We start from the raw sequence: 72089 nt of genomic DNA on the forward strand, positions 1-72089 counted from the left end.
ACTGAGCATTCCCATCTCTAAAACAGAGATCAAAATGGTACCTGCATCATCATGTTGACGAGATGAGATGCAAGAAATCCAGGAAGCTCTTAAAAAGTCTTCGGCAACTATGAAATGAAGTTGATTGTTCTTGTTGCTGTTGCTTGTTAGTAATGGTATTAATATAAGTATTATTATCACAAAAGGTGTCTTCATTTGCTTCCTGATGTGCCCACTGGAGACTTACCTGTCCCAGGTCTTGCCAGACCCTGGAGGTGGAGACATTATTCCTACCACAGAGCTGACCACAGTCTGCTCAGGGACCAATGAAAGTGAAGAAGATTCTATTTTGATCCAAATAGCTTGAGGTGATGGGACAACACAGATGTGAGCCCCCAACCTAACCTGCGGGTACATTGCTGCCGCACTTTTTTAGCCTGCAAAGAACTGTGGGTTGCTGATGGAAGAAACACACAAGCCCCAGGGTCCCTGTGTGACAGCAGAGGGAGTGGGAGGCAGAGTTTGCATGGACTGTGTGGTGGGAAGCTCAATGATGATTGGAACTACTGACACAGATCCTGGCGTCCCCTCTGCTGCCCCCACACTCCCACCCACCCTCTGAAGTAGAAGAGTACTAGATTCTCAAAACTAGAAGGCACCTTCAAGAGAGGAAGTGTGGTGCCTTAGTTGAGTTTTAGGGAAACATCATTTTGTTTTGGAAACCGAGATTCCCCGTGTTCAAGCTGTACAACTTTAGAAAGGCACCTGACCTCTCTGAAACTCATTATCTCGTATACAAAATGAGAGTAATAATACCTACATCGTAACCTGTGACAATTACATGAAACAATGTTTGGTTATTTATTTGTTGTTTTCTTTTACCACAGCTGATTCCACACCACAAAGGGTGTTAAGCATCTATCAACAGACGTGATGCAGCAAGAAAACTAAATAAATAATAAAGAAGGGAAACCATGCATAAGAAGGAGAGAGGAAAGGCAAGGGAGAGATCAGTCCACATAACTGCATCCCTATGACCCCGGACCAGAGGTCAGCTACGATTTTTGCTCTGAGCTTTCCAGTAGCCAAGGCAAAGAGAGAAACCTGAGAAATTACAAGATTAATGGTGTCCATAAGATGAAAACAGGTCTGTTGTTCACAAATGAAGCATTTGTTAGAAAGCTCTTAGCTTCTACTAAAAGCGTTCACAGCTACCATGAACTACCATGCTGCATGACTTTCACCTTTGTCGTCATCAACTAATACAGTATTTTTCAAAATAAATGTGAACTCAATTTTGGGTTCGTGGTCAGAATGTTTTTTAATAAGATAAAAGAGAACAGAACAAAATAGAAGTATATTTTTGAAACGTTCGTTTCAATATTTTACATACATAGAGAGAGAGAGAACAAAGTGTTGGTCTGAACTGAATTGTGTCCTCCTAGAATTCATGCATTGAAGCCCTAACCCCATGTGACTACATTTGAAGATAAAGCCTGTAGGAGATAATTAAGGTTGAATGAGGCCGTAAGAATGGCTCCTTGATCCAATAGAATTAGTGTCTTTATAAGAAGAGACATCAGAGAACTTGCTTTCATCCTCTGTCCACCGTGTGAGGACACAATGAGAAGACTGCCATCTGCGAGCCAAAAAGAGAGCTCTCACCAGAGACCAACCCAGACAGCACCTTGATCTTGGACTTTCCAGTCTCCAAAACAGTGAGATAATAAATCTCCGTTGTTTAAGCCACCCTGTTGTACTTTGTTGAGGCAGCCCGAGCTGACTAAGGCGGTTGTGATACAAAGGGCGCTACATATTGTGCTTCGTGTTCAGAGAAGCCTGGAAGGTGCTGACTAGATCCACCCATCGCCTGACCACACTCGACTCTCCTGTCCGGCAGTCACCTAGTGGAGGTCCACCTCTGAGCCAACATCAGAGCATCCAAGCTCACTTCTTTCTCGAGCAGCCCAGTCTATCATTTAGTCTCCCAAGATGTAAAAAAATTCTTCTTTTGAGCTGAAATCTGTCTCCCTGGAACTTCTGCCCACCGAAACAATACCATACGTTCTGAAGCAAGTTTATTTTCCATTCACCTGTTTTTATGTTTTATTTGAATTCTCTGAAGGCTCTTCACTAAGCAGAGCACTGGCCTAGCCCCTGGCAGAGTGAGGGGAGAACAGAGGTCTCATGGGTTCTCATGGTGAAGACGCACGAACGCACCAACAGCATGTTCGAGAAAGAGCCATGGAGGTGGTCCCGGGGCCTCACTGGGCATGAGCTGACAGAACAAAGCAGACTTGTGTGTGAGGTGCAGGCACAGTGACTGGGCGTGCACGGTGGGCAAACGTTAGGAGGGTCAGAACTCAGGAATAACGAGGGACCACTTTATGAATGATGGCAGAAAGTAGCCCTATAGCTGGATGAAAAGTGAGGGGCGTTCCAGAAAGACATTCTTCTCAAAGAATTAGAAGAGGAAAACTTAGAAAAGGCACACAGCTAACAACCAACAATTTGGTTGTTTCTGACTGAGTCTACTTAATTAAATTAACATAAGTCAGATGACTGTCAATGGTGCGTAAGACCCTTTGTGGGAAGAAAACTAGAACTCGCTGACCAGCCTTGACCAGGAACCTGCGTGAACCAATCAACTGTGACCAGGGGCAGCATCATGTCCGAATACAGGAGCTGCTGTGGGAGCCACGTAGCTGGAAGGGGAATGCCGGACAGACAAACAACAAGTGTCCACACAGGAATGCTAGCAGAAAAGTTAAAATTTGGATGGAAGGAGGAGTCAGGGCCTGAAAGCAGGTATTCAAGCCTTTAACAGACTGGACTAGGGAAGAGAGGGGCAAAATGGAGTGATTCAAAAACCACAGATTTTGAACTTGAACCTGAGTTTGAAATTTGCTATCTAGCTGCTGTGTGACCTTGGGTAAATTACTAACCTCTCTGATGCTCAATTTTCTTAATTAAAAAGGAAAAAATAGTACCTAACTTTAATCTTTCTGACTCTCCATTTTCTTATCTGTACACACACCAAAAAATTATAGTACCTAACTTGGAGGATGCTGAGAATTAAAAGAGAAAACATGTAAAGTGCCTGGCACAAAGCTGGTCTCATCTAAATAGTACCTATTACTCTTGCTCCTCTAGGTGACACCTAAGGACATAGCTAGGACCAATGGCTGGAAGTTACAAGGAGAAATCGTCCAGTATAATGAGCATTCATTGGAATGGCTCAAAACTGGAAAAGGCTGCCTTCTACAGAGCAAGCTCCCACTTGGAAAGAGGCAGTGTGGTGTAGGGGAAAGAACATCAGAGTTAATTCCGAGGGTCTTGCTCCCACTTATTAGCTGTATCATCTGAAGCAAATCACTCAGTCCCTCTAATGCTCAGTCTCCTCATCTATAAAATCGAGGTAATGGTCCCACTTCTGTGTCTCACATGGTTGCTTGACATTCAAATGACATAATGACTGAGGGAGTATTCTGTTAACTGTGAAGGGTCATACCAAGGTGAGCAGTGATTAGGTGTTTAAGCAACAGCTGAATAAAAAATGAGCACCTATCAGGAATATGACAGAAGAAAGGCAGCCCTGTTGGAAGCTCGAGCTGCGTGCCCCGCCAGGTCTTCCATCCCTGTAACACTGTGAAATGTTCAGTGTAAGCTCACACACACTAGGTCAATCCATCACCACATTTCTTTTGCCAACGAGATTCCTGCTTCTCAGCCTCTTTGATTTCTCCACCAATTTAAATCTTTTCCTCTGTGAGCAAGCCCTCGTAAAGCCCCATTTTTACCAACTCAAACCCGCTTTTTAAAAATTAGTCTGCCCAGAATTTTGCATTTGTCCACAATCTCAGTGATAAGTTTCTCAAAAGGACTGCTGCTGGCCCAACATGTTACACTACTAAACAATTTCATGATACAACTTAAATTCAACACGCCGTAAAAGCAAAGGTGGGCTGCTGTGGAGTCAGTCCTCCTAGATTTGAAACCTCAGCTCTACCGCTTATTCATTGTGTGATCTCGGCTAAATTTATTCTCTGAGCCTCAGTTTCTACACCTGTTCAACAGGTATAAAAATACCAACTTTAGGGGCCAGTCCTGTGGCATAGTGGTTAAGTCCTGCGGGCTCTGCTTTGATGGACCCAGGTTCTCAGGTTCGGTTCCCGGGCGTGGACGTACACTGCTTGTCAAGCCATGCTGTGGCAGTGACCCACATACAAAATAGAGGAAGATTGGCACAGATGTTAACTCAGGGTGAATCTTCCTCACTAAAAGAAGTGCCAACTTTGAAAGTTTGTAAAGATTATAGTTGAGAACTTATTCAAGTTGTGAAGATTACGGACAATGTATATAACACATCTATTATGGTGCTTAGCTCTTAGTAGTGTTCAAAAAATTTTCTTTAACTTTTATTAAATTATACCATATATATGAAAAGTGTACAAATCATAAGTGTACAGCTCAATGACTATTCCAAAGTGAATGCATCTGTGTAACCAGCACCAAATCAAAAAATGGAATATTACCGGCACCCAGAAGTCTTTCTCATGCCCCTTCTAGGATCTACCCGCCCCCCAGGACAACCAACATCTTGACTTCTCTCACCATAGATTAGTCCTGCCTGTTTTTGAATTCTACATAAGTGGAATTGTACAGTATATAATCTTGAGTCCAACTTCTTTTACTCGGCATTTAATTTGTGAGATGTTATTATATGTAGGTGTAGCTTATTCTCAGTACATTTTGGTTATCATTTTTCAGTTCAGTGTGTGAGTTATCACCTTGAAACAAAATGGCCATCAGAGAAAACTTCCAAATGGCCAAACTTGTATGATTGCACCAAATGATGGCTGCAGTTCAAAAAACCACTAGGTTGATATTTTGAATCACAGGATGATTCACTAAGTTGCCCTAGAGCGTAACACATAAAATGTGCACATCCTTTATAATCAATGAAATAAACCAAGCGGTCGCAGCCAACAACTTAAATAAAAGCAGGCATATATCAAAACCTTAGTGGACTCCAAGAAGAAAGATTTAATTAGAATAAGGAGAATACACATTGCCTACGCAAATAGGTAAATAAAGAGCAGAAACTTTCTCTAAAGTCACCAATGGAGTTGTTAGAAATGGGCAGGCATGAAACTCAATCAAAAGAACACGGACATTGACAGACTCAGATGGAGCCTCTTAGTATGCTGCCCATTGACTGTGTGATCTGGAATAAGTTATTTCTCTTCTTTGTCTCAATTTCTTCATCTACAAAATTAAAAATAGTAGTATCTACCTCTTAGGCTTGGTTTGAAGGTAAAATTCAATTAAATAGTTATGTAAGATGTAAAGTAGGTGCTTATACTATTAAGAAATGAAGAAAATGCTGCCCCATATCCCCTGCTCTGAACAAACTTGATTTTTATAATTCTAAGTAAATGGTACTATGAGCTATTTGAGGGCACAATATGAATCTTATTTATCTCCAGATCCCAAGTGCTTAGCATTTGGTACTAGAAAGGTATGTTTTGACCCTTAGCCATCATGAGGTGGATGTGTTTATATGTTGGCTTATGTATTTGGAAGGAAGACAATGACACTCATATTTGTTCGTGCTCTCATATGTCAGCCATTGTGCCAGTCACTCTGCAGATGGTAACAGATCTGGATTGTTCTATCATTTGATCTTTATAAGAATTCCAGGAAACAGAGTTTTACAGACCAGGAACCAAAACTCAGAAAGATTAAGGTCGTATATCCTGTTAGTTTAGGATCGAGACTGAGATCAGGTCCGTATACTTCCAAACACTGGGCGCCTTCCACTCACCATGGTTTCTTACTGTTCCTCAACATCTTCTCTGCCCATCCATTAATTCAATTATTTATTCATTCATTTAATTAATCGATCAACAAATATTTATGGAGTACCCCCACACACACAGACTCTCTTCTAGGCATTGGCAGTACAGTGACGAAAGACAAATGAATCTCTACCCTCATGAAGCTTACATCCTAGTTAGGAGAGGGTAGTAAATAAATAAATAGGATTCAGATGGTCGATCTACGAAAAATATAAATAGGGAAATATAACTCGGGGGGGGGGGTGTCTGTCAGGTAAGACCTTCCTGCAGAGGTGACATTTGAGCTGAGGCCTGAAGAGTGTCCTCTTAAGTGGTTCCTGCTGACATATCCTCCTGCCCTTCAACAATACCCTCTTCTGGTGGTTCCTGACACTGACCCATGAAATATTCTAAGCCATCCCCAGGCCTTCTATGGGAGCAGTTTTGAAAGCTGGATTTACAAATCAGTAGGAACAGATCCCAGCCTGCCTCCCTGCCAAAGTGCTGTCAGCACATACAGACAGTTCTCACAGATTCCTGCTTTCCTATCTGTCTGGGCTGGCCCTCCCACTCAGGGGGGCAAACAGTCTACTGGAGGTGGACGGTTGCGGAGAACTTTCCAGGCGTCTTTTACACAGCAACTGGCCCCTGTGGTTTTCACCCCTGCGGGAGTGCTTGACTGATGTTCTTTTATCTTCCTACACCTCCCTGTCCCGATGGGGGAAAGAGCTGCCAGTGACGGAGGATCCGCTGTGCTCCAAGCACCGCACTTTACATGCTTATCCGAAGATGCCTAGTTACGAGATCCTGCACATGACCTTCTTATGTTTGGTGACACGATCTTCCATGTGATCACAAAGACGGCAGTTGATCCTTCCTTTCCTGAGTATTGATTCGTAAAGACTGGGAGTTTGGTGCATCGCAAACACATTCGGAGGCAGCACTTCACTACTAAACATGTCGTGCAATACTAGGCTGTAGGAAGAGAAATATTGGGCCCAAACAAGAAGGTGAAAGCAGCTGGTGAAGGAGGAACAGCATGAGGTTTGAAGTCACAGACCTGGATTCTAAACCTGCTTCACCACAGCAATGTGATTTTCAAGGAATCACTCAATTTCCCTAAACCTCTATTTCCCCATCTGAAAAATGAGGTTAATGATAACTCAACAGCTTTAAAAAGTAATGGAAAGTGGTTGGTCCTAGCCAAAGCACACAGAATCACAAATGTGTCCAAGGGAGAGAATGGCACGCATAAGGCGATATTTACCTTGGAAATTTACTGTAACCTAAGGTCTGGCCATCAGTTTTGTGAGAATAATGACATGATTTTTCAGCCCACCAAAAGTCCATCCATCCCTTAGGATAGAATTGCACTGATCAAGCTCACTAGATTGATGAAAAAAAATTTAAATGAATATTTTAAATATTTAAATATTAAATGAAAAATAATATCAACTTTTAAAATGATAAGGAGGACTAGAATTGTGACACAAATCTCAAGGTCCTATCAGCATGACGAACATTCTCCCCGCACTGAAAAGTACAGGGGAAGCCAAATGCTAATCAGGAGGACAGCTGGTGAAGGCAGAATCAGGACGAGGAGAATCAGATGAAACGCCTGCACCTGTCTGAAGGCATCAGGGACAACACGGCCAATGGGACAGAAATGTTCACGACCCCCCTTCCTGGACAGAGCCTCTGTGGGCACTGGTGACATTTGCCTCTGCAACTCTGCTGCTTCCTGGGGTCCTTTGTGATTGCCTCATCCTTTTTCTTAGAAATGCTACCATGTTCCACTGAGTTTCTTCAAATCTTTTAGACCCAAGAAACATTTTTCTGTTGAAGGTCACTTTGCATTGCCCTATTCTGGTCTCCTGATGTTGATTTTATAATTTAGCTTTCGGGAGGCAATCTTAGTTCTATCCACATTAGTCATAGAGTTGCTGGGAAGGGTAAATGATGTAGATTTTTATAGCACCTGGAATATAGTAGGTGATGAAGAAGCTCTTTTGGTGATGATGATGATGAAGATGATGATGATGATGGTGGTGATGATGATGAAGATGATGACGAAGATGATGATGATGGTGATGGGTGATGATGATGATGGTAATGATGACGATGATGATGATGATGATGATGATGATTTTGTCCATTGGTCAGAATACACTTTTGCTCCAAATCGGGGAATATTTCAAAACAGACAGCAGCAAATGTAAAGGATGGAGGATAGGTAAGTCACAAATCATGGTCATTTCTGGATTCTTCTTCAAATGGCATATCCTATCTCCTGACCACGAGACGAGGCGTGTGACCTAAGCTGAACTAGCCATAGGATCCCGGCCACCACCACAGAGACTGGCACACAGCTGAGTCACATGACCAAAACCAGCCAAACGACGTCCTTTGTAAGTCCTCGTATGGTTCTTGGGCTGTTGTGCTCTGGTGTTTTGGACCTGCTCAGTGCATAGGGGAAAGCCATATTCCTGTGGGTAGAGGACACAGTATCCACTGAAGGAAGAGAAAATTCCCATCATCTTGAGATAACGTAGATCATGGAGCAGGAAAGACAGACTTAGAAAGTGGGAGGATGGAGCTTCTTCCTGTCCTTGAGTCTCGTCCTTGGGTCTTTATTGTGAGGAGTTAGATGCATCCAGGGTGCCCCTGAGTGGAAGCCAAAGAGTGGTCTCTGCCACATTTAATTACCAGGGCCAGACTGACAGATAGAAACAGACTGGAAAAACTCACGTGGGCCAAGGCCCCCATGCTGTGAGAGCAGACATATCTAGTATCCATTTATGAGCTACTCTGTAATTCCCTGATGTTAGCTCAGGCCTCATCTGTGCTCTGAGGAAATGCAAAGGTTTGTGAGCACCCCCAGCAGCAGGAGGGTCTTAGTCTGTTCAGGTTGCTCTAACAAAGTACCATAGACTGGGTGACTTATATACAACAGAAATTTATTTCTCACAGTTCTGGAAGGTAGAAGTCCAAGATCAGGGTGCTAGCATGGTCAGGTTCCAGTGAGAGCCCCCTTCAGGGCCGTAACCTGTTGCCTTCTCATTGTATCCTCACATGATGGAGGACAGAGAGCAGCAAGCTCTCTCATGACTCTTACAAAGGCATTAATCCCATTCATGAGGGCTCTGCCCTCAAAACCTCATCTAATCCGAATCACATCCCAAAGGCCCCACCTCCTAAGACCATTACATTGGGGAGTAAGCTTTCAATATATGAGTTTTCAGGGAAGACAAGCACTCAGTCCATAATGACGAGTAAAGAGTAAGCAGTAGCCCTGAGGAGCCGTGATGCCTCAGCAGCCATGATTGGTGAGGGGCTCCCAGGGGAAGGGGCGTCTTCCTTCCAGGGTCTAAACCCTAAGGGCCTGCCTTGACCTCCAGCCCTGAGCCCCCTTAACCCCTGACACATGCAGACACAGATTCACCCCTCACTGTCAACCCCAAAGGACTTGGTTTGATGTTGTGAAGCACGTGGCCATTTCTTTTCTCCACTTGCCTTACATATAATGACACTCAGTGCTTTTATGCAGATTGACTTATGGCTATGGTTTTCTCTTTCTATAGGGGTTTCGGAGGCTACAGACACAGGTGTTTCAGCCTAAAAGCAGACAGAACCTGCAGCCTAGAGATGAATCCTGGTATAATCCCATCACACTGGAAAAGGCAAGGTGCTTGTTTAGTAAAGAAGGATGTAATAAGGAGCAAAATTACTTTCTTAAAATGTCCCAAGGGCCCATGATGTGGAAGAAGGATCTGATGTGTTCTATGAGACCCAAAGGAAGAGAATTAGAACTGATGGATAGAAGTTACATCAAGATGGGTTTTTATCTCATCTTAAGGTAAAAAATGTTCAGGTCTTTATTCTTGATAATAAAGAACAAAAGATGGCTCCTGCTTTCCTTCCCATCTCACCTTTAACGCCTCCAAAAGCTCTCCAAAGAGCACAAATACAAGGCTCATGAGGCAAACAAACTGGCAACTGTGTGAGGAGCAGCAAATGCACCAGCCTTGCTAAGGGTGGCTCCTATGTGCTGTGCTGTTACCATGGGCAGGTACCTGCCAAGAGTTTTACAGACTTTTTCTCACTTAATCTTCACAAGGACCCCAAGAGGTCAGTACCATCATTAGCCCCATTGAAAGAGGAGGAAACAGGCTTAGAAAGGTCAAGTAACTTGGCAAATTGACTTATTGAGTAACTAGATGAGCCAAGAATTGAACTCAGGATTGACTGTCTGACACCAAAGTCTTTGGTCTTAATCAGTAAATCATGATATACATTGTTTTCAGTTTATGGAGCCACTTTATGAAAAATTGCATGAAAATGAATTGCTAGTGAGGATCACCAGGCTGTACAGGAGGGTGTTGTCCTGGGATCCAACCAACAGGAGTACTGAGTAATCTCCAACCAAGGGCAATGTGGGTCAGCCTCCATAGAAATCACTCCCCAATGACCTCCAAGTATTTTTCTTATCAAGTGTTTATTTCATTGCTTTGCACACTCTTTAGCCCAGAAGAATCTTGAAGAATTGGATTTCTTTCAGAGAAGAAACAGTGAGATCAGAAAAGAGGAAATACGCAGAAAGGCCCTTGCCGGGACACTGGAAGCTGCTAAAGTTGGATGAAGAGGTGATGAGCTGGAAAGTCTGAAGGTACAATCTGAGACCAGACGGCCAGTTGGATGATTCACATGACAGTAACTATTTTGAGAGAGGCAGAAGTTCTAAAAGATTTTTGTCACATTCCTCTAAAAAGAGGTAGTTAGTCTTTAGGGACTAGATGTCACACGTTGTATGTCAAAGTCATACTCGTAACAGAGAATTTTGTATCGCCTGTTCACAAAATTTTAGTGTCTTCCAATAGCTTTTGATATAAAGTTGAAATGTCTAAATTTAGCACACACAGTCCACATGTTTAGCCCTTGTAGTAGCATCTCTCTCCCCTTCTGCAGATACATACTTGGCCCCAGCCACAGTGAGTTGCATGTAGTTCTGGAAACAAACCTATTATTTCGTTTCTTTCTATTTCTGCCTTTAAGATCCTCCTGCCCTTTTCCTTACTCAACTCCTACTTGTTCTTCAAGACTCTGGTCAACTGTACCTGGGCCTCCCTGCCTCTCTTCTTTGCCTATGTGGCATAGTGTCCTTCCGTGCTCTACATACCCACAAACATTCTGTACTCATCTGCATCAGAGCATCTAACGCAATGAGCTCTATCAGCTGTCTCCCATCACCACCCCCACCACTGCTTCCACCACCATCAGACTAAGTGGAGGGAAAGGACCATATCTTTATTGACTTTGTAGCTCCAAGAGTTTGATATTGCAAATGATTTAAAAACTAAATGATTTTAATTTTTAGTTCAGTTTCTAATAACTTCCTGTTCCAGTTCTGAGTCGGATGGACTAAGCAGAGAGCAGCCTGTGTCTCACTAAATACAACTATAAAGGCTGGACAGAACTCATGGAGTATCTATGTGAGGACTTTGAAAAGTAAAGAGTAGCAGGCAGAATGGGGAAGGAGATCAGAATTCAGAGTACCACTGAACTGGTGGTCAGTTCACTCTCTTTGCCGTCTAGTATCTCCTGGCCTGAAAATGTGTGAGAAACCCAGAAGTGGGGAACAGGACACAGACAGAGAGAGTTCTAAGAGAAGTCCTCTAGTTCTAGCTTGAAGAACAGGAAAGGGAGCTCCTAACACTCAAAGAGAGTGATGGAATCCCTGAGTTTTTTCTCTCCTCCTTTTTCCATTCTCTCCTGCCCCAGCCCCCAAGCAATCCCGTGGCTGTGGAGGCAGTGGCAGTAATAGAATCCAGAGAAGTCAAGACCCCAAGGGAAGGGAAACTTCCTCTCCACTCAGTAAAGGTATGGTTCCAAAAAGGTGAGGCCAACCTCCATTGATTTTTTATCTCTGAGTTCTTCCACCACTTGACCCTGAATGTAGGCACAGTTGCAGAGTTATACAGCAGAGCAATATAACTAAATCACAAGCTTTCCTCCCAGAGGACCAAAAACAGGAGCCCCGGGGAAACAGAAAAGAGCAGAGAGACAGCAGAGAGAGAGGAACTTGGGAAAGTAACCCCCTCACGTTGTTTCTAAACTCTGTTCCTCACCCCTGAGCTATACGTGCATGAATCTTATCCTCAACACAATACCAAAATGTGTGAGAACTGAACTAACCGAGAAACTACCACCCAGACCCCAGAGAGACCACTGGGTGGCGCATGCATGGGACAGATCCAAACTCCATTGCAAAGGATTTGAAAACTGAACTGACATTGTAACCACAGTCCACAGAAAGTGGTTTGGAACTAGAAGACTAAATCTAACCAAGTTGACAGCCTGCTAAAACAGAAATATAAACATTCACCACAAGATTTAAACAAGATCCAGCATCTAATAACATAATATTCAAAATGTCTAGGATACAGGTCAAAATTATTCTACATATGAAGAACCAGGAAAATCTCAACTCACATGAGAAAAGACAATCAACAAGGGCCAATGCCAAGACAATGCCGCTGTTGGAACAATCTGTAAAGATATTAAAGCAACTACTATAAAAATGCACAAGCAAGCAATCATGAATACTCTTAAAACAAATAGAAAAATAGAAAGCCTTAGCAAAGATATGGAAGATATAATGAAGAACTGAAAATTATAGAAAAATACAATAAAAGAAAGAAAACTCCCTGGATCAGCTGAATAACAAAATGGAGATGACACAGGAAAAAGTTAATAAACTAGGTCAATAAAATTTATCCAATATGAACAATAGAGAAACAAAAAAAGATTGATTAAAAAATGACCAGAGCCTCAGAGATCTGTGGGACAAGAAAAGGTCTAACATTTGTGTCATCAGAGTCCCAGAAGGAAAGAGTGCATTGCTGAAAAATATTTAAAGTGATAATGGCCAAAACATTTCTAAATTTGACATGCACCTACATGTTCTAGAAGCTTACTGAATCCCAAAAAGAATAAACTCGAAGAAACCCATGCCCAGAAACATCATAATCAAATTGCCAAAAACTAAAGACAAAGAAAACATCTAAAAAGCAGTCAGAGAAAACCAACGTGTTACCTACAAGGAATAACGCTACAGTGACTATGAATCTCTCATCAGACACCAAGAAAGGCAGAAGCAAGTGGAACAACATTTTTAAAGTGCTGAAAGAAAAGAATTGTCAATTGAAAATCTTTGTCCAGCAAAAATATCCTTCAGAAATAAAGATGAAATACAGACATTCTCAGATAATGGAAAATGAAGAACATTCAGTCACAGCAGACTTGCTCTAAATGAATTGTTCATAATGTTCTTCAGATAGAAGAGATATGAGAGCAAAAGGAAACCTGAAACATCAAGAACGATGGAAGAGCAACAGAAAAAGTAATATCTGGGGAAGTTTAAGAGATGATTCTTTTCCTCTTGAGATCTTTAAAATATGTTTGGCAGTTGAAAGCAAAAATTATAACATTGTCTGGTAGGTTTTTGAAGTATAATTGATATGACGTTCAAGACTACTATAACATAAAGGGGAAGGGGTTGCATATAGTGATAAAATTTCTACGTTCTGCTTGAAGTGGTAAAATGTTGATTGAGTACGCTGTGAAAAACTAAGTGTGTATATTCTAATTCCCAGAGCAAGGGTTAGAAAACTATAGTCCACTGGCCAAATCCAGCCCACCACCTGTTTTTCGTAAGCAAAGTTTTATTGAGACACAGCTATGATCATTCATTTACATACTATCTATGGCTGCTTTCACACTATAATGGCATAGTTGAGTAGTTTGCAAAAAAGGCCATGTGGAGTGCAAAGCCTAAAATAGTTACCATCTGGTCCTTTACAGAAAAAGTTGACCAACCTCTGCCCTAGAACAAATACTTTGAAAAATTATACAAAAAGATATACTAAAGGTCAATATAGATAAATTAAAATAGAATGCTAAGAACTGTACAAATAACCCAAAAGAAGGGAGGAAAGGGGAAAATGAGGAGCAAAAAATGAAACAAACAAAACAAGTAATAAAAGGGAAGGCACAAATCTTAACATATTAATAATTACATTAAAATGTAAATGGTCTAAATGTATCAATTAAAAGACAGATATTGTGTGAATAAGTTGAAAATAAATGGCTCAACTGTCTGAGAGAAACCTCCTTCAAATATGATACAGATGAGTTGAAAGAAAAGGATAGAAAAAGATATACCTGAAAGCACTAGTGAAAAGAAGGTTGAAGTGGCTATATTAATATCAAACAAAGTAGACGTCAGAGAAGAAAATTAACAGTGATAGGAATATTTCATAATAATAAGAGGATCAATTCACCACGAGGACATAACCATGCTACATGTATATGAATCTAACAACAGAGCTTCAAAATACATGAAGCGGAAACTAACAGAACTGAATAGAGAAATACACAAATCTATAATTGTATTTGGAGACTTCAACACTCTTCATTCAGTAATAGAAGAAGTAAAGAGAAAATCAGTGAGGATATAGAAGAACTGAACGACACTGTCAACAAACTGGATCTGACTGTCATTTACAGAACACTCCACCAAACAGTGGAGAATACACATTCTTTTCAAGTGTGCATGGAATATTCACCATGATAGACCCTATCAAGTGTCATCAAACAAACCTCAATAAATCTAAAAGCACTGAAGACATACGAAGTATGCTCTCTGGCCATAATGAAATTAAACTAGAAGTCAATAACAAAAAGATAGAAAAATCTCCAAACACTTGAAAACTAAAAACACACTTATAAATACAGGTTTTATGAAAGAGGAAGTCTCATAGAAATTAGAAAATATTTTTAACTGAACAAAAGTGAAAATACAGCATATTGTAATGTGTGGGATGCAGTTAAAACAGTGCTTAGAAGAAAATTTATAGCATTAAATGTTTGTATTAAAAAAGAAGAAAGTCCGCAAATCAATAACTTAAGTTTCTGCCTTAAGACACTAGAAAAAGAACAAAATAAACCTAAATCAAGCAGAAGGAAGGAAATAATAAAAACATAACAGCAGAAATCAGTGAAACAAAAGTAGAAAATAATGGAGAAAATCAGTAAATCTAGTTCTTTGAAAAGATCGATAAAAATGATAAACCTCTAGGAAATCTCACAAAGGAAAAAATGGAAACGACACAGATTATCAATATCAGGAATAAAACAGACCCTTCCAATCTTAAAAGCATAATAAGACAACACTATCAACAGTAATATGAACCTAAATTCAACAACTTCTGTGAAATGGACCAATTACTTGAAGATCACAAATTACCCAAAACTTACCCAAGACGAAATAGATAAACTAAATAGTCATAAATTAACCAAAATAGTGGTTTAAAATCATCCATGAAAGAAAAGTCCAGGCCCAGAGGATGTCTCTTGTGAATTTCAGAAAACATTTAAAGAAGAAACAACACCAATTCTACACAATCTCTTTCAGAAAATAGAAGAGAGAATAATACTTCACAACTCATTTTTTGAGGCCAGCATTAACCCGATGTCAAACCAGGCAAAGACAGTATTAAAAAAAGAAAATTAATGACCGACAATCCTCTTGCACATAGACACAAAAATCCTCAACAACACATTAGCAAATCAAATCTAGGAATATATAAAAAGAAAAATACACTATGAACAAGTGGAGTTTATCTCATGAATGCAAAACTTGTTCCATATTCAAAAGCAAATCGATGTAAACAACCACATTAACAGTCTAAAGAAGAAAAATTACATGATTATATCAGCTGATGCAGAAAAAGTATTTGATAAAACTCAACATCCATTCACGAAAGAAACTCACAGCAAAGAGAAGTAGAAGGAAACTTCCTCAACCTGAGAAAGAAAATCTACAAGAAACCTACAGTTAACATCATACTTAATGGTGAAAACTGAATACTTTCTCCCTAAACTCAGGAATAAGGCAAAGATATCCACTCTTACTACCCTTAGTCAACATCATAGTAAAAGTTCTAGCTAATGCAACAAGGTAGAAAAAAGAAATATAAGGAATATATATTAGAAAGAAAGAAAGAAAACTGTGCCTATTTTCAGATGAAATAATTTTCTAAGTAGAAAATCCCAACTAATATACAAAAAAAAAGAACTCTAGACCTAATAAGTGAGTTTAGCAAGGCCACAGGATACAAAGTCAATACACAAAACTCAATCAGATTTCTATATACTCCCAATGAACAATTGGAAACAAAGAAACAAACAAAAACGTTTATACTAGCTCCCCTCCAAAATGAAGGATTTAGGTATAACCTAACAAGTCATCTACAGCAGGCGACATCAAATTTTCTGTAAGGAGCCAGATAGATAGATTTCAGGCTTTGAGGGCTGTTACAGTGTCTGTTGCACATTCCTCTTTCTTTTTGTTTTGTTTTGTTTTGCTTTTGTTTTTGTTTTCTAACCCTTTAGAAATGTAAAAACCCATCTTAGCTCACTAGTCTCGCAAAATAGGCCACAGACCAGTTTTGGGTTATGGGACATAGTTTGCAGATCTCTGATCTATAGGATCTGTATGCTGAAAACTACAAAATCCTAATGAAAGACTTCAAAAACCTAAAGAAATGGGGAGACATAGTGTGTTCATAGATTAAAAGACTTAATATAGTAAAGGCAACAAATTGATCTATAGATTTAATGTAATACCAATCAAAATCCCGGCAGAACTTTTTTGTAGATCTAGACAAGCTGATTCTAAAGTTTATATGGAAAGGCTAAGGAACTAGAAAAACTAAAACTATTTTGGGAAAAAAAAAATAAAAGAACAAAGTTGGAAGAATTACACCATTCAACATTAAGACATTACAAAGCTACAATATCAAGAGAGTGTGATGTTGGTGAAGGGATAGACACACAGATCAATGGGACAGAATAGAGAGTCCAGAAACAGACCCATAAATATGGCTGTTGGATTTTAGACAAAGGTACAAAAACAATTCAATGGAAAAAGAGTAATCTTTTCCATAGATAGTGCTGGAACAATTGGATAATCCATATGCAAAAACAAAAAAAGGACTTTGACCTAAACCTCATGCCTTCTAAAAAAAATTGACTAAAATATATTAACTTAAATATAAAAACCAAAAATTATAAAGCTTTTAGAAGAAAAATAGTAGAAAATCTTTGTGACCTGGGACGAGACAAAGACACGCAACAAAAACACAATCTGTAGAAGAAAACGTTGATAAATTGGACTTCGTCAACATGAAACCTTTGCTCTAATGAGTTTTCTTTGGCATCATTTCATTTAAATAAAAGGATGTTTATAGCGCTTTAAATAAGTAGAAGACAATGTGTTTCTGGGCATTGTTATGTACTCCTTTGCATTATTCCTGGTACAGAGAGCCAGAAGTTTCCCTTGGGTTGAATAACTGCTGCAACCATAGACCTTCTCTAGAACCGTTATCAGATACCATCCTTCCTCTCGCATAGTCTGTACCAACGTGGTCATTTTCTCAAAAAAGGTAAAAATTAGAAAGCCATGTAGAGGAGAAACATTTACTTAGGAAAACAAACTAGCTATTGCATTTTTACAATGAAATTTTAAAGTATTATTTAAAGCATTATTTCCTTCTGGAGATCTTCCTCTCTGAAACTCCTCGTGTTGGATGTCAATTTAAAATACCACTGCTGCATTTCTCCATGAGCATTTCCTTTGAAGAGACTTTTCAAAACCTTGGTCAATGGGCTGTCTCTCATTCAGGACGGATGTTACACATATTGAATATCCTTGATATCTTTCCTACTAAAAGAAAGCAGACTTTTTTAAGTTTTACACTAAATCGGAGAAAAGATGTATGTATCTCAAGGTGGCAAGAGAAGACTTGAAAAAGTGATTTTTCCTTTCCTCATTTCTGAGCTCAGCTTATTTCTACTATGTCAAGCACATTAACTTTCAAAGCTTTAATAGACTTCTTAAATATTCCATTTATACAATTCACAGCTTCTCAATTATCGGCAATCTGGAGCCACTCACTGCCACAGCTGCCTCTCCTTTGGGCTCTGCTGGACCTAATTGGCCTCCTTTCAGCTGTTCTTCCTTCCAACTTGATTACAATGAAGAGATAAAGGGGGAGGAGGAAAGTTCTGGTAGAGAGGCAAGTGAGAGGTGGAAAAATGGGAGGCCAAATGTCTGTTAAAAAAAGGAGAGAATCTTTAGCCCACGTGTATTTTAATTCAACAGTTCTGGAAGTTTTGCCCCCAAGAAGCTGTAAAGTAGGGATGTCTCCTCCAGAGCAGTTTTGCCACAATGGTCATGGGGAGATACACAAGGATGAATGATGTTGCCTTGTAATGAACTTTTCATAAGTTCTCTCTGGTTGCTAGGTATGTGTGAACCATTCTTTCCTTGGGTCAGAGATTTTATGACCATCCCAGTGGCCAGGATTTCACCGTAATAACTGATGGAAAACATTTGTGTAGTATTCGAAGAGTTGAGTAAATAATCAGATCATAAGAGCAAGCCACATTTATAAGGAGAAATCAGAGCAGTCAGTCCAGCCCAAATAGCCCAGAGCAGAGCACTAAAGCAGTAGGGTAAAGATGCCAGTCCTGGGGAGGCCAACTCAGGACCACCAGCCTCAAAAGCCGAAATGTCCAAGAGATGGAGTTTAGCCCAAGATGCGCTTTGCTCGTGCATTGACCGGGACCTTCAGCAGCAAGTGGAGACAGAAGCGTCCTGGATACTGGGAGAGGCAAGAATTGGATTGAGCAAACTTAGGGTGTTGTGGTTCATCTTATTTGTCTTTGTCTAGAGCCAGTAACTCAGTTCAAGGGTAGAATTTGTTGGATTTTAAGCTGAGATCAAAAGATCTAGATGAGCCTTGCCATACAGTAGTCCCCTCTTATCCATGGGGGATATGTTCCAAGACACCCAGTGGATGCCTGAAACCATGACAGTACCGAACACTACATAAACTACGTTTTTTCCTACACACACCTATGATAAAGTTTAATTTATAAATTAGGCACAGTAAGAGATCAACAACAATAACTAATAATAAAATAGAACAATTATAATGATACACTATAACAAGAGTAATGTGAATGTGGGCTCTCTCTCTCTCAAAATATCTTATTGTCCTGTACGCATCCTTCTTCTTGTGATGATATGAGATGATAACGATGCCTACGTGATGAGACGAAGTGAGGTGAATGAAGTAGACATTGTAACGTAGCAAATTTTCTGTTTAATATTTTTGGCCATGGTTGACTGTGGTAACTGAAATGGTAGAAAGCAAAACCATGGATAAGGGGGAACTTCTGTAGTACCAACAAAGGGAGACATGAGGAAATGAGAGAGAAAGAGAAAAAGTAAAAGGTGGCAGGGAGAAAAAAAGAGGAAAGGAATGAGCTACTGGTTATTTAACACTTAGTAAATGTTTGTCCGTGTCCTAAGGGCTTATGACATCTCATGGTCGTGGTCAAGATAAGACTGAACGAAGCTTAGTCTCTTGTGACTTCTCTTAGAAGAGTGGACCCTTCAAACTAGAAGGACCCTAGCAACCGAGTGATTTTTAACCTTATTTTTCAGCAGCAGCAGACATCTTTGTTCAAGTGAAATCATCAAGAAACTCACTATATACAAAAACAATAAAAGTATAACTGATCAGAGAGGACATGAATTTCCTAAACAAGAAAGAAAGTTAATGATAGACCCAGGCAAGAACTCAGGTTTCTCTCTTGGTCCGTGTGCTTGCCATCACATCACATCATCTCTTTATGCCAATGTAATAAACATTCCTGAATTCATATCTCATGTCTCCACAAAGATCATAAGGCTTGAAGGCAAACTTCATACTTGTTTTTACCCCACTGCAAATAGACAGGGACTGACACAAACATCAAGACTCAATAAATACCTGTAGACAAACTCTGGGGATATTTCAGTAAGGCATATAGGTGCAGAGCAGTTTTGTTGGTTTTTTTTGGTGAGGAAGACTGGCCCTGAGCTAACATCTGTGCTAATCTTCCTCTATTTTGTATGTGGGTCGCCACCACAGCATGGCTTGATGAGTGGTGTAGGTCCACCCCCAGGGTCTGAACCCTGTTCCTGGCCCCATCACATTGAAAAAAAGTAATGGAAAGGAAAACGATCTTATTGGTAAAATGATAACTTTAATAAAATAATAGACTATCGTCCTTAACAAAAACTCATTAAATGAACGCAAAATGATCATCAGTCATAAACACAGGAATGTATTTTTAGCAAAACGATATCATCATACATACACACAATTTTCAGGTGTAGTTTCATCAACTTGCCTATGTGAGATATTAAACTACTTTTGCAGTTCTCTGTGAGCACTGACTTCCTGGGCCTTCTTGCATGTAAATGAGAAATGACTCAGGCTGTTAATGAGAACTCTGAACATAAAGGCAGCACCAAAGCGTGGCGCTGCATTTATGAAGTGGCTATTTACATTTGTTTAATTATCTGGTTAATTATGGGGTCATAAAACCAGAATGGGCTGGGGAATTGCAAGGATGGCAGAGAAAAAGCAATTGATGATCTTCTATTCCTTACCAAATCAAGATTCGCCTGTGCATAATTGCTCGTAGAAGTTTGCTCCTTGCTGCATATCTTGTCAAATCTAAATGAATCTGCCCAACATTTTAAAAGCCTCCAAGACTTCTTTCCTCCTTTGGTGGTAGTAGAAAGAGCGGTAGCCTGGAAGTGTACAGCTAGAATCTGACTTCCCCTTGGAAATGTCCCCAGCTTTGCCTTGCTCTCTTCTTTCTCCTTTCCCACAACAGTCCTCCCCAGGCACCCCAGCCAGTCTTCCAGCCAGAGACAGAGCAGTCATCCTAACCGCCTCCTTCTCCTGCACCAGAATATTCCATTGATCTCCCTGTCCAGCCCACTCCCTTCCACTCCAATCCATCCCATCCCCTCCAGCTCAGTACCATAGCCCAGGTCAGAGCTTGCCTGTTACCTGGGCTGTGGGCATCAGTTTCCTTGTCTCCAGCCTCCATCCCCGAACTCTGAGCCTTCCTCTGTGCCAGCAGAGTAATTTCCTAAATCACAAATCAGGTCAAGTCACTCTCACATCGGAAACCCCTCACTGTTTCCCATCACCCTTGGGTAACTCCGTAGATGAGAATTCAAGGTCCTTCACCCCACAGTGTCGACACATGCAGCATTTACGGTTTTCTTTTAATTTGAAAATTCACCTTAAATACCAAAATGACAAGCATAATATTAACAGCAATGATTTAATATTTTTGAAATTGAGCTGTCTTGTGTTTAATATGTACAGACAATGGAGTAGAAAAATATATTTTTCCCTGAAAAAAACATCATTATTAAATTGACAGTGTATTTTAGAATCAAGGAAATGAGGTATGAAAGAAAAAGATAGGAAAATTTTTGCTCCAACTATTGAGGCATAGGGAGGATATTTTGAAAACTGAAATGTCCCCACAATGGCTTTCTTTTTTCAAAAGGGCAAGAATTTGAAGACAGATAGGCCTGAGTTCTGTACAATTCTGATACTTTCTGGATCTTTGATCTTGGGAAAGTTATTTAACTTCCTGAACTTCATCTTCTTCCTTTGTGAACTAGATATAGTATCTACCTTAGAGTGTATTCAGAGGATGAAATTACGTAAGATGAGTTATGCACTTAGCACATTCGCAAAGGGAAGATCTAGTAAATATAGCTTATTATAATGAGGATTCATATTACCATTGTCATTTTTTCCTCCTGCCATAAAACCACTGCCTAAATATCATACCACTCTTCCTCGGTTGATATTATTTGTGGCAATTGTAAAAAAAAAAAAATACAGTCGAATGAAACATCAACAGAACTCTGGCTGTTTACAACGTAAAAACACATTTTTGAAATTCCAATTTTAAAAGAAAATCTATGCCCTAGCCTATCATCCCCATTTCAAGTAATTACAGAAATTCCAAATTTGCTTTTGCAAGAAAAATGTTTAGATGGTCCATTAGAGATGACTGTGATGAGATTGGATCTGTATTTAATAGAGCTTGGAATCAGAATGAAGGATATAATTGTGTTGCACATTAAACTTAATAAAAGGATGGACTTTCATCCTTAAGTCTTTCATTACCAATCTTGTTCGACAAGAAGCAGTTGAAACTCTTCCCAAGCTTGCCTTATTCCACTTCGGTTATTTCAGCAAGCAAGACAGCACTGGCTGTTTAAACTATCAGTCAATGGTTGAATGGAGTGTTATTAGCACAATATATGCAAGAAATCATGGAGATAGTGCTGGTAGTCTTCACAGCCAGTCATGGCAATGATTGGCCAATCAAGATTTTGTCATTTTAAATTAATCAGCCCATTCTCCCCCCACACTACCAGGGCCAAATGTGAGCAGAGGCAGAAAAAGGAGTGCACGTCCAGTTGATTGGATATTGCATAAATGTGACCATTGCAATGGAGGTCTGAGAAGTGCCTGATGCTACACATCCTTGGGACAACAGGCAGGAGGGCAGAATAAGGAAACTTAATTACAACATGTTCAAGCTGCTCATGGAGCTGCCCAGGGAGGGAGACCTAATGGGTGTCAACACAATTACGGATCTTCACGCACATTTGAAAATAACAGACTGTGACACAGACACAATGGCCATGTTGTCATCTCATCTTCACAGTGATTTGACATGCTGGATATCAGTGCGGAATTGAATTAAAGAAAGAGATTGCATGGTAATTTCCCAGCCTGGCTTTCCAGTTTCTCTCTCAGCCAAGGGAGCACAAGCCCCAAAATAATTCTGGCAGCCCAGCTACCCCACTCCCCACCCCAGCCCAGGCTCCTGCCTCAAAACTGACAAAACCAGGATGGTTTCACATCAGCTCCTTGGCTGCCAACACTCAAGATGCTTAGAAGAAGTGCAGAAGCTGGAAATGATGGAGTGCTCATCCCAAACACAGTCCTCAGAGCTACGCCCCCAGGACTCCTTTGGTCTGCCCTCTCTCCCAATCTTGTTCTCTTAATTCCTTAACAACACCCTCTATTAGCTATGTGGCCTTGGGCAACTCCCTCCCCTGTTCTGAATCTCCATCTGTCCATCTCTAATATGGGGTTAGGAGAAGCAGCTAGGCTAAATTAGAATCACCTGGAAAATTCTTCAAACACGTAGATTTATTTCCCCTACCGAATTGGCAGCCTCAGGGGATGAAACCCAGGAATGTGTATTTTTAACAAGTTCTCCAGCTCCTGAGGCAACCAGCTCTGTACCAGGCGCAAGATTAGAAACCTAGAAAAGACTAGATGATCTATAAGTGGTCATTCTAGTTCTGCAGCTTGTCAAGCTGTTCTTCTGATCATAATAATACATATGGATCACTTACCAGTTACCAGCTGACACTAAGTATTTACACGTCTGCTATCTCGTTTGATCCTCACATTAGCGCCTCTGAGGATGGGGTTATATATCATCTTCTACCTGCCCCTCAGGTCTCCCTCGGACATCACTTTGTTCAGGAGGCCCACTGACCCTAGACCAGGTCCATGCCCATGCTCTCATGACTCCTTCGGCTCCCCGAATCATCCTACCATCACATTGTTTATTCGTCCATCTTCCCAAGGAAGCTGGGGCCTTGCCTGTCTTGCTCGCTGCTGTATCTCCAGGGTTGGCACACGGTAGGTGATTAATAAATACTGGCTGAATGAACATGTTACGGGTGGGGAAACTGATGCTCAGAAAGGTTAAGTAAGTAATTCAAGGTCATAAGAATTTGAAGCCAGGGCTGGCTAACTCACGAGCTGGTGCTTTTCCCATTGTTTTCAATATTCTTATCCCGATGGCTGGCCTGTATCTTTGCAAGATAGCTTGGCAGTCATCTTTGCTCTGAGTTCCAACCCTAGACTTCTTTACAAGTTAAAAAAACAACCATCCTAAGAAGACTAGCCCACTCAGACCTTGGGTAGAAGTTGACCAACATGATCAAAGATCATGTCCTCAGGGAGGGCCATCCCACTGGGAGAGACTGGCTTTCTAATCCAGCCCTATTCGTGTTCCTTCCCCCATCATTTACCAGGAATCCTCTACTGGGTCTAGCAGGTGATGTGCAGGTGCCTTGTGTGCTTTCTCCTTAACCATTGCAACACTCCGGTGAGACAAAGATGGTAATCCCCATTGTACAGATGGGGAAATTGAGACTTTGAGGCATTAAATACCTGACCAGACTTCCACAGCTCATGAGCAGCAGAGCAAGACATGGGTCCTCCTTTCCCATAAAGAAATAAGCAGCAAATTGTCAAGAGTTTCACTTCCAATTTTATTTAGGCAAAAATCACCTAGAGGTAAATTGGATTTTAATTGCATGCAAGAAAATTCTGTTGTTTATTTATTGGCCTAGTTTTTAGCTTTTGATTAGGAATTCCATGTCATTCTTGGTCCCTCTAGACCTAAGCTTCTCCATCAATATTAATTTTGCTATTGAATTGCTCTACTTACAAGACAGTTTCCATATCTTTTTCACCTTGCGGCTTTTGCCTGGGTCATTATTTCAAGTTCATTAGAAAACTCTATCAATAATGTGATTTCAGCTGTATGTATGCACTGGTGTACATGGGTCAACATGAATAGCAGCAACAGAAAAGGGCGCATTGGTTCTGATGGTGGTGTTGTGGGGTTTCATTTCCCCTTTTTTATGTGTGAGAAAGATTGGCCCTGAGCTAACATCTGTGCCCATCTTCCTGCATTTTATAAGTGGAACACCACCACACATGGCTTGATAAGCTGCGCATAGGTCTGCGACCGGGATCCGAACCTGCAAACCCCAGGCGCACAAACTTAACCACTACACCAGCAGGCCGGCCCTCATTTCCCCTTTTCATGTTGTTTGTGTAAAATGCTTTTTCTTTCAGTGATTGAGATACTGATGAAAAAACAGTCTAGCCCATTAGAAATTAGAAGCCCTATGTAAATCATATTTGCATCTGTTTCTATCCAGATCTTAAAAATAGCCTAAAACAGTCAGTTTTAGCAAAAGGCTACTGGGTGGCAAGAATGATGCTAGATGCTGGTGCAGAGCAGAGGGGAAGAGAAACAGCAGATAATTAAGTGCATGGGCTTGAAAATCAGATGGCCTGAGTTCAAACCTTACCTCAGCTCTACCCCTGGGAAGGTGCATTACTTGGAGAAAGTTACTTAACCTGTCTGTTAAGGATGATACTAGCACCTGTCTCAGATAAGTTAAGGGCAAGGGTTAAATGAAGTCATACGTAGGAAGCACCCTAGCAAGTGCCTTGCACAGAGTAAGCACTCAATAAACAGAGGCCTTTATTTTTTCCTTTATTGAGAACCCCATGGTCTGTTCCGTTCTTATTCTTCCTCCAGACTTTTTCTCCAGCCTTCTTGCCTTCAGTCACTTTTCTTCTGTACTCTGCTCCCACCCACTGCCTGTACACCCTCCCACGGGGCTACGCTCTTCTTCCTCCCCTCCCTCCTTCATTTCTGTCTGTGGCACTCAGTCAACAGTCATGCTGTGCATCTTTCATGGGGTAAGACTCACTCTTTTGGCAGTAAAGATCTAACCTCATGAAATGTAAGAAGACAGCCCCGAGAAACAACTTCTTCATCTTGCACACTTCAAAGTGACCCCAGCCACCAGATCAAAAGGAGAGAAAACCTGACAGCCTTTCATCAAAGGCTCCCTCCATCCCACGGATTGGCAGCCTCCCGGCAATGCTCGCCTTCAATTTGTTGCCATCCTTGCTATTCACTATGTGGGAGCCCGCGTCATTCTTCTTTCAGATGAAGAGACTTTGCAATTTGGTCTGAAATCTTTCCTACCCTTAACTTTTGATTTATGTTGTTTCTGTCGAAATCGCAAGGATTATGGCGGAGCCATTTATAAGATGAGTCACTGAAGCTTGTGAAAAAGATCCTGAACACCCAAGAGCCAACGTGGGATCCAAAGCTACAGCCCCGTGTGGGAAGCCTACCTCTATGGACACCGCATCCCTAGCGCAGCCGCAGTCCCTGGGAGCTGCTGGCTAAGACGTGGAAGCTCCAGGAAGCAGGAGAGATCTATCTGATGATGCGCTTCAGAAATCAATCACCAGATATTTCATTTAATTTTTAACAAGTAATACACATTTTTGCAGATCCTGTGGAAAAGTCAGATCACACAAAATAAAAAATAATCCATAATCTCACTACAAATAACATCAGGGAACATTTTACTAGCTCTAACAGTACATTCATAACAATAATATTTATAATATCAAAACGTGGGTAAACATTTAAATATTTATAAATATATTTTTATATATTTTATTATAATAGTCATATATATTATATAATTACTTTAATTGTATAATAGTAATTTGTATTGCGAAAGTATATATTTATATTTGTATGTTGTATATTTTATATTTATATATTACATACATGATAGTGCTTATTAATTAAGTTTATGTAATGTATAAGTATATAATGTATACATACAAAACATGTAAATATGTAATGTATAAGTATAGAAAATATATCAATAAGTATGTATATTCTATATAGCTAGATTTACAGATTTAGATATAAACAGCCCCACTTTTGAAATTATAAATAACGCTGTTGTGAATGTCCTGTTACAGAATCATTGCATTGCTGAAGATTCACTTCTTAGGTGTTGGGTAGGGATTAATAATCCATTACTCTCAAGGCGCAAGAAATACCACATCATTTTTCCCCAATCAATTGAAACCTCCTTTAAGCCCCTCATTTGCCAAGGTAGGCAAGACAGCCACTAGCAGTCATTTTATGTGGCCCCTCTCTCTCCCTCTCGTGGGTTGTGTCAGAACCAGGAAAACAAAGGCAAGCCCTGTGTCTTGGTCTGGATTGCTCTCCAGTGCTGTTGCTCTAGGGAAGGGCTGGTGGACCCTCCAGGTCCCTAAAACTCCATGGACAGAGCCTGTCCGTGAGCCAGTTCTACCCCATGGGCTTGAGCTAGAGCCGCTCAGGCCCGGCACTCACAGCCCAAATGCATCTGCCTGGCATTCCGGGCCCTGCAAATGAAGGGCCTGTCTGTCGTTGAAGACCCATCTCACTGCTGTCCTTTCAACACAGGTTCCTCCTTCATTTAACTTCTAACTGTTTGCACCGCCACACATAGGATGCTAGGTCAAGTGCTATAAATATTTTTAAGACTTTTTAAAAATCCTTTTAAATGGTTTATCATGAAAATATTATAGATACAAAAAAATATATGAAATGCATACACAAAATATACAGAATTATGAAAGAAACCCCATGGTACCCATGACCCAAGTTAAGAAATAGATTCTTACAATTCCTTTCAGGTTCCCCATGGGAGTCTCTCTTTCCCACCTCCCAAAGGGAAATATGGTTTTGAATTTTGAGTTTATTAGTGCCTTGCTTTCACATAAAGTATAACTAAATAATATCTCTCTCTAAACAATTGTAAAGTTTTGTATTCTTGAGGATACAAATAGTGTCACACTCTTTATATTCTTTATAAACTTGCTTTTTATCATTCAATTTAATTTGTTTTTAAGATTCACTGTTGTTGATGCATGAAGCTGTGGTTAATTCATTTTGCCAAAGTCTAGTATTCCATCAGAGGAATAACCACGTTGTATTTGTGCATTCCCCTCTTGATGAACATTTGGGTTGTTTCCAGCTTTCTGATATTAAAAACAACACCACTAAGAACATATTTCTGCAGTTCTCCTGGTGCACCAAACAAGAACATATTTGGCATGTGTACTTGGAAGAGGAATTGCTGAGTCAGATGTATGCACATCTCCACCTGAAAAGATAATTCCAATTTTTTTCAACATGTTCACAGACGTTTTGCACTCCCTGCCCCAGCATGCTATACAGTACTTTTTTTTTTTTTTTGGTGAGGATGATTGGCCCTGAGCTAACATCCACTGCCAATCTTCCTCTTTTTTTGCTTGAGGAAGATTTGCCCTGAGCTAACATCTGTGCCAAACTTCCTCTATTATGTATGTGGGATGCCTCCAGAGCATTGCTTGATGAACAGTATGTAATTCCGCACCTGGTATGCTAACCTGCAGACCCTGGGCTGCCAAAGCAGAGCACGTGAACTTAACCACTATGCCACTGGGCCGGCACCCCAGTTCTGTTTCCTCTACTCCTTTTCAATAAATAAGTTTTGCCAATCTGGTAGGGGTGAAATGGTATCTCCTTGTCATTTTAATTTGCATTTCCCTGATTTCTAATGAGATAGAGCATCTTTGCCTATGTTTATGAGCCATTTCATTTTTCCTTTTCTCTTAAATGTTTGTTCTGTCACTGGTCCAATTTCTTTCTATTTGGTTTGTCTTTTTCTTTTTGACTTGTTTTAGGTCCTTAAATATTAAACCATTATTGGTTATCTGTGTTGAAAATATAGATTTTTCTTTACATCCTCCTTATGGTATTCTTTGACAAATTGTTTAAATTTCTTTATCTTTTTATTAAAATATAATTTACATACAAAAATTTCACATATTTTACATGTATAGTTTTAATGATTTTGACATATATTTACACAGGTAAGTATATAAGTATACAGTTTACATTAGGGATCACTCTTGGCATTGCACATTCTATGGGTTTGGACAATTGTATGATGACACGTATCCACCATTATGGTATCATACAGGGTAGTTTTGCCCTAAAAATCCTCAGTGCTTCAACTATCTGCCCCTCCCTCCTCCCGACCCCTAAAAACCACTGATCTTTTCACTGTCTCCATAGTTTTGCCTTTTCTAGAACGTCATTCAGTTGGAATCATAGAGTATGTAGCCGTTTCAGATTGGCTTTTTTCACTTAGTAATATGCATTTAAACTTCTTCCATATCTTTTCATGGCTTCTTAGCTCATTTCTTTTTAGCACTGCATAATATTCCATTGTCTGGATGTACCACAGTTTATTTACCTATTCACCTACTAAGATGTCACCAAGCGACATCTTGGTTGCTTCCAAGTTTTGGCAATTATGCACAAAGCTGGTAAAACATCTATGTGCAGGATTTTGTTTTGACATAAGTTTTCAGCTCCTCTGAGTAAATATCAAGGAGCACAATTGCTGGGTTTTATGGTAGAAGTATATTTAGTTTTGAAAGAAACCACCAAACTGTCTTTCAAAGTGGCTATACCATTTTGCACTCCCTCCAACAATCACGGAGAATTCCTGTTGCTCCATATCCTCACCAGCGTTTGGTGTTGTCAGTGTTTAGGATTTTGGTCATTCTAATAGATGTATAACGGTATTTCATGGTTGTTTCAATTTGCATTTCCCTGATGATATGTGATGTGGAGCATCTTTTCATACACTTACTTGCCATCTGTATATCATCTTTGGTGAGGTGTCTGTTAAGATCTTTGGCCTATTTTTTAGTTAGGTTGTTTGTTTTCTTATTGTTGAGTTTTAAGAGTTGTTTGTTTGTTTTGGATAATAGTCCTTTAACTGATATGTCTTTTGCAAATATTTTCTCTCAGTCTGTGGTTGTCTTCATATTCTCTGGACAGTATCTTTCAAAGAGCAGAAATTTTTAATTTTAACCAAGTCCAGCTTATCAATTATTTCTTTCATGGATTGTGCCTTTGGTGTCGTATCTAAAAAAATCATCGCCAAAGCCAAAGTCATGTAAATTTTCTCCTATGTTTTCTTCTAGGAGTTTTAGTTTTGCATTTAACAAATGCAAAAGTCTGTGATCCACCTTGAGTTAATTTTTGTGAAAGGTGTAAGGCGTGTGTCTAGATGCATTTTTTTGCATGTGGATGTCCAGTTGTTCCAGCATCATTTACTTTAAAGTCCGTCTTTGCTCCGTCATCTTGCCTTTGCTCCTTTGCCAAAGATCAGTTGACTGCATTGATTTTTGTCTATTTCTGGTGTCTCTATCTGTCCCATTGATCTATTTGTCTATTCTTTCACCAATACCACACATTCTTGATTACTGTAGCTTAACTCTTGAAGCCAGTTACTGTCAGTCCTTCAACTTTGTTCTTCTCCTTCAATATCGTGCTGGCTATTCTGGGTCTTTTGCCTCTCCAAATAAACTTTAGACTCAGTTTGTCAATTCCACAAAATAACTTGCTGAGATTTTGATTGGAATTGCATTGAATCTATAGATCAAGTTGGGAAGAACTGACATCTTAACAATATTTAGTCTTCTTATCCACAAAGATGGAGTATCTCTCAATTTATTGAGTTTTTCTTTGATTTCTTTCTTCAAATTTTATAGTTTTCCTCATATGGGTCTTATATATATTTTGTAGATTTATACATAACTATTTCATTTTTGAGGGTGCTGATATAAATATAATATTGTGTTTTTAATTTCAAATTCTACTTTTTCACTGACAGTATGTAAGAAAGTGATTAACTTGTGTATATTAACCTAGTAGTCTGCAATCTTGCTATAAATGCTTATTAGTTCCAGGAGTTTTTTAGTTGATCCTTACAGATTTTCTACATAGATGATTCCTTCTCAATCAGTATACCTTTTATTTTGTTTTCTTGTCTTATTGCATTAGCTAGGACTTCCAGTATGATGCTAAAAAGCATCAGTGAGAGACAATATCCTTTCATTCTTCCTAATGTTAGTGGGAAAGCTTCTAGTTTCTCACTATTAAGTATAATGTTAGTTGTAGGGGTTTTTGGTAGATATTCTTTATCAGGTTGAGAAAACTTCCACTACTCCTAGTTTACTGAGAATTTTTATCTTGAATGGGTATTGGATTTTGTCAAATGCTTTTTCGGCATCTATTGATATGATTATGTGATTTTTTCTTCTTTAGCCTGTTGATGTGATGGATTACATTAATTGATTTTTGAATGTTAAATCAGCCTTGCATATCTGCGATAAATCTCACTTGGTTGTGGTGTATAATTATTTTTATACATTGTTGGATTCAATTTGCTAATATTTTCTTGAGGATATTTGCATGAGAGATATTGATGTATAGGTTTCTTTTCTTTTAATGTCTTTGTCTGGTTTTGGTATTTGTGCAAAGGTTTTTAACTATGAGATGGATAGATATGACTATTCAAATATTTTATTTCTTCTTAAGTCTATTACTAAGTTGTGTTTTCTAAGGAATCTATACATTTCCTCTAAGTTACTAAATTTATTGACATAAAATTATTTATAATATTCCTTTTATTACAGTCATGAGCCACATAACAATGTTTCAGTCAATGACAGACTACATAAACAACGGTGGTCCCATAAGATTAGTACCATATAACCTAGGTGTGTAATAGGCCATGCCATCTAGGTTTGCGTAAGTACACTCTATGATGTTCCTACTACAAAGAAATTGCCTAATGATGCATTTCTCAGAATGTATCTCCTTCATTAAGCAACATGTAACTGTATTCTTGTTAATGTCCTTAGGATCTGTAGTGATTTATTCTCTTTCAGTCCTTATATTGATAGTGTGCGTTTCCTCTTTTATTTTCTTTTACTAGTCTTACTAACGATTTATCAATTTTATTCATCTTTTCAAACAACCGAATTTTGGCTTTGTTAATTTTCTGTAGTGTTTCCCTGATATCTATTTCATTGATTTCTTCTCTGGTTTTAATTATTTCTTTCCTCCAATTCACTTTTGTTTTAATTTGTACTTTAACTAGCTTCTTAAGATACAAACCTGTATCATTAATATTTTTTTTTTTGTGAGGAAGATTGGCCCTAAGCTAACATCTGCCAATCCTCCTCTTTTTGCTGAGGAAGACTGGCCCTAGGCTAACATCCATGCCCATCTTCCTCCACTTTATATGGGACGCCGCCACAGCATGGCTTGCCGAGCAGTGTGTCAGTGCGTGCCCGGGATCCGAACCGGTGAACCCCTGGCGGCTGCAGCGAAGCGCATGCACTTAACCGCTTGTGCCACTGGGCTGGCCCCAACAAACCTGTATCATTAATTTTAAACTTTTCTTTTCTAATATAGGCATAGTTATGAATTCTCCTCTAAAACTACTTTTGCTGCATCCCACAGATTTTAATATTCTGCTTTCATTACTATTCAATTCCAAATATTTTCTAATTTTGCTTATGATTTCTTCTCTTTGATCTATGGTTTACTTAGAAGTGTGTTGTTTAATTTTCTAATAAGCAAACAAAAAAAAGAAAACAGTGAGCCCAGAGGCAAACCCAGGCATATGCAGACACTTGATTTATGGCAAAAGTGGCAATGTAGATCAGTGATGAATGTACAGCCTTTTTTAAATGGTGCTGGGAAAATTGGATATTTATGTGGGAAAAAATGAAACTGGATTCCTACCCCACACACTGCTATATTAAATCAATTCCAGGTAAATTAAAGACTGAAATGTAAAAGGCCATATAGTGAAACTATTAGAAAACAGTATAATAGAACAGTACTACTCAAAGTGTGGCTCACGGACTAGTATCAGACCACAAACTTTTTATTAAACTGATCTATGACATACTTGGTACAAAAACTGAGAGTACACACTTAGAAAATTTTACAGAAATTTGACAAAATAATTTTATTTTGTTGAATCTAATAATAAAAAGTTGGGCCTTCTATCTTTTGTGTCTTTTTTAAATTTCATCTTTCTAGTAATTCATTTTTATTATATATCACAAAAGTGTTAACCCGTGATGGACTGGAGGAAAAAAAATTGATCCTTCATCACAGTGTCAGAAGTATGTAATAAAATATCGTTTGTAAGTACCTCAGAGTTAAGAAGAGTTTTTTAAACTGGACACAAAAAGTATAAACCATAGAGGAAAAATTTTAAATTACTGACCACATTAAAATGAGGAAATTTTATGGGCCGGCCCGATGGTGTAGCAGTTAAGTTCTCGCATTCCATTTTGGCGGCCTGGGGTTGCCAGTTTGAATCCCGGGCTCGGACCTACTCACCGCTCATCAAGCCATGCTGAGGCGGCATCCCATATAGAAGAGCTACAACTCTACAACTATGATACACAACTATGTACTGGGGCTTTGGGGAGAAAAAAGCTAAAAGAGGAAGCTTGGCAACAGAAGTTAGCTCAGGGCCAATCTTCCTCAAAAAGAAAAAAGACAGAAAACTGACTGCTTTGTAATGAAGTGTTAAAAAAAATTAGGAAATTTTATTTATCAAAATATACCACATATGAAATGATACATTTGAGACTGTTTCAAAATATTCTAGCATAAAAATATAGTAGTCAAGAAATAGGAAAATCAATAATGGCAGAAAATTGATAGTTTGGGAAGACGGTTGAGAAGTAAAGAAGGTTCGTTGAAGTAGCCTTTATATTTTTTGTGTATGTTTGAAAACTTTTAAAATTAATGCTTAAATTTTAAAATTAAATTAAAAGATACCATAAGGAGAGAAAAAAGACAATCCACAAATTGGGAGATGATAGTTGTAGTACCTATAACCAACAAACAATTAATATTTAGAGTACATAAAGAACACTTAGATATAAATTTTTAAAGCATTTAGGCCAATAGAAAAAAAAGGACAAAAGACATTAAAACAAATTTTAATGGGCAAAAGACACATTTCACAGAGGAAGAAACGTAAATGATCAATAAGCATGTTAAAAGATTCTCAACCTCTAGTAATTAGGGAAATATAAATTTAAATCACAGTGAGATACATTTCACACCTACAAGACTGGCAAACATGTGAAAGTCAGACCAGAACGTGGGAAATGGGAATTCTCATTCACCACTGAAGGAAGTAGAAACAGCTTCTCCCGCTTTAGAGAAGAGTTGGGTATTACCTAAAACCGTTAAACACAGATGTAAACTACAGCCCAATAATTCCATTCCTAGTTACAGACTCCAGAGAAACTCTGGCCCATTTGTTTCTGCAAGTATTTATAGAAGCATTATTCATTATATCAAGAAACTGGAAATAACTCAAATACTATACTAGAATAGTATCAATCAATACTAGAACATTAGAATGGATAAATTAGTAGAATGCAATGGGATATTATAGAGCAGGGAAAATGAATGAGCCATAGCTACACTCACCAACATGAATTAAGCTATATCCATGTCATTAATCTAAATGATAGTGTTGCGTGAAAGAAGTGGGCCACAGACTAACGCAATCAGAATGATTCAAATCATTTAAAGTTCAAAAATAGACAAAGAAAAATAACTATTTCTTATCTAGGGTTATTTACAAAGGTGAGTTAATATAAAGAAAAAACAAGAGAATGATTAACGCAAGATTTAGAATTGTGATTTTCTTGGTGGGCAGCAGAACTGAAAGTGAACCAAAGAAACATTGTATCTGGAAAGGGCAGACAAAAGATTTCTAGGGTACTGGTCATGTCCTGTCTCTTAATCTGGGTGATCAGTACATGGTCTCTAATTTATTATTATCAATTAATCTTCACATACACTTTTTTTTTTTTTTTTTGGTGAGGAAGATTGGCCCTGAGCTAACATCTGTTGCCAATCTTCCTCTTTTTGCTTGAGGAAGATTGTCACTGAGCTAACACCTGTGCCAATCTTCCTCTATTTTGTATTCGGGATGCCGCCACGGCATGGCTTGATGAGCAGTGTGTAGGTCCTCACCTGGGATCCAAACCTGCAAACCCTCAGCCACCGAAGTGGAGCGCACAAACCCAACCACTACGCCAACGGGCCAGACCCCACATACACTTTTTATACTCTTTTGTATATATTATATATTTCACAAAAAAATTAAATGCCCTTCCAAAAACAACTTGAAAAAAATTTAAACTCCATGAAAATTCTGATGCATAGCTAGGGTGAGGCTAGGGTCTATTGGTGATCCATTTAGCAAGTATTTTCTGAACACCAGCTCTGTACCAGGTATTGTGCTGTGTGCTAGAGAAATGGAGATGCGTGAGATAGAGTGCCTGTCCTCGAGGAGTTCTCAGCCATCAGAAGAGACAGATGCCTACATAAGTGCATCCTTGGACGGGAGAAGAAGCTGGAAGGTTGGTGAAGATGAGCCGTGGAAAATGGTTTTAGCAAAAAAGCTTACCATCAAATTGCCACATTCTTTGACCAATAAGCAGCGAGGAGCCTCCGAGAGTTTTACAAAAGGGGTGCCAGGATCAGAGCCTTCTCTCAGGATGTCTAGTCTGGCCAAAGTACGCTGGGTGACTTGCAGCAAGCAGAAACTAGAGACAGGAAGCAGAGGTCAGCAGACACTAGAGTAAGTGCTCACAGAATAATTCTCAAAGGCCTGAACCGGGACAGTGAAATCAGGATGGAGAAACAGAGTGTATTGGTGTGCGTGTGCTAAGTGGGTGTGGGAGGAGTGTGTTGAGAGACAGGGATCTTGGTGGTTGTCGGTCAAAGGAGATGGAAAAGACAAAGATGACTAAGAGAAGTTCAGCCTGTATGATGGAAGGATGAGAGGAGAATGGGGCTGCAGAAACACAAGAGAAGGAGCAATTGCAGGGGGAGAAGCCAGAAGGGAAGAGAGCCTAAGGAGTTCTCAGTCTGGGCCACACGGAGGCTAAGGTCCGGGTGGGCATCCCTGGGAGACGTCCTGTAGGAAGCTGGAAAGGTGCGGGACTTTCCTGACTACTTTCACGCCCCGTGCCCCCCTCCCCGATGATTTTTCTCTCTTTGGTCAGATGATTCTCTGCGGCTTTATGATCTTCCATTTGCTGACCAGCCTTCCAGACTCTGAGAAATTCCAACCAACATCAGTCCAATTCACATCTGCCACTCCCCTCCAGTTACATAGAGTCCGCAGTGACATGTATGCTTTTAATGGAGGCTCACCTTCGGACCAAGAGCTGCATCCGCATGGTACCAAAGCCCTGATTCAGAAGAATCAAGCTCAGGGTCGCCCCGTGGCTTAGCGGTTAAGTGAGCGCGCTCCGCCACTGGCGGCCTGGTTCGGATCCCGGGCGCGCACCGACGCACCGCTTCTCTGGCCATGCCGAGGCTGCGTCCCACATACAGCAACTAGAAGGCTGTGCAACTATGACATACAATTATCTACTGGGGCTTTGGGGGGAAAAATAAATAAAAAATAAATAAATAAAAACAAGAGAAGCTGTTACAACATGTTTCTATTAAAAAAAAAAAAGAATCAAGCTCAAAACTTGGAAGCTGACAGACTTGGGTTTGAACCTCCATTTCTTTCTAGCTCTGTGACTTTGGGCAATCCACTTAACCTCTCTGAGCCTCAATTTCTCTCATCAATGTAAGGTCAATAATAATACCTGCCCTAGTTATCTCACAAAGTTATTGAGTCAATATCACGCAGGTGTGAGCTATAACGATTATCATAACAAGACCATTTGGTGAGAGCAGGAAATGCAAGGGATCAGAAAAGCCAGTAGCTGCAATACAGAAATACAGACCGAAGACCAACTGCGTGAATGATTTCCTCTTTCATCTGCTGTTCTGGCCTTTTAGATAATTCCAGTGACTGAGCTTCTAAAACCCATCTCAGTTTCTTGATGGAAGTCATACTGCAAGAGATCCACAGAACACCACCAGACAAAATTACTACTAACTAAAGAGAAAATACCAACCAGACCACGCACTCCTCCTTAAAAGCAATTCCAGACACACAGCATTTCCTCAACGGAAGCCCTCCTTTATCCAAAAAGGAAAGTGGGGTAGGGGGAGAGGGAAGGAGAGGGGGAGGGGGGATGGTACTTGTAACGAGCGTCTTCACTGTGCCCGGAACTGTGCTAAAGGTTTGTACACACGTTTACCCATTTAGTCCTCACGACTGCTCTGCAGAATAGGTATAATTTCCTAATTTAATAGTTGAGAAAATCGAGGCTCCTTAGATGCTAAGAAAGCTGCCTAAGAGCTGGTGGTTAGATAGAGTCAGTGCTGAGATTCAAACCCTGGTCCAAGTCAAAGCCAACGTGCCCTTACTCCCACTGTCTCCCATGCCCAAGGATTCCACGCCCTGCACGGATCATTTACAATTCCATCCTCAAGTCTTCCATTTATAGGAGGAAAGCCTTGCATGTAATTATCTTAGGGATGACTTCTCCATAAATTATACTTCAATCTGGTTCTATATTTGAATAATTAAGTTTAAAACAGAAAGACTAATGAAACTAATGGTTACCAAATTACTAGATTTTGAAAATCATTGATTTTCTCATTTGCCTGCTAAAATTAATTGATCTCATTTACATAGACAGATTGCATTTGCTTTAGCTTTGAGAATATTTATCTTCCAAGTTTTTCCACCAAAGTTTCAAAATCCATTTGCGGAAATGCAATTCTATTTCAATTATGCTCATTTGCATGGAAACCAAAGCCTTACTGCTCTTCTCATTAATACTATGATTGTTCCTTTTATTTGAATACAACGCCCTTGTAATTTAAAGAATAAATTTTTAACCCAGCCAAGCAGCTTTAAAAATACATATGGAAATAATCAGCAGAATACAATTTTTTCTGGTAAATAAGAGAAATAGAAATAAATTCTCCTGTTACAAAACACAAAAAGCACTTTACAAAATACATTTTTAACAATTTCTACGACACAATACCCTAAGACATTATGACCATGTGATGCTAAATATATTTCTCTCACATGATGAGATGGTATTTCTCGGAATAATTAATGGACAGGATGAACTCAAGATGATTTTAAGAAATACAGAAACATAAGGATCCATGGCCTTGAAAAGGAGCTAAACCTCCTAATTCACTGGTTTTCAAAGTGAAGGTCACCACCTACAAATTTGATGGATTGCAAATTAGCATTTTTAATAATAAAATATAAATTTAATAGAAAACATATAGGAAGAGCAATTTTGTTTCATGAAACTTGTTTCAGTTTTATATTTTTCTATGTGGGTATGTAAATACAAATATGTGTGAGCATATCTGTGTGTGTGTGTGTGTGTGTGCATGTGTGTGAGTCTGTGTGGGGTGGGTATGTGCATGAGAGTGGCCTGCCTGGGTCATGGTCATGAGATAAAATGTATTTTTTACTACGGTCAAGGTCAGAAGTTTGAAAACCACTCGTCTAATTGATCCCTTTCGTCCAGAAGTGTCGTGAGGACTGATATTTCAAAGATAATAAAAAATGGACTTTGGCATCAGACAGCTTAGGTTCAAATCTTGGCAAATAATTTCATCTCCCTAAATCTCAGTCTCCTCATTTATAAAACAGAGATAACAATAGTAATAATATCTCACAGGTTTGTTTTGAAGATTAAAAGAGATAATGTATTTAAAGTGTCCAGCATAGTGCCCGGCATATAATAAGCAATACACATTGGCTATCACTATTTTCCAGAACCTCTGAAGAGCTTCTTTGTCTCTGATTACATTTATCTGCTTCAGTTGTCTCCGTCTCCCATGTAGTCACACTCGCATGGATCCCCTGCTCAGCCCCAGGCCCTGCGCTAGGAGGAGAGATGAAGGAACAAAAAGAAGGATCATGTGTCCACATACCCCCGTGCTATGCTACTTTCAAATAAGAATGCCAGCACAGCCGGGAAGATTCTTAGTCACCTTAGAATTCTTCATGACTCCTGGATCCTTTTTCTATCACATTTGCTTCTTTCAATACAGTTTACCAGAGCATGGAATGAGGAAAAAGACATTCTAAAACAAAACAAAAGCAAACACTGAGTCCATACTGATGAATCCCAGAATAATGGGATTTAGGGTGGTTAAGCACGGAAAATTTATAGGAGATATGCCAGAGATTAGATAGAAAAGATCATATAGTTGAAGGAACTTACAAGGCAATTTAAGGGTTTTGAACTTTATAGTATAATAATAAAAACAGGCAACAATTGCTGGGTTCCTCCTCTGCCTGATGCTGAGGGCCTTACAGATATTATCACAATTGACCCTCACAACACCCATGAGGTAGGTTTTCTGGTTATCCTCAGTTCTCGTATGGGACAGCCAAAGATTCAAGAGGCTGAGAAACTTTTATTAAATGGTGAGTCTGAGATGCACAACCCCGCCGTCTAACTCAGGGGCCAATCAGCGGGGCCAGCAGAGGCTTTGTAACCAGGCGATTGACACGAAGAGGCCAGCATGTCATGTCGTCTGCTTTTTCTGTAAACTGAGGAGAGTAGGCCAAAGCCAGGAGAGAGGGAGCCAGGGAGCCCTCTGGGAGGCTGCTAATGAACACAGTAGTTCAGGCAGAAGGTGACGAAGGAATGAGAGGCGTTGCACTGGGGGTGGAGAAGACAGGTTAAGACTTTAGACAGACACAAGAGCCTGGATTGGTAAAAATTGGTGATTGTTGAAATGTGAGGCCTGAGGGACAAGCAGGGGCCTGGGACAACTCTGGTTTCCAGCCTGGGATTCTGTGTGGGTGGAAGGGACATAGCCAGAAATCCTAAATGCAGCAGGAGCAGGCCTGGGAGGGAAGATGACGAGTTCAGTCTGGGGCACGTTCCCTGAAATTGCAACTGCCAAGAAAGACAAAGCAAATTTGCATACAAAGAGGCAACACAGCTCCAGAGCAGAGCTCCGGAGCCAGACTGCCTGGCTATGAATCTTAACTCTGACACTAAAAAGTTATGTGACTGAGGGCAAGTCAGTTAACATATGTAAAACACTGCCTGACACATGGAGAGAACTCAGGAAGTGTTAGCTATTGGTATGATTATATAACCAAATGAAATACAAAGAGCGAGAGGCAGATTTCTCCCGGATCACTGCTTCCTCCCATATACCTCCCTGCACCGAATCTTAGAAACTGATTTGAGAGGGCTTAGGACTCACGGAGGAGCCCAGAGGAATCAGAGAAGAACCCATGTGAAATGGGTCCCTTCTCCTTTGTTCCAAGGTCAGCCCTGTTCCCAGTCAGATGGCAGCAGCAGAATGCTCTCTAACGTCATCCTTTGTTCTGCGCTTATTCTGCTGGGTCGGGTCATCATCCCATTTGTGGATTTGGAACTGATCCTTTAAAAGACCTTTTAGACGGACTCAGTCGGTCCTGCCTTCCTCAGCGGGAAAACAGCGCACTCCTGAACTCCAACCAGATTTGCTGAAGTTATGTTCTCCTGGGAAAGGGGCAAAGGTAGAGAACTCACATTTATTAGGAACTTCCCTGCCGGGGGCCCTTTACACAGATTGTCTCATCTACTCCTCACAGTGGACCAGTAAGGTCGGGGGTAGGTAAGGAAACTGAGACTCCTGGAGACTAAATAACCCCTCCAAGTCTCACAGCTGGTAAGTGGCTAAGCCGGATTCTAACCCGGGTGGCGTGACGCCAAAGCTGTCTCTTTCCATCACTCTTTCCGGTGCGTCATCGCACAGCTGGCCATCTATGGCAAGGCCAGACCCAGAGCGCTGATTCCCTATCCTAAAATGCTACGTCTCATTTCCAGCACTTCCCACGGAAAGATGACGCTTATTAAAAGGGTGAGAGACCCAAGGGATTACAGCTTCCTCGTGCTTAAACCACTGAACTGCGGAGATCACACACCAACTACAATTACGCTCACTGAGGTCCTTCCACTGGTGCCCCCTAAGGGTTTCTATGTGCCAGACCTTTTAGCAAAAATAACTGAAAATTATTACAAATGTAAATAAAAATGCGATATAGAACAGCATGTAAAGAAATAACCACCAAGATACAACTATCCATTTGGTTAAACAAATTTTTTAATTAAATATTGACTGAATATAATCTGGTTTGCCTTAGCAACAATTCCCCTAAATTTATCCTAGCATCAGAGGGCTTCTGCCTCTTGTCGTGTTCTGTAAGTTTTTCCCGGCCTGGACACAGTAATGGCAAGAAGAGTGGTCTGGTGTCCTTCCCATCAAACAACACCACTCCCCCCATTCCCTCCTCATTTCTACCAAGACAGTGCACAGCATTCACCCCACCACCACCCTCCCACCCCCGCATTACGTTTCTTCATGTCCTGAGCTGAGTGCCCTTAGTTTGAGCTTCAAGAGCTTTGTGTGTATGATGTGTGTGTCTTTCTTGCTCTGTCTTGTTTGGGTGGACGTTTAGTTCCACCAGTTTCTTAAAGAGACTAATTGCTTTTTTCTGGCTGAATATTTCCAGATTCCCCCTTTCAGCAATGGAAGCTTAACTTGCTTCAGAACAATCCTCCCTCCAAGACAACTAGAAAAGCTAGACAAGTTATTTTTCTGAAGAATCTGTTTGAAGGTATTGGAAGGCCACTAGAGGAGCAAGGATTTTGGAAGCTAAAAGCCTGAAAAGAAGGGAAGCCAAGAGAGGTGATTCCACCTTTCTCTTACTGATCAGAAAGCTAGAGATGAGAAGCTGCACAGAAGTTTCAACAGTCTCAAGGAGAAAGGACCCTGACAATACTTGGGCCTCCTATTAGAACCCCAGAAAGGCAACACCCGAGGGACAAGAAGGAAGAAAACCCAACTGTATTGCTAGTCACAGAAAACAACCTAAAAATAAGGATACAGAAATGTCGAGAGTAAAAAGAAAGAAAAAAATGTGTTTTATGCAAACACCAGCAAAACAAAAGATGGATTCATTATACTACTGTAAAACAAAGTAACTTTGGCTTCAAAGAAAAAAGTACCCCCAGAAATAAAGAGAGCAATTTCATCATGATGAAAAGAGTGACTCCACCAAGAAAATATAAAAATTCAAGGTCTGCGATGACCGGTATCAGTCAGGGTTCGTACAGAAGTGAGAGACCACACCAGAAAATGGAGTAGGGAAAATTTAAGAATTGTCAATTAAGTAAAAAGTGGTTAACCACTAAACAGACCAGAATTGCAGGAAGCTGGGAGATGAGCAAACACGGAAGAATTCAGCCCCTGAGAGGAAGGCCATAGGAACACCCCACCGCCCACCGTGGTAACAAATAGCCTTCATGACTCCTGGATCCTTTTTCTATCACATTTGCTTCTTTCAATACAGTTGGTTTCTAAGATTTACCAAGACACAATGTCTCCACCAGGGCCCTGCCGAAAACAAAAACAAAAAATCGTTGGTGATAAGAATGATATTTTCTGGAAATTATTCAAGAATCCATCATAGCAGATGGACCATTTTTCCCTTTTAATTGTGTCACATTTCCCTTGTAACCTTCCTGAGAAGACCCTTACAAAACAGAAGCACTTTGAGAACCATTCCTCCACAAATTCGCTTCCTTTTCCTTTTTGTGACCCCCTCATCTAACACGGGACCACAGGGATTGTCCCCACAGTTCTCAGAAAGCTGGTCCAAATGGAAACACTGTGCGAGGAGCTGGCGGCCAAATGAAATATGTGCATAATTAAGCGAGAGAGAACATCCAGCCAACAGCACCCTCAGCGCTGGCGGCAGCTCGGAGAGACTGGAGAGGAGGCGGACCTGCGGAGCTCACACACCCGGCTCCTCTGACGTCAGCCGGGGCTCTGCAGGCAGACAGGCAGGCTGAATTTGGCCCCAAGGCCTTAATAACAATGTTATTTTCCCTTTGGGGTTCAATTCTGTGCTTAGCGTCTTTTGTGCAGTTCTTCTCAGCTTCTATGCAACCTCTGGAAATCTCCCAGCCAGTGCGGAACCCCCAGGATTGTATGCACAGCTTAAAAAATGGGCAGGCCTGCAAAACTCTCAGAGTGCCTTCGCCACCCACGGCCAGGGTCTTGAGCTCCTAGTTGGAGGTGGCTTCCTTGACACCAACTCAGCACCCACCCAGCTGTGACCCGCCATGCTGAAAGAAGGAACAGATAAATGAGCTGAATGGGTACTTTTTTTCCTCCACCTCTTTCCCACTGGGGCTGACAAAAGAAGCAGAGAAGCAGGTTCTTAGGTCTGTTCTCCCCAGTAGGTGCTGCTACAGCGTCTGCTCTGCGTGCTGTCCTCCCTTAAACACCACCCTTACCACCCACAGCGGATGCCAGAACTCCCACCATTAGAAACCCTTAACTTTGGCCTTGGAAAGTGTTGGTTTCCAGATTCTCTGTTAAAACCCAAATATCCTAATGCTCTGACACAGCATTTCCCAAAGTGTGTTCCTAAGAATGTTCTTCAAAACATTCTTAGAAAAATAGTCCCGTGGTTTAAAAAGGAAAAAAAAGAGAAAAGTGGCATATTGCATGTCTTTCCTGAGGGGCTGTGATGCAAATCACCATGTTAAAGGCGCTAAAGATCTGACAGTAAGTGAAATCATTTCATTATGTTTAACAGTGTTTCCCAAAAAGATCTGGTCATGAAGCCCTGTTTTGTTTTTCCTCTATGAACAGCCCCCAAATGGACAGAGCTTTCTTTGTAAACCCCAACATAAGCCATCAATTTACAATAACTTGTGGAGCAGAGTCCAGATGGCTGGACTTGAAGTCAGGAAAACGTGGTCTTCCGTCACTAGCTCTGTGATCTTGGGCAAGCCTGGAAACACTCTGATCTTCCACTTTGCAGAAGGGGAAACAATAACACTTAGCTCAGAGGTTTTTGTTGTGAGGCGTAGGTGACATACTGGCTATGAATATGGTTTGTAAACAGTAAAGGGTTATTCAAGCTGTATTAACATCAGCACAAGTTATTATTAATCTGACCCTTTCTAACTATGATTTTTATGCTTGCCATTTGGGCCTCAGTAGCTTCACAGTGGCCCAGAGGAGCCGGAAGGCAGGCGAGTAAAGTGAGTGGGTTTGAAGAGGTTGGTACAGAGACAGGCGAATGGGCCACACTACAGGCCCCAGGCAGCAGTCCTCTGCCGGCCTGAGGACGCATCAGGAGGCAGCCACACCATGCCCTGGCTCCCAGCCAGCGTCCCGTCTCCAGAATGATGCTGTCAGCTTCTGTCTGATGAGGAGCAGGGAGCTGAAACAGACATGTGTTTAAGCTCAGCAGAGCCCGTGCACCCTGACACGCATGTGTGGAAGGGAAACATGATCAGGACAAGGTCTCCAGTGCAGATCAGACTCCAGCTCTGACTGTGAGGGGGTCCTGGGTGAGCAGACCTCATCTCTGACAGCAAACCAGCCAGTTCTCATTCTACTCAGCATTGAGCCTGAGGTCAGTAGAGCTCTGCAGATGATAGAGTCAAAAAGCCACACATAGTGAGGCCAGGAGACCAACTCAGTGATGCATCAAAGAGTCTCGGAGCCTCAGTGATGGCCGACAGCCAACGGCCCCACAACCCCTTGTTTGCCCATCACCTTGACTGCCTCGTCTGTTTACTGGTTCCTATTGCTGACTGGATGGGGAGCCCTTGTCAGAAGGAGCACGTCTTACTCACATCTCTATCCCCAGCACCCACCGACGCGGCTAACAAATCACATATGTGAAAGCATGAATGAATAAATAAAGGAAATGCCGTGACATGGATGGGGCCATTGACCTAGCAGTTCCTCATGCCTCTCTCTCTTCCTCTCCCTCCAGGAGGAGAGATTTGCACTTTTGTGGAGCAGAGGACGGCCACGCCCTGAGAGTTCCATGCACAGGGAAAGAATCTTTCTCTTTTCTTCCCTGGTAACCCGCAACCACGACCTATAGCCTGGACAAGCCGATCTGCCCATCCATCCCTCACACCAGATGCTAAGTGAGGATTCCCGAGGTATCACATCTGATCGGAAAAATGCCCAAGTGTACTTGCCCTTTTACAGTGGTGACTGCCCTGATCTGGCCAAAGCAGGCCCCTAACGCAAGACAGCAAATGCCATTTGAGTACAGGTACCTGGTTTACACACATCACCCTTCAAGCAGTTCCTAATAGGATTCCTTCTACTCCAGGCTTGTCGTAACCATGTCCTTTAATTTCGGTATTCTGATCCTTTGACATCTTAGGGTCTTGCTGATCCTGGAGGAACTGCCACTCCTAGGGTTAGCCAATTTCTAGAAATACTCAACAACTGTCTAGGGAGCTCAACTTTCAAATGCAAACCAACCAATCCAGAGTCATGCCCCCAACCACCTCTGTTATTTCAAATGCAAACCAAACAAATCAGAGCCCACATCCCCATCACCTCCTTTATCAGACTCTCACACTCCAGGCCACTATCCACCTGCCCTAACCACCCCAGGGCGAGGTACCAGACAACAAGAGACAGCCCCTGTGCCCCAGAGCCCACTGAAACTATTCAAACTAGCCAATCCTAAAACTGTTTACCCCACCTGTCCAGTCCTCCTCATGGAAACCACAATAAAGGCTCTTGCCCACAATCTCCCCCTCTTCTTCTGCCTCCTGGACTGATGCGTGAATATTGTTTAATAATACAAAGGTTAAACTAAATATCGTTCAGCAGCTTTGAGTTCTCCAAACTCATTCGGGCCCTCGTGGTGGCTCAGCAATCCTGCTGTGTAGACCTCATCAGACCCTATATTACTGCTCTTGATGATTGTTACAAACCTTCTCTGTCCTCTTCCAGCTCCTACCACACCCCTGGTACCCTGTCTCAGCAGATAACCTTTTCAAAGATTTCATTGAAAAAACTGAGACTATCAGAAATGAACTCCCTCAAATTCCTACCATGATATTGTGTCGTCACTTCTCTCTTCTGAATATCCTCCTCTCTGCTGGTATTTTAATGCCCAAGTTTCCTCCAAATTGGATTTTTTTAAAACACTCATTCAACAAATATTCAGTACTGATTGAAAGGCACTACACTAGCGGCCAGCACTCAATTCTTACCCATAGGTTTCTTACCACAAGTAGACAGAGACAGACAAGCAAACAAATGCTGCATTCTGGTTGGGCCGGGGCCCCAAGCCCCGAGGGGATGGGTGCAGTGCACCGTGGGCACAGGCAGGCGGGGTGATTTCCCTTGGGTATGGGACAGAAAAGGCTCGCAGAGGAGGGGAAGCAAGAGCCATGCTTGACCCCACCTTTGGTGTAGCTTTCTCCCACTCCCTCCTCACTTGCATACCCATGCTCCTGAAGCTAAGTGTCCACTCTGAATACTTCCACTTCTCCAACCACCTCTCCATTCGCTTCCAATTAATCTGGCTTCTGAGCCAACCTTTCCAGTGACGCCGCGTCCTTGGAGGTCACTAGTCATGTGGAACTCTCTACACCGATGGACATTTTTCATTACACGTTATCTTATTTGATCTCTCTGAAGCATTTAACACTGCACCACTCCCTTCTTTGGGGAATTCCCTTCTCTTCTGGCATCTGAGGTGTCTCTCTCCTCTGAGTCTCTTCCTGTCTCTCACACTTGTCTGTCCTTCTCTGTCTCCATCAAGGACTCCTCTTTTCACACCAGTTATAACATTGACATTCCCCAAGGTCTCTCCTTGGCCCTCTTCCCTTCTGCCTGCATTATTTCTGGGTATTCACTGCATCTACTTGATTCCCACATGCTTTTAGTTCATGGCTCATTTGTCACTTTCTCTCTGACCAAATAAAATCCCCCTGGCACACCCTCTCATGACACCAAGAACCTCTCCTTCAAAGCACTCACTTCTGATCTAATTTTGCATTTATTTATGTGACTGCTTGCTTAATATCTCTCCTTCAAATAGACTAAAATTCTATCTAGCACTCTGCTCAATAATAGCAGGTTGTTTAAATATTTATGGTACACATGATGAAATAATACACAACCAGTGAAAAATCATCCCCCCAAAAAATAATGACTTGAAAAATATTACCTTGCATGGTTAAATATTTTAAAAGCATGATCCCATTTTGCAAATAAATATACACATATGTACAAAAAACCACTAGAAGAATAGACAACAACCTGTTAACAGTGTACATACTGGGATAGTGTAATTAAAAGAGATTTTTATTTTCTTAGCAATAGTTACAAGTGGGGGTTAATTAATGGGAAGATCTGCATGCTTAATGCTTCCGTGGGCCCATCTCTTTTTTTGTTGAACTGAGTACTTACTATATACCAAACTGACTAGGTGTGTTCAAATTTGATACTATATTAATACAAATATATCCAGACTAACGTGTTAGAGATTTAATCAGATTTTTCTTTACTTACCAGAAGAGAGAGAAGCATCAGTAAGTTATAAAGGTCCAAAGCCATGGGCAAGGGCTTCCTGGTCCACCTTTGGTTCCTTTGAAGTTCTGTATTCATTCCACAAATATTTATTGCACACCCTGGCTAGGCACCTGTTATGAGAGGTTCGGGGATTCGACTGGAGAAACTTTCCACTCCAAACAAATGGACTGAAGGTATATTTTATTATATAGAGGATAGTAAAGGCGATAGTCCGCAAACAGATCTGAATAGGTCAAATAATAAGAGGGAAAAAACACCAGCTCGACTGGAAAGGGAAAACATCCACATCAGCTGAGATAGCAGCAGATTCAAATAGGTCATATAATAACAGGGAAAAACATCAGATTGATCAGAAAGGGAAACACCAGATCAACTGAAGGGAAATGACACAAATCAACCGGAAAGAGAAACACCAGGTTGACCAAAAAGAGAACACATCAGATCAATTACTTCACAGTAAATCAATTACTCACAACATCCACGGCCCACTGCCAGGAGAGTCCTGTCAATCAACACGGCTGCGCAAGGATCATACATCCTGGGCAAGGTCTCCCTTCCACAGGTGGAACTCTCACCAGGTCTCAGTCTCCAGCAGATTTTTGTAGCATCAATAATTTCCAGAGTAAGCAGTTACAGAGCTTTTTTCAGAGCAAGCATCTAGTGTTCCCATGCACAAATGGTTATCAGTGGCGTACGTGCACTGAGCTCCCCCCCCCAACCCCGGCTGTCGTCCCAGCCCAGTAGTTGTGTACGTGCATCGTTTATCTTGCTTATCGTCCCAGCCCGGCACAGACGGCCAGTCTGCCCCAGGCTGCAGCGCCCGAAAGGCCTTGAAATTTTTACACATTGCAACTATCTCCATGGGAGAAGGGCCAGTTCCCACCATGCAGAAAGCAGCTTTTATATTTCTTTTTGTGCTGGTGGCTGTAGGTCAATGGAGCAGCCAAACATGGCTGTACTCATGTCAAGACAGCACTGGAGGTACAGGAACAAATTGGATGCATTCTCTTAGCATAAGGAGTGTGCAGTCTAGTGAGGGAGTCAGACATGTAAACAAAAAGGCCAATATGAGTTACAGGTTCTGTAAGAGAAGTCTGTGGGGGAACAAAGCGGAGTTGTCATTTCTACTGGATGAGCAAGTGCCCAGTGAAGGGCCCCCAGAAAGGCTCAGAGGATGACAGAACAATGACTCCAGTGCGTGTGGTACTCTGCAGATTTCCAAGAAGTTTTCACCCTCTTTATTCTGTCTGCTTATATCCATCAATATGACCAAAGCTGGTACTATTATTCTCATTTTGTTTTGCAGATGAGGAAATAATAGCTCAACCTTATATAGCACTCACTAAGCATTTTACAAATATTAATCTCACCTAATCCCCATAACAACCCAAGGAGGTAGGAACCATTATTATCCTCATTTCGCACATAAGGCTAGAGACAGAGGGAGGTTAAGTAATTTGCCCAGCTAATCAGTGGTGAGCTGGATTTAAAATACAGGCAGTGCAATGCCAGGACCCACGCCCTGGAGCTGCACCCTGTGCTGCCTCTCAGGAGAGCTTTGCTCAAGGCAGAGGCAAACCCTGCACAAAAATCCACACATTCAGTCTCCAAGCCCAGCACTATGTTCACTCTCCCCAAGAGACAACAGTTCTCAGAGTTTGGAGAACCTAGAAATGGAAGAAAGGAGAAGGGAGAGAGGGAAAGCACTAACTTTGTTGAATGCCTGTTTGCATGGCAGGCACTGTACAGGACACATGACAACATCTCATTTGGTCTTTATGACAACCCGGAAAGGCTGTAGACATGATTATTCCCACCATGCAGAGGAGGAGACCTGGTTTGAGAGGAGGAGCGCCTGGCGCCCAGGTGCCTCCCCTAGAGGCAATGTCTGCGGTGCTCGAGCCTTGCCTGCTGACCCCAGGGAGCGCGTTCCTGCTCCTTCTCCACTCAGCGCGCAGGAGGAAGCACTGCCAGGGCCCACTCGGGCAAATGTGCCCCCTAGAAGGGCCTGCCGTGTGCCCCGCATTGGGAGACAGAGATGAAGAAGCCTGGTGTCCGCACAGGAGGAGGTCACAGCATGGAAGCGTCTTCCCGCCATCTGCTGGGTCCCAGGAAGGGCACGGAGGTGGAAGGGGTCCTTGCCCATCCCCTCAGCTTCCTGTGCTCTCCCATTCCACCCCACCTCAAAGCAGGAAACAGGAGAGGAAACATCACCGCACCATACCAGGACCTCTGCTTATGTTCCAGAGAGGCTGACCGGGATGCTTGTGGCACAGCTTTGCTCCTATGCACAGTGATGGCGAGCTCCGGAGGAGGCTGTCTGGGTTACACCTACACCCCGCAGAGGGCACAGGCAGCCATGTGTATTCCTGCAAGATGTCCAGGCTACGGGAGCTCCAAGAGCTGTCCCACTCTCCACTTCCTACACTCTCAGTTACTCGAAGCCTCCCAGTCCAGCCCAGAAGCCTTGGTATTCACCCTTCTCCGCTTTGCAACAGCCCCCATATGCTGCATGGATTTCATCTGAGAGGGAAATGCAGCACTGTGTCCTCCCGGAGTGATCTATGCCCTCCACTTCCAAGTCGTGTCATGCACTTGATTAGAATATGCTTAACAAGAGATAGAGGGAAATTGTGTAACCCAGCATGGTCGGGGAGCAAAGGGGGTTTCAATTAGACTATGGGTTATTTTGGCAGAAATCCCACCCAAGATGCCAGTGCCATCGCCCTTAACAGAAACAGCAGGTCTGCCCACATCAGCAGGAACATGATCACTCCTGCCCAAAAAGCCAAAAGTTTTGACATGTACGTTTCAAGAAGGCAGTGGCTTGGGCTGCAAATGTTTCTGCTCCTTTTGAAAAATAGAGACAGAGTGGGCAAAACCATAAAGAGATTTAGAAGAGGAGCCCAAAGCTAACAGATTTTACTCCTGGGACACACGGTTCCTCAGGTTTGGTGTTTAATTAGAAGTGAGGACTTCTGAAATTTCATGGAACTTCCAGTACAGTGGTTTGCCACTTTCAGAGCGTTTCTGTGGTGGACACCGCCACCCTCACCTGTGCCCCCAAATAAAAATGAGCTTAATTCAGGCTCCATTCTGGAAAGAATGCAGCTAGACTGCTCTAAACACTCCAAGCACCAACATCTCCACAAGGTATTCATCTCCCGTCAAATGGTTTCTGATCTGCTCCTTAAGTTCCAGAAGGTTCTATTATTGACTTGGGATGTTAATGCGTTAAGACTCTCCATTAAGTGCTACTTTTGAAAATTTACTGTACATCATGCCTGGTGCTAGACACTTCACATATATTATTTGATTTACTCATCACAAGAAGTCTTTTCTTCAGCTGTAGAAATTGAGCTTAAGTTAAAAACTTGAAGCAAGTTTCTAAACTAGTGCAGCCAGTAATTAACCAGTGTTACTTGGATGGGGCAGGCTGTTTTAAAGATATGGTAGCTGGTTGGGAAAGATACTTTTGAAGATCAGAGGAAAAAGGAGTCAATGAGTACTGAAGCAACCAAGGAAGACTTCCTGAAGGAGCTGGGATGGGTCCCAGTTTACATTCTTCAATGTTACAAGACCTCCATCCTCCTCCAAGCATTCAAGGGGGCACCTGGGTCTTCCATCTTCTTGTCCTTTCCCCTTAGAACACTTCTGTTTTGCAAGCTAGCACAGTAGCAAGATAACGTTTTTCACCTGCTAACATAGGTTGCCTTTTTTGTCGACATTATTGATCTTCTCAGTGTCATCCAGGGTTTGGTGAAAGTGCAGGCAGTATTGAAAATTGGTACGGCTCTTTTAGGCATAAATGAGGCATTATTTTGATTACCATTTATTGAATATTTTCTATAAGCCAATCAGTGCATTGGGCACTAAGGATACAGAGCAAAATACAATTTATTGACTTTCTGGGAAGAGAAGAGGAGAGAGAAAACTGAAACTCGGAGTGCCAGGCTTTCTGCTTTGGGAAAACGCAAGGCACCACTCATCAGGAGGCAAAGAATTCCCTGTCAGTTTACCCATGAAGTCGCTTTCTGGAACCTGCTACTTAATACATAAATATGCTCATTGAACCACAATTTTTAATAATTGAAAGCAATATATATACCCAATAATTTGAACTATTAAATAATTTATGGTACATCTATTCAGCAAAGAATTTTCCTTCTGTTAAAAAAATGGTTTTTATAAGGTTGTTTTTTTTAATACCAGGAGGAAACGCTTGTGTCGTTATGTTAAATGAAAAATTAGTTATGCTATGCTTCAAACATAGGGAAAAAAGACTGGAAGACAAGAATCAGGTGAGTAACGATAAATGTTTAACAAGCAAAAAAATAAAGCCCTGGTTTGTAGCATGCACCGATTGCTGTGATGAACATACTCCCGCCTTGACCAATTTCAAGCTGCAATGTGATGTCACTATGTCTTTGAACGTGAAATCTGGAATAAATGAGCACAGCTGGCCTTCCCAAGCTGGTACCAGCCAGCTTCAGCACTGCTGGCAATACCTTCAGGATGTTGACAGTAGTTTGGATGATGTAATTATAGGCAAGGTTTTTTTTATTTATACTTCCCTAATTTTCTGTGATGCAATGAGGGAAGAGAACATCATGATTGTAAAGCTCATTTCCCCAGCGGAATGGCCTCTTAGCAAGTGCGGCCATTAGCTGAGGATCCTACCTGAGCGATACTGTTACGTACGCTTTCTCTTTGCACACCAGACTAAATAAATTCTTGTTATTTGGTTTCCCATTGTGTTCAGCGAATAACGTTAGGAGCCAGAGTGAGCCACAGAATACAGTCTTTTCTTTGTCCTGATACAACCTACCCAGCAACCTCGGAATGATGCAGGCAAGGAGCACCCTGATGTCTGAGCAAGAAGAAAGAGGTCGTCAGGAAACTACGCTACAGTAGGCTGGGACCCTGACCAATAGCCCAGTGTGGTCAACAGAGACAAAACCTTTTTCTTGAGTTATGCAGTTTTTTTTAATGAAAGTAGAATGCAGCATTAGCTTCTAAGAAGGCTGATGTCGCATAGGTGAGTCCTTAAGCAAGTTATTTATTCTCTCCAATCCTCAGTTGTCTCATCTATAAAATGGGGACATTAGTACACATTGGTAACCATCTCACAGTTGTGAGAATTGAATGAGATAGCAAACGGGAATTGCTTAATAGCACTTAATATTGATATTAGTTCTTATTTGCCTCCTTTTGCTTACTCCACTGCCTTGGGAAGAAAAAGAAACATCCAAAGAAATGTCAACCAACGGAAAAGGGATTCATGATAAATGAGAAGCTCCTGGTCTCACAAAGAGCCCCAGACGCTGCAGAAGAGCAGTAGCACGTGTTTCCTATCTGCCATGGCATGAAACCACACATTTGTGTTTTTGTAAAAACCTCAAACAGCTTTGCCCTAAATACACAGCTATCATATAGCAAGAAAAAAATAAGCTTTTGAGAAATTCAGATTTATTCTGCATCCAGACCTGCAGCTCAGACAACAGGACACGATTTCAGAGAAGAAAAAGCACAGGATTTCTGCTTGCAATCATAAAGCTGCTTCCAGCCACGGCCTTCCCGTCAATAGATAAAGGGGCTGCATTGGAAGAGGTGGCAAATTGTTAAGTGCGGTTCCATGCAGCATACACACAAAAATACATTCCTTGATTGAATTCACAGAAACTACACTTCCCTTTCAGAAAACACAAGTGCTAATCTTTCAAAGCACTAAATACGAATAAATACCAGGCCAAGAGCTTCAGATCCTCGAAATGGCCAGCCGACCTGGCTTTCTCTCTTTCTCCTAGGAGGCTCTACTCAGCACTTCTGGCACCACAGGAGAGAAAACTCTGCTTGCTCTGGAACAGAATGAAACACAGATATTCTCTGGCTCTCTGTAGATGCCAGATACCAACGACAAAGTGCTCTGCCCGGAGAAACAACAACCAGCCTTCAGTGGTTCTTTTCTCCTACTCTGACCAGAGTTTGGGCAGCAGATTGATTTCATTCTCAGATGTCATTTTAAACCCTTTCCTATATATTTTGCCACTTTTGTTCTATCCAGGGATTGGAAGGCACTGGAAATAAAAAATTATTAAAAGCAAACCAGTTATAATGGTTAATTTTATGTATCCTTTTGGCTAGATTATGGTGTCAAGTTGTTTGGTCAAACACCAGTCTAGATGCTGCAGTAGAAGTACATTTTAGATGTGATTAACATTTAAATCAGCAAACTTTGAGCAAAGCAGATCACCCTCCATAATGTGGGTGGGCCTCACCTAATCAGCTGAAGACTGTAAGAGCAAAGACTGAGGTTTGTCAAAGAAGAAAGAATTCTGCCTCCAAACTGTAACAGAGAAATTCTACCTGGTTTCCAGCCTTCAGACTCAAGACTGTGACATCAACTTTTACCTGAATCTCCAATCTGCCACTTGCCTACAGATTTGGGACTTGCCAGCCCCCACAATCAGATGAACCAATTCCTTAAAATCTCTCTAGAAGACAGATAGATATAGATGATGATAGACAGATAGATAGATAGATAGATAGATAGATAGATAGATAGGTGATAGATAGATAGGTGATAGATAGATGATACAGAGAGAGAGAGGTATCTGTATATCCACATCTGTATCTGTAGATGTAGGATCCTATTGGTTCTGTTTCTCTGGAGAAGCCTGACTAATATACCAGCAAACACCTCTCTGTCCTCAAAGAGCAACCAGTCCAGTGGGGGCAGAGGATTTGCCAGCAGATACGAGGTTCTCAGAGTGTAGGTCTGAGCTGCAGAGGAACACAGACACAGCCCCTGCAAGGTGGGCTGCTCATGTCTCTCCCATGAGCTCCATTTCCATGATTACCTCATATAATTACCTCATGTAAAGGCCCCAGGTAGGTCTGAGGCCTGGCCCATGGGGCTAATATGTCCCCAGACTCTCACCCCCTTGACTCCCCAGGCAGTCAGGAAACGACGGCTGGCACCTTTATTTTCACAAGCGAGGGTGGGAATGAGAGGCAAGGAACCATCCGAGTAGAAGAGAAGTGGGGAACATCAGACTGTTCAGAGAGAAGATCTGCCTGTGCCGGCTGCGCCCTGTGGTGTCGCAAAGCCGCTCTGGGAATCTGCTGGATCTGAGTGAGGAGAAGGAAGCGGACTGAAGAGCAAGTCCAGTGAGAGGGTGTGCCCCAGAGCAGCGGTTCTCAGACTTGAAGGATGTGAAAGCATCGCCTCCACAGCTTGCTAAAAATGCAGATTCCAAGGCTCCAACGGGAATATTTGCTTCAGAAGTGTAGGATGGAGCCCAGAAAAAAACTGTCAACAACACACCCCAGGCGATTCTGACACAGATGTCGTGTCAACTGGAGGCCATTTTGTTGGCAAGGCCAAAAGTTAGTTAATAACACCTGTGAGAAGGGAGCGACCCCCCCCCCCTTCTTCCTACTCCACACTTCAGTCCAGTCAGCTGGGGGAGAGCAGAGATGCCGGAGGCACAGGGCGGTCGTGGGCAGGCAGAGGCAAAGGCCATTTCTGCTCACCCCAGCTTCCCATCTCTCTCTGACCCAGTAGGGCGCGAGAAGTCTGCTGGGAGGGGAACAGAAGATAGAATCTTTGTTGCTTCTCAGGGGAGTGCTGGCTTAGCTGGAAACTAATTCCAGCAGGGGCAGTTAGTCAAAGGTTAATTTGAGATGGAATCAGTCTTGAGCTGACATTCATTTTCCCTTCTCAATTAGCGGAATTGTGATAAAGCAAATGTCATTAGTCAACATGAGGAGTTGGAAAAGAGGAACTCCAATTCTCATTCCATCTGATATTTGAGCATAAGGATTGCAGAATTACTCCCTCGATGCTGTAACCTTCTCCGTGGTAACACTTGAACGGCTCCCTCCTTCTGTTCACGTTCAGTGTCTCACCCCTTCCTTCATTTTCATGTTAATGAGCCATCTCCAAATCACCTCATTCCCTTTCCTGACCCCATCCCTGCTGACTTGCTTACAGCCTGGCGAGGCTTCCTCTCTGCGAGAAGCATTACCCAACCATCCTAATTACTCCTTCCTTTCTCCTCGGTGACCTGACCGAGGCTGCAACACCACCCCATATTTCTCCATCAGTCATTTTAACTACTCCGCAGTTGCTCATAAATGTCCTGTGTTCTGTTCATCATTGAAGTACCCGGGGCTTCCTGAATAGCACATAAACCCAACCACACTTGGGAATGAAGAACGTTTAAGCATTCCACTTTATAACCTTTATCTATAATAAGAATGCTGAAAATTACAAAAGGCAGAGCTGGAGGTTAGAAAGAGGCAGGGAGCGAGTTGGTGGATTACAGAACGGTTTTATGCAGTTTAGCTTTGGAAAAGACAGTTAGAGTGCGTCTGTCTGTTTCAAGGAGGGGGGATGAGAGATGCGTGAGGGGATGGGGAGCCAGGTCAGAGGGTCCTGCAGAGCTCTGCCCTTGGTAGCAAGGAGTCATCATAGGCAGTACCAAAGCTGAACAGCACTACGTTTGGGAGAGGGGATTGGGGTTGGGTCAGGAGGAAATTAATGTCTTGGGGTTCCTCTCATAGCTAAGCCAAACTCGGTGAGTTAATAAGTTATACAACATTCTTCCTCTCCTCATCAGCCAAGTTATTCTGGGTCTCCATAGCCACGAGGCATCTGAGAGGCAGTCATCACAGAGCTGGTGGGGAAATGTGTGTGATGAAGCAGCTACTGGACCCAAATATGTAGAGACACGAAGTCCTTTGTGATAGTCCGGAACTAGATTCTGCGTGTGGTAGGTTGTTGTCTTAATTCCCACAATGAATCCCACCTCCTGGTATGCAAACTCTGGTGTAGTCCCCTCTCACATTGGCTCTGGCATTGGCCATGTGACTTGCTTTGGCCAATAGGATATCAGCAAATGTAACACAAGCAGGGACTTGATAGGCTCGTCTTACTGTCTTGGAGCGCTGCTGCCATGGTGCAAAAAGTCTGGACTGCCCTCCTGGAGAGGCCGCATGAGGAACAACCGAAGCACCTTTGCTGACAGCGCTAGGCAATGGCCAGAAATAGGAGTGAGGTCACCTGGAGCCATGCCAGTAGAGCAGCCAAATGACATGAGTGGCGCCAGACCAAAGGAGCTAGCCCAGGCCACACTGCAGCATATGAGCAAATAAATTGTTGTTATTCAAAGCTATTGAGTTTGAAAGATTTGTTATACAGTGATAGAAAACTGTTACATTATACTTCTAACCGAAAGATCCTGCGACAAGGCAGAGAAAATAAAACACTGGATAAAATCCAACAGTTATGCATGATTAAAACTCGTTATGAACCAGTAACAAAGAATCTTCCCAACCTGACAGGATATCTGACAGACACTCGTGGCACACCTAAATATCGTGGTGAAATATGAGAGGCATTCCCTGTAAAGTGGGAGCAAGTGCCTGCCATCGTTACCTCCACTCACCATTGTGTTAGAGGTCCTGGAGGACCCAATAGGCAAGAAAGAGAAACAAAAGCTATAAGAATTGAAAACGAAGAGAGAACAAAAAAACTACCTATTTACAGAGAATGTGATTGTGTGGGGTAGGCTGAAAAATGCCCCCCCCGCCCCAAGATATCCGTGTCCTAACCCCCAGAACCTGTGAATGTTACCTTTTATGGAAAAGGGACTCTGCCAATGTGACTAAAGGATCTTGAGATGGGGACATGATCCTGAATTATCTGGGTGGACCCAGTGTAATCACAGAGTCTCTTATAAGAAAGAGGCATGTACCAACATTAACGAATCCGTGAAAGAGCTCAGAAAAATCCAGCAAATGATCTACAAAACATGTATTAAGAAAATTATAAAATATTTTGAAGGTCATTAAAAAAGACCTTTATAAATAGAGAAATAGACCAAGCTTATTACAAAGATCATCATGATAAAGAAGGCATTTTTCCTTGAATTAATCTATACTTTCAATGCATGAATCCCAATAAGGTTTTTTGGGGGGTTTTTTTGTTTGTTTTTTATGGAACCTGATAAGCTGATCCTAAAATCCAAAAGGAAGAGAGGGCAGGAAAGGGCTAACTCAGCAGGCTTGGGTTGTTCAAATCCTGTATAACTAAAGAAGGCTTATCTTCAGGACTGGCTAGCCAGCTCCTGAGAAATACCTTCTGAGCCCTTGGAATATGCTGCCTGACGAGTATTTTTGTATGTTTGAGGCCTTTGGCCATACTGAACTACTTTGGCCTGATAAGTTTATCCTGAGAACGTGATTGATGGTGAATGCTTGTTTTTGCTCAGAGCAGCAGGAGGGGGGTCACAGAAGGGTCTGAAATTTGACGAGCTGAGGTCAGTCATGCAGGTTGCTGCATGTCTACGTGACTAACTCCACACAACAAGATTCAGGTGCACTTCCCTGGTTGCAACGCTTCCTGTGCCGTGTCACACATTGTTGCTGGGAGAACTGTGTGTCCCTGTGCAAATCCACTGGGAGAGAAAGCTGGAAGCTTGCGCTTCATTTCTTCCAGACTTTGCCCCACACCCCTTTTCTCTCTGCTGATTGGATCTCTAGCCCTTTGCCGCAATCAACTATAACTGTGAGTATAACGTTCTGAGTCCTGCAAGTCCTCCTAGCAAACCATCAAGCCTGCAGGTGGTCTTAGAGACCCCCAACACAAAGAGCAAAGCACCAGGGATGGCTGTGCCCCTTGTGAAGAGAATCGGCCAGGTGGGGGAGCACGTTACTGCCCTCACCAGATTAAGGCTTGTTATAAAACTGTAACTGTCAAGCGAGGTGGCACTGGAACAGATAGAAAGACGGAATGGAATAGATAGAGATCATAGACACAGGTCTGCGTCTGGGAGCTCAACAGATGGAATGCAAATGGGGGCAGGGGTGCTCACTACTGGATAAGCGGGGCTGATGATGAAATGAGAGTAGTCCCCAGCTCACACAATGTATGAAAAATATGGAACGTACATTCTAATCGGGGTGGGGAAGATGACAAACAATGAACATGGTAAATAAGCAAATGTAGAGTATAATAAAAGGTGATCAAGTGCTACGAGGAATGAAGAAAAAGAGCAGAGTAGGATTAGAGAGGTCAGAAATGATTGATACGAGCAGCTCGCAATTTCAAATAGGGCGTCAGGATAGCCCTCCAGGAGAAAGTAATTATCGGAGTCTGTTCAGGCTGCTATAACAAAACACCGCGGACTGGGTATCTTGTAAACAATCGAAGTTTATTTCTTACTGTTCTGGAGGCTGGAAGTCCAAGATCAAGGCTCCAGCATGGTTGTGTTCTCATGAGGGCCTTCCTCCTGGTCCGTAGCTGGCGCTGCTCACTGAGTCCTCACATGACAGAAGCCTTTTTTTATAAAGGCTCCACTCTCATAACCTAAGCACCTCCCAAAGGCCCCATCTCCTAATGCCATCATCCTTAGGGGTTAGGATATCAACACATGAATTTTGGGGAGACAGAAACATTCAGACCATAGCAGTAATATTTAAGGAGGTAAAAGCATTAGCCATGCAGATATGTAGAGAGAAGCATTCCAGATAAAGGGAACAGCCATAATTCACATAGGAGAAAACTGAGGCGTGGAGAGGTTAAGCAACTAGCACAAGTTTATGTAAGTAAACAGCTGAGTACAGATTCAGTGCTAGGTCTCTCCAATTCTAAAATCCATAAAACTTTGGTTGCACCACTTAAATAATCTGTCCTTAAAATTAATGACAAGGATTTCTTACCTAAAAGGCAAAATATTTAGGCTTATCTGATAGTAATCCTCAAATTTGACTCTCACCAATTTTTTCATCCGTATTTTCCACCAACCTGCTCCTAATGCTCTTGCTCCCATGCCTCAGCCTCAGCAAACTCCTCACTCTCCTCCCACACACCAGACACACTCAAGCCCCAACATTTCTTTCATGTTGAGCCTTCATTTTTCAATGCTCTAACCCCACTGGTGAACTTCTACTCATTCCCCAATGTCTTTTCAAGTGGCATTTACTTTACGACACTTTTCCCAGCTTCCCAAGGAAAAGGAATCAATCCCTGCTCAATGTTTCCATAGAAGTTCCATCACATTGAGGCCATAGTATGTGGCCCGTGTTTGTCTGTCTGACTGTCGCTCCAGAGCATAGGCTTTACAGGGTCCAGTAAGTAACTGATTCATCTTTATCCCCAGCACACACCACAAGATTGAGGGCCTCGGTAAAGAAATGTATGTCAACTGGAAAATGAATGAAATATTAATGAGGATGAAAACCAAAGCATCATGAAGTAAATAAACTGTAATGTTCAACAGGAACTATGGTAAAAGTTTATAATTCCTAAGATTTACATTTGGGATAAAATGATGTGCCATCCAATGAGTAAGCTTAGGATTTATTAAATATTACACAAATAAAGGAAGACATCAAGAAGACCAGGCTAATAATTACAGTCAAGCTACGTGCAGAGCTTGCTAATTTGTTTTATTAGTTGGAAGAGTGTCTCCACATAAATACATTTTTTAAGAAAGATGGTTCCCAGAACTGGTAAACTATAAACATGCTTTGAAAGTTAAACTCTGAAAATTTGGTGGTTTCATTGAGTACAGATATATATAAGACTTCTATTCATCATGGAATTCATTATGCCTTTAGGAATATTTCTTTACTTAATAATTTCAAAGACTCTTGCTTCAAATCTAAGCGTTCTAAAACCACATTAATTCATGAACACTGATTACATCTTTCTTTGAAACAAGAGATTAAAAGAGAGTTTCCCCTTTGCTGTATTTATAGATAAAATACTTGTTAATCAAAAGAATAGGGGTAATGCTAATACAAGAAGAAGTTGAAACCTTTTTTTTTTTAAAGATTTTATTTATTTATTTATTTTCCCCCCAAAGCCCCAGTAGATAGCTGTATGTCATAGCTGCACATCCCTCTAGTTGCTGTATGTGGGATGCGGCCTCAGCATGGCCGGAGAAGCGGTGCGTCGGTGCGCGCCCGGGATCCGAACCCGGGCCACCAGCAGCGGAGCACGCACTTAACCGCTAAGCCACGGGGCCGGCCCAAGAAGTTGAAACCTTTAAGAAGTCTCCCACTCTCTCGCTCAGCACTCGTGTACTCCACTTGCACTATGCAATGCGGTAGCCCTTAGCGACATGTGACAAACGATCACTTGAAATGTGGCTAATACAACAAAGGAATTGAATTTCAATTTTATTGAGTTTCAATTAATTAAAAATTAAGTTTAAATAGCCACATTTAAACATAGCTGGTCACCACCATATTGCACAGCATAAAAACAACATATTTCCATGACCTCAGAAGTTCTACTGGATAGCATTGTTTGTACTGTAGTGTGGATGGCCAAAATACAATAAATAGAAACGAAGCTAACAAACAATGAGCAGTTCATCAAAATATAAACTCTGACACTGAGGCATATAAAGGAGAAGGGTGGACTCTTCCTTCGAGGAGACAGATGTATAAATAGTAAAATAGAGGGTCGTCCCTAATGCAGGTATGCACAAAAATTACATGAAGGAACAATTAACTTTACCTAGTGATCAAGGAAAGCTTCAACAGAAGACATGACATTTGAACCAATTCATATAGGAAAGAAAAGTTTGAACAACGGATGGGGCAGGAGTAGAATACCATCAAGCACAGGCAGAGCCATCAGGAAAAGCATCCTGAAAGATCCTGATGTCGGGTGGACAGCACAGCTTGGTGGGGCTGGAATGTGCAAACCACATGCAGAAGGGGCAAATGACAGCTCCCTGGAGAAGCACAAAGCCCTTGTGACCACGTGAGGGGGTTCAGAACTGTCCCTGGGGACAATGGAGAATTGTATTCTGTTTCAAGTAGAAAGGCGACATGGCTGGACCTGTGCTCTAAAAAGGTCACTCTGGCTGTGGAGAGGAAAATGAACAGCATGGAGGTAGATTAGAGATGGGGAGGCCAAGGGGGAGGGTGTGGACATAGAGCCGAAGAGAGATGACCAGGCTGAGCTAGGATGGATGAGCTGAGGCCGCAAAGGAAGCAAAGGATGTAAGAGTTCTTTACTCAAAATGGATGAATATTTATTTCAAAAGACTCTTTTTTGAAAATACAGCAAGTGTGAGACGTGTGCTCATTCTGACATCCCCATAGCATATGTTACAAGAGAAGGTGTTGTTGCAATTTTCGCGATGGGCTCTCATGAAAGCTCACAAAACCACTCCAAAATGCAGAGCACACAGCCAACCTGAGAAAGCTCATCACTGCTGCCGAAATCAGTCACCCAGCCCGGCAATGGCGGCATGGATTCCTCCAGATGAGAGCAGATACCAGCCACAGCAGGGAAACAAGACGTGGAGCACTCAACAGGAAGAGGCACGAGGGACGGACTGGGCTCTCTGAGGTCTGGCACCAAGTCCTAGAAAGAGTCCAGGATTTGGAGACACACAGACCATATTCGAGGCTCCAGCTCGTCAACTTACCAGAGCTGGAAGTCACAGAACTCTCCTATCCCTAATTTCCTCACCTGTAAAATGAGAGCAATACCACTTCCCTCGTAAGTTTTCATGAGGATGACTAGTGCATATTAAGTGCCCTAAGTATGTTAATTCCCTTCGCCTTCCCCAAAACACACTCTCTCTAGGTAGCCAGTCCCCCAAAGCTCTAGTGGGAAGAGTTCATGTTTTGTGTATAGCCTAAAGTCTTTTCTACCCCTCTGCCCTGCAGAACCCAGGCAAAGAAGACAAGAGGGACCTGAGCTGTACCACCTCCCCGGCTGTGGGTGGCCCAGGGAGGACGCAGCCCCAGCGAGGATCTGAGCCCAAGAGGTCTCAGGGAAGGAGAGATGCGTGTGGCTAAGCTATAGTAAGTGTCCCCACACAGCCCAGGCCAAGAAACAGATCCAGTGGCCCAGTCCATCCTTTCCTTCTCAAGGTAGGGGAGAGGGACAGGGAAGGAAAGCTGAGGCAGGCATTGACCCACCCCATAATGCAGAGAAAACAGGCAGAAAGACTGAGATCATCCTTTCCCAGAGTCTAGGGGCTAAGTAAGGGAATAAACAGAAAACTGTATGAATGTTCTGGATCCACTGGTTTATATTATTGCTCTCTCATCTTCAGGAGGTAGCCCCTACCAGGGTCTCTCTCTTATAACCGCCTAGATGGCCACTATAGGAGAATACCATCTTTAACAGCTCATTACCGAGAGTGGATTTTTAGATACAAAGCAAGTCCTTGGGCCTACATCTGCACTTCCAGCTTCCTGTCTGAAGACCCATGCCTTCCTCAAGAAACTGACAGTCTGTAGATCCCATCTGTTGCCTTCCCCCAGTGGAATAGCCTTTTCCTAACTGTTCTCATTGGAACAGCTTTGTCAGGACATGCTGTCACAACCTCAAGTTCATTCACTAAATACATGGCCAGAGTAACTGAGGGGAATCTGCCCATTCCTGGAGACTTTGAATAGTGCAACAGAACTAAAGAGACTGTTGGAAACTTCTCACACTTGTGAACAATCTAAACTGAACTTTTTCAAACTGGGTTCACATCTCACATAAACCAAATAGGGTCCTGTGGGATTTCTATTAAGAAGAATAAAAATACCTATCACTTTTTTCCAAGTAATTTTTACGTGGTCCTTTTCACATAGCTAATCCTTACAAAGGTCCTATACGGTAGGTTGTTATAGAAATTGTATTCCTGCAAATTCATACGTTGAAGCCCTAACCTCCAGTACATCAGAATGTGACTGTATTTGGAGACAAGGCCTTTAAAGAGGTGATTAAGTTAAAATGAGGCCTTTAGGGTGGGTCCTGTCCAATATGACTGGTGTCCTTATAAGAAGAGAAGGTAAGAACCCACAGAGACCCCAGGGATGTGTATGTGCAGAAGGATGACCGTGCGGAGAAACAACAAGAGGGCAACCACGTACAAGCCAAGGAGAGAGGCCTCAGACGAATCCAACCCTTCCAGCCTCCAGAATTGTGGGAAAATAAATTTCTGTTGTTTGAGGCACCCAGTCTGTGGTATTTTGTTATGGCAGTCCTAGAAACTTAATACATGGGTATACCATAAAAATCACACTTCAGATCAGAAACTGACCTAAGTTGACACAGCTAATATTTGAATTTGAACATGTGCTTGCTGTCGAAACTCATGCTCTAACACTACCCTACGCAATTTCCCCTTTTGCAAAGCAAATTAGGTTTTAGGCACATTGTGTGAAATTATTATTTATTAAAGTAAGTTTGCAGGAAGATGTTATCTCTGAAGCGAGTTCCAGTTTCATCTTCCATCTCCAAATGGCTCCCTAATCCCCACTCTAAATCAGCACTTGTTTCCAAACACAATAGACACCAGCTATGCCATGAACTTCACTGCAGATCTAGATATGGTCACCAAATTTGCTTTCCTATGACCAAAACAAATAAATGTAAAAAGGAAAGAAGACTTATAAACCTTATATCTACCATTCTCAATCTACTACATCAATAATTACAACTTTTTCCAATTTATCAAGACAAAATGTAGGGATTTTGTGTGGGACTATTCCCACATGGGACATGAAGGGCATGGGATAATGATGGAAAGAACACAAAGTTGGATCAGGCTGAATTATTGATAGGGAGCCAGTAAGCAGAGACTCTGGGTTCAAAGTTGTAGCTGGGGAATTAGAAAAGGCTCTAAGAGTTTGATTGGTTGGCTGAAACATGGACCAAGGATGGCCTACACTAAATGAAGTTGAAATGCCAGAACTACCTTGCTGTACAATAGAAGAAGATATCCAAAGGCTTAGGAAGATTGGAATGTTAGAGTGAATTTATCACATAAGACCTGCTCCTCCAACCAGAAAGAGTCCAGAGGACACAACTTCACCACAACTATGAGAAATAAACGTGTTAGGGGAGCCCCAGCACCTCTCAAGATTTCTGTGGTCGCTCTTCTCTGTAGGTCAGATATTACCATGGGAACTGTGGCCACGGAACTGGGATCTTTAGATGCAATGAGGACAACTGGATCCCAGAATGGCAGAGCCAAGTGGCAGCACTTAATCATCAAAGACAAGGTGGGCCTGGCTACCTCAAAGGACAGCATAGTCAAAGCAGTAACCAGAATAGTCTGACTCAAAGAGAACTATGGTGCTAGCTAGTGGATCATGGTGTCCTTAGAAAAAGATTGACAGTCTACTAAATGTTTACTTGATCTGCATACATGGAAGTCTAACTTGAATCATCAAAAACAGAGTCCTGGCCCCTCAATCAGTTCCTAAACTTAAGTGAGTTTACATGCTCAAACCCTTTCAATGAAGGCCAGTTCTATTGGGGAAGGACCCTGCTACATTGCCAAAAATTTGTACTGTTAATCTTTTTCCTAGCCTTCCCCAAAGGGACCTACGGCCTTTTACCAGAGTGACTGTGCACTGGAGGAAAGGAAATAATCAGACTTTTCAGGGGTTACTGGACACTGATTCTAAACTGATACAAATTGCAAGAGACCCAACAGGTCACTGGTCCACCAGTCTGAGGAGGGCCTAATGGAGGTCAGGTGATCAATGGAGTTTTAACTCATACCCATCTCCCCAAACCCACCTGTGCTTATTTCCTCAGTTCCAGAATGCAGAGTCCCCAAGTCAATTTTAAATATTTCCTCCAACCCGGCTATAAATTATTGCAAATTTTGTTTATTACTGTAAGCTCATCTGAATATTTCTTTCTGTCCTTTCTTTTTTAAATTATAGAGGATCTGCAATTTCAAAAAGTTTTTAAAACCCTAGGCTGGATAAAACCAGGTTATGCAGAGTAGTTTAAAGTGGTCAAGAAAGCAAAGACTTATGGGCACAATTTTGTAAACTCTTTTAGAGAAGGTCCCTGCTCCAAACCAACACTGAAGGGAGAAGCCCATCCTTCTCCAGGTCTCAGAGGTGCGTTAACTTCATCAGGCAATTACGCTCTTCCGGGCACTCCCAGGGGCATTAGGAGTCAGCAAGATTTCAGACAGAAATTATCCTCCATTTCCTTCCATTACGGAGTGCTGCCAGGTCCCTCCTCTTCTCTGAACTCTGCCTGATTTGAGAGGAGCAAGATCATCCACCTATAACTCTGTCTTTTTGCTCAAGTCTATCTAGACTGCCCCAGTGACCACAGCCAGCCAGGGGTCATCCACACACTGGAGTGGCAATGTTGTTGCCATCAATCATGGCCTGATCTCGAACGAGTCCTGTGAGCTTGAGGCAAGGAATGCAGTCTCCCCTGAGAACAGCCTATTATGACATTATGATTTCATTCTCTCTCTTCTCCACTCCTTCATTGTCCATTGCTCCTTAGTGGTTACAGCCTGCTTGGAAACAAAGACCTAAGCCCCACTCTTGGGCCCCACACATATCGTTCCTCACAGCCCAGACCAAGCCTATATATGGATGGATGAGGGAATGGAAGTTCCCAGAGCTAGAGAGTTGCCAAGTGAAATAGGCTGCACCGCAGTGCTCCTCTTCCCAGGAAAAGCCTTAGAGAGTGGAGAGGGGCTCATGTGTGGGAGAATAGAATCCACGCCGTGCTTCTGGGTCTCATCCTCAGGACAAGGGTGAGGACGGGAGGGCAAGGAGAGGAGGTCTCAATTCCAGGAGCTGTGTTGGAGTCCACTTTCTCCCTGTCCAGCCCCAAGCTCCTCTCTTGGGCTTGGGCTGGTCTCACACCCTCACTTTCTTCTCAGCTCCAGCCTCAGGAGGCCTCAATCTGATTCTCTTTCCTCTCTGAAACTGGCACTGCACGCAATGTCCCCTGAGGGGCCTCTCCTCCTAGGGCCAGCCCTGGCACCCCACCCAGCCCTGCTGTAGGGAGGGCAAGGTTCTTCCCAGTTACTCTGCTCCCCTGTTGCCTCTGAAGATGAGCCGATAGTCCTTTGCATTTAAAGTGTCATATAGTTGGTGCCAACGAAGAGACAGGAGCAGAGAGTCACAGACGTGAGATCATGGGAGCTCGTGGTTTTGACGGTTACAGGCTAGGTGTCAAGGCCCCGACTCCCTCCTGATACAGAAGGCCGTGGAGCATACCCCTAAACTCTGCCTCTTTGTTCTTCTTCCTCGGAGGGGTGTATCAGCCAGGGAGGACCCCAAGGTAACACATGGCAAGGCCAACTGATGGAGGTTCGGGGAGCACAGAGAGCACAACATGCACGCAGGTCCGGGGAGTTCTGGTGGCAGAAGGCAGGGGCCAGGTTGAGATGCTGGCGTGAGACAACTCACCTAGGCAGACACTCAAGCACATCGGGAAAATTCAGAGACTCAGCCAGTGCATGCGAAGTATAAGGAGGGCTTTAGTCACAGAGAATAAAGGAAAAGTTCTGTTTGCAGACATTCTTTCAAAACTCACGTATTTATTCAGCAAACATTTCCTGATTGCGTTCTCTATGCCAGAGTCTGTCTGAGGACCCAGAGAGGAATTTAGTCCTTGCCTTCCAGGGGATCTCATTCCCATGGGGGAGACACCCATGGGATTGGAAAACAAGTGTAAAGTAAAAATCAAGGCCCCCCCAAACATATCCCGTCCCTCACTGTTAAAATGTTGGCACATATTCATTCAGAAATTTTTCTGTGACCATACCGAGAAACAGAATAGAAAACACTAGAAGCACACTTTCCACGCTGCACAGCCACACGTCTGGAATAAGGTGCACAGCGGCATTTCCAGGTGACTAGCGCCGGGAGGGAGGGAGCGTGGGAGCCCTGAGGATGCAGCTGAGGAAAGACTCCACACTGCAGGGACAGACACACTCCAAGCAGGTGGGCAGGCATGCTCATGCAGGGCTGGGTCACTCCTGCCAACTCCTGGGGTTCCCTCTGTGCTCCCCCAGGCCTGGAAGGTCCCTGCACGAGCAGGACTCGGTTTGCAGGTGGCAAAGGGCCACCCTGGAGCTAGAGGACGGGACAGGGGCTTGAAGCCCCATAAGACCTGACTCACCCGCCCTTCTGAGCCCCGGGCAGCCCTGGAAGGAAGGCAGTGAAGGAAGATGCAATCCTCATTAGGGAGCCGTGGAAAATGGACACAGACAAGAAGCAGGAAGGGTTCCAGGTCCCATGATGAGATAGTGGCAGAGGTGGACAGGAGCACTGTGCAAGGCTCTTTCCTCCAGGGACCGACAAGAGTTGACACCCAGGCTTGTCCCAGCACACGCCTCCCACACACTCTGCTGGAGGCCTCCTGTTGAGGGAGACGGGAGGACCGCCTGAGAGACAGCAGCCCCCTCCGGGCAGGGCTTCACGGAGTCCGTGTAGGGTGAGAGGCTCAGGGTGTCCTTCCCAGGCAGCGGGAATGAAAACCAGCAGGGACCAACGAGAGGTGGCAGCCTGGAGAACAAGTTTGGCCTCTGGGTTTGATTCTAGTTGACTCAGCACCTCTCAGACCCGTGGTAGTGAGTATTAACCTCCCCACCCTCAGTTTCCTCTTCAATAAAATAGAGATAATAAGACCTTTCTCCTGGGTTTTGTGAGAATGAAGTGAGGGCACAAATATAAAATGCTTAGCCCAGGGCTTGTCATCTAATAATAATAATAATAATGGTGACATTCATGAGCATTGTGTCCTGGGCTCCGCTTTAGGCACTGTATGTGTCAGTCCTCACACAGCTTTGTGAGATGATGTCATTATTGTCCCCATGATATATATTTGGAAACTAAAGCACAGAGAGTATAAGCTCTTCGTTGCCCAAGGTCACAGAATTAGAAGGGAAGTGAAGCTGGAGTTTGACCCCAGGCCATCTGAGTCCAGCATCTGTGGCCACAGCCACTGTGCACAGCTCATTAAGTGGCAGAAGTGGTGGTGATCTTGTGGTCATTTTGCCACCTTATAAGCTTATTGTGTGGGTTAGAAATAAAACATGGACAGTTCCTAGAACAGTGCCTGGCCCAGTTTGTAGGTACTCCATAAACAGTAAGTAATGATTAGAATTACTATCACTATTGCTACCATTATAATTAAGGCCAATGGAAGGCATGTATATACCCCTCTATAGAGCTCCTATCAGTCACCTATTGCCACAATAACGCTGTGTAACAAATATCCACAAAACTTCAGTGGCATGCAGCCACAAGTGTCCATTGAGTGCACAGTCTGGGGGATTCGAGCTGGACTCACTCATGTTGCCTGGCCTCAGTCACAAGTCCTGGGTTGGCCAGCTGTCGGTGGATCCGGGCTGACCGCGGTGGGAATATCTGAAGGAACTCCGCTCTGTTCTGTCTTCCACCCCTAAGCAGACTAGCCCAGGCATGTTCTCGAGTGGTGATGGAGGGCAAGAGCAGCAAGCCCAGCTGAGCAAGGACTTTTGAAGCCTCTGTTTGGATTCTATTTGCTAACTTCCCATGGGCCAAAGCAAGTCACACAGCCAAGCCAAAAGCCAGGTGGGAGGGCCCTCCACAGTTACAGGGAAAAGACTGTGGGAAGGGAAGGGTAAAAAAATCTATCACAATTACAAAACCAGTAGCTTGCCTCTGAGCTGCCACCAGTGTAACTACCAGAACACTACACCCTCCTCCCCCAGTTGAACCTCTCTCTGTCACTTTTATGACATGGTTCTTGAACTCCCTGCACTTGGTCAGCATCATTAATCCCTCTGAAGTCAGCTTGTTCAATCACTATGCGCCAGACACCACTGTAGGCATGGAGAACATACCTGCGAACCAGACAGACAAAGTCCCTGCTCTATTGGAGCTAGTGTTCAGTGGAGGAGACATGCAATAACAATGCATAATATAATTTCTGATAATGAAAAGTTCTATGAAGAAAAGTAACCAGAATTACTTGATAGAGAGAGCCTGAGAGTGGTCTTACGAGGACAATGACCTTTGAGATTCATGTCTATATGCTCAGCCCTAAGCCCTAAAACAGAATAAGCTTCAATAAATGTTAAAAGGAAGATGGATGAATGGATGGGTGGATGGATGGGTATGTGGGTAGATGATTGGGTGGGTGGGAGGATGGATGGATGGATGGATGGATGGATGGATGGATGGATGAACGGATGGATGGATGGATGCATGCATGCATGAGTGGGTGGATGAATAGATGGGTGGATGGATGGGTATATGGGTAGGTGATTGGGTGGGTGGGAGGATGGATGGATGGATGGATGGATGGATGGATGGATGGATGGATGGGTGGATGGGTGGATGGATGGATGAATGGATGGACAGACGAATGGACAGACACTGTGACCTACCTGGCACTTCTTGCCATTTCCTCTTCACCACCTTTACTCTCTGTGGCCATTGGAGACAGGAATGATCCCAGAGAGAAGACCCAGTTCCCTCTCCACATCTGGACAGCCAGATTAAGTCTCTTCTGAGACCCCAATTAAGTCTCTTCTCCACAGACCCAGTGGCTGGGGCATCTCAGCTCTCTGTGGTTAGCAAAGGGATTGCCTTCCTTTTGAACTCCCTGCTCAGTGTCAGAAAAGAGTCCACAGAACTAATGCACACTGTCCTTTTGGAGAAATCTGGACCCAGTCCTCACCCCTTGGTGTATGTTTTGGTGTTGAGGTGTGAAAGGGATGTGAAGAATCAGGCGAAGATGCTAGCTCTGATCCTACCCTCACCAGATTTCCCTGAGCCAGATCAATAGTTTCATCATCCCGATAGGTTGGCTTCTCAGTAAAATTTATTGAATTACTAGGTACTACGTGTATATTTACCCTTCACAGTAACTCACTGAAGTTGGTTTTATTGCCCCACTTTACTAAGAAGATAAGTGATTTTCTTAAGGTTACCATTATGGAATGGCAGAGCTCTCACTCAGAGCCAGTTTTTCTGCAGCAACATGTAGAATGGAAATAAAACAGTTCCTCCTGGTCCAACAGACATGGATGTAAATCCACCTTCAACCACTTAGTCCTGTAACTGGTGCCTGCTGAAGCAGAGTTGAGTGTGACAGTGACACTTCAAAACACTGACGTCTAAAGCCTCACAAACGTGTGGCAGAGTGCATCTACTGAAAGCTCATATGTTGGTGGCTTCCATTTTTCTTTTTTAAAATACTTACAGAAATGACAGTCAAAGTACATTTAAAACCTGAACACAGTAATAAAAATTACCAGTCTTCCCAATTGTGTATGCCTACAAACAAACAATCATCTGAAATGATGCCTTCTCCTCATAGGACATGGCGGCCCATCAAAAAAAGCCTCCAGATGTGCACGCTGCTTGGGATGAGGGGCCAGATGTTTTGTGGGATCCTCTTTACCCCAGTCCACAGGCTGTAGGTGGTGAATTTCAAGGCAGACATGAAGTCAGAGGGAGCAAGAGGAGGAAGGGTCTCTGAGCCTTTCTCTGGGGCAATTCATACTATGGAAAGTTGTTGTTAATTTCTTCCATATGAATCGTGAAGAACATGAAACATTCAGGGGGTTTATCATAATTCTCGATGAGATAAATACTGTGCTCATGCAATAAAAAAAATGGAAAACATGTATTTAGTCCAAAAACTTCATTTTAAAAAAGTTAACATAAGGAAATGATTTCCTAAAGAGCCGTTCAGTCTGAGGCAGAAGAAGGACTCTGCTGTCTTAAGGATACAGATCAGATTTATCACCCTGGTTATGTCCCCTGACTAGCACAGGCCCAAGCCGTGAGCGCTCCAAGCAGCAAGATTGAATTCTGCGGAACCCAAGCATGTACTCAACTGTGCTGTGCTCCTTACGCCTTGCTCAATCCAGGCCCTGCAGTCCCACCCACGCTGCCTCAAAATTACTGCTGTGCAGCTCCGGGCAAGTTGCTGAGTGTCTCTGAACTTCAGTTTTTCTATTTCCTACTATAATAACTAACACATATGGTAGGTGAGAAGATCGAATGAAATAATGAAATAATAGAGCTTGTTTGGTAATCCACCTAGCTTATTGACAGCCACTATTGCTTTTGTAGACAGAAAAGCAGACACAGACTATTTCCAGGACCTATCATGAGCTCCACAATGTGCTAAACACTAAGAAAAGAAACGCAAGAAAAGCAGAAGGTGTGGTCCCTGCCTCCAAGGAGCTTGTAAGCAAGTTTTCAGACATAAAGAGGAAACAAAGAGGGGCTCATGTAAAAGAACAAATAAGCAAATCAGTGTTTTTATGGGACAAGTTACAAAAAGCTAGAAGATTCTGGTGAGACTTAGGCACATGCATGCAGCTGGAGGAAAACAGAATAGGAGGGAAGGCAGGTGCCCCACGAGGCTGAGGGAACTTATATCTCAAACGTGAGTTTGGCAAAGACAATAGGATCTAATTCAAGATCTGGTGATTCACCCCCCACCTCCTTCAGACCCCCACTCCCCACACCCCCAGTCACCACACATTTCGCATATGTGGCCATGGAGCAGCCAGGCTGGGAAGTCAGAAGGAAGACTTGGAGAAAGCCTGGTCCCCAGGCTGGCCACAATAGAGTCACCTTTCTGAACTCAGGTTCCTCTTCTGCAAAACAGGCCACCAGTGGCCCCGCGCCCCACCCTTCACCTTCTGGAGTGGGGAGGAGCTTTCAGAGAGGTCATGCAGACGGTGTAGAAACAGGACTAAGGACCACCTCCAGAGAGATAGCTGGCCAGACAGTGGAGAAACAGACAAAGTGGGGTGGAAGGGAGACGAGGAGGAAAATGCGCCGAGGGCCTGCTGTGTGCCAGCGCTGTGGTAGGTGCCTTGTCACACATTATCCCACTTAATTCTCTCAATTGGAGTGGAAATTAATATTCCCATTTTACAAATAAGGAAACTGAACCTCATAGCAGTTGAGAGACTAGCCCAAGATCCCATACCTAATAAGTATTAGGGAGGAAAGATTTGAACCCAAGTCCTTCAGACACCGAAGCCCACACTCTCTATGGCCCACAGAGGCGGTGGAACAAGAGCCTGAGCTGGAGCAGAAACAGCAGGCAGGGGCCCAGGGAGGAGCTTCCTCTGCTCCGCCTTTTCTTGGCTGGGAGAGGGGGAGGCTTGGGTTGGAGACACTCCCTTGGGAAGGGTCTTGGGGGCTCAGCGGGGAGCAGCCAGAGGAGAACAGCCTAAGGGTGACCCACAGCTCCCCTAAGACAGAGAGAGGAGCAACCCAGGGGCCCAGCTCGGGTGGCCTCAGTGGGGAAGGACTGGAACTGGGGACACACTCTGTCCAGGAATGGAGAGGGCATGTCTGGCCTGCCCTGGTGGCTGGGACAGATGAGACCGAGGGGCTGGTCTTAGGGGCCACCAAGGGGAAGCAGGGCTAGACCTGGGCCCAAGAGTTAGGAAAGGCATTCCTTGTGACAGCACACAGCCAGATCAGAAGTGGGAGAGAACTGAAGCCACAAGCCAAAGAATGCAGGAACCAGCACGCATAGACATTCTGCTTCTCAAACGTAGAGGGTAGGCACGGGTACAGCAAACCACAGCATAAACATGCCCCATCTCTTTGCAAGATCAAAGCTAAGTAGTTTCAAACAATATTTTTACATTA

This window comes from Diceros bicornis, chromosome 12, assembly GCF_020826845.1.
Source record: "Diceros bicornis minor isolate mBicDic1 chromosome 12, mDicBic1.mat.cur, whole genome shotgun sequence".
Classification (NCBI taxonomy): Eukaryota; Metazoa; Chordata; class Mammalia; order Perissodactyla; family Rhinocerotidae; genus Diceros; species Diceros bicornis.